Raw genomic sequence first — 64952 nt, forward strand, 5'->3', positions numbered from 1 at the left:
ACAGGTACAGGTACAGATAACATGATACAGATACAGAATGATACAGATACAGAATGATAGATACAGATACAGATACTGTCAAAACAGTTTTCATAACAAGCCTTTTTGAGGTTGTGTAGCTACACAACTATGTCTATTTATTTTTTAAAGAGTACACAGGATCTAAACTGACTGTTATCAGTTATATATGACACATTCCATTAATGCAGTTGTTTGTAAGTTAATAAATATTTTGTTTTTGGAAGACTGCCATCAAGTCATAAATTGGCAAAATTTTCAAACATCACTTAGTCAGGCAAAACTGTTCACACAGCATACAAACAGTCCTGTTGTGTACAGCATTTGGTTGGTTGAGTAAATTGTATTTTAATGTGTTGACAGTTTGTTTGTTAGTTAGTTTGTTTTCATTATTTATGTATCCTTGTTTCTTTTGTTTTATTTTTTGGGTTAGTTTTCCTGTAACTGCCTTTTATCGTTCCTCGTGACTGCATTTTAATTTTAATCATTGTACTTTATATTTTATGACCCATTTTATTTGTCAACTATTTTAGTTTTTGTTTCCAAACATCTTTATTTTACTGATATGTGAACTCAAGCATTTTATTTTGGTTACAATTCTATTTTAATAAACCATGTATTATCATTATTATACCATGCATGAGCACTTTAGAACAAAACATATGTAATATATACTCTGGTTGTTCTGCGTCACAACATGTGTCTATGTCACGACAACATGTGTCTACATGTACGTCATTGATTCTGCTGTTTGAAATACGAGTCAAAATGTTCAAAATTACCATTACTTCCCCGATATTTCTTTGATATTACTGGAGCTGGAATAATTATGTTATTCTCCAATATTTTCTTTCATTCAGCCGGAAAATATTTGTGACCTACGTAGGGGTTGTCACCACTCATCTAGCGACTCGTAGTGACAAAGGCTCCTTAGGTCACTCATATTTTCCTTGCCTGAACGAAGAAAAATATTGGGGAATAATATCTAATTGTTATTTATTATGCCAAAGATAGTGAGTTATGTTTGTATAAAGTAGGAAAGAGGTCAGGTTATACCAACAAAAACATGAATTTGTGTCTGTGACTACCGGTAGTGTAAGAGTCGGAACATGAGAAATATTTCATCAGTTCAAGCTATGAACAGATGGTCTTTTAGACGTTTTGATACGATGTGTGTTACACATATTCATGTCTGTTGCAATGTGTTTAGGTTTGAAAAAATAATTGTGTGGTTCCAATTATGCTCAATTTCGAATAGTTGGGGTGGGTAGATTTGATTTTTTATAGATATTTTTTTTTCTTCATATGTGAGTGTTTTGTTTTTGGTTGTTTTCCATATGGTCTCTGTGTTATTGGTTTCTTCCCATCAGATGTACAGCAATTACAGATTGGAAGAACATTTTTATTTTGTCTTTTTTAAGTTGAGGTCAGTTTCCACATCCGTATATCTTGTGAGACTTTACAGTTTTCGTGATTTTATTATTTTTTATATGTAAAAAAATTTGAGAGTGAACAGTGAAAAACTAGGTAGGGTTGGGTAACCGGAACCAAACAATTACATGTATTTTTAGGCCTTACTTCAGTGATTACCTTATCTCTGTCAATTGTTTATTTTATCTTTTCAGTTCCACACACATTTTTGTATTATCAAAACATTTTGTACTAGTACTTATACTAACAACAGGGTATATGTAGGTACAATCTTGTACATTGGAATGCAAGGGCAATGATACTAGGTCCAAATCCTCCTTGGTATTACGGCAAATCTGATTGGAGTCAAACATTACATGTTATAAGACAGCAAGCGTCAGTGTGCCCTCCAAGCCAATTTGACATGCCACTGATGCACACAATTTCTAGTGACGCACCAAAATTTGGTAATCCCCTATCTCTTACTATGTGGTGACGCACAAGAAATGCCAGTTTTTCTCTTTTTGACTCACACCAACAAAATTTCGCTATCACTAGAGGGCACACTGTTTTCTATGTACCGATATCTACCGTATAATTGTACTCGAATATCCTTGTACTGTGGACCCTCATCGACTACATACAAATATTGGACTAAAGTAATCATTTGTTGACATGTTTTTTTCAATGCTCCTTGGGGCAATGCAATAACACTGAGCAACGCAGTGACACGTCAACAAATGATTAGCCCTATGTAGTCAATGAGCGCTCACAGTACAAGGATATTCAAGTAGAATTATGTGGTAGATATCGGTACATACAAAACAGCCCTTTCAACGATGTTCCCAAGGACTTGCGAGAGAGTCTACATTCAGACTGGAAGGTGGAGTTAGGTCTTAAACATAATGTAGCTAGCCAATCGTCGAGTTAGGTCTTAAACATATTGTACATGTAGCTAGCCAATCAGGAAGAGCCTATAAATCATATGTCATTCTCGCAACCCAGAGCAAACATTTCTGTTGAAGCAACGAAGCAAGTATGTTATGGACGATGCTATAAAGAGGACTGTGGTTTATGATGTTTGATAAATTGTGTGATAGCAAACTACAGACATGCACTATTGTTCACATGATTTATCCATTTACTGAGGTCTACCCAGCTTGACGTATACAGTGTACATTTTGTAGCCGGATTTGTGTGTTGAAAACTGATAATCCTATGCATTGAAGAGGATCACGAGATTAGCAAACCAAGATTCTACGCTCATTATTTATTGATAATTTCCGCCAAAAAGCAGTGGCTGTTAATATGTGAAACACAATAATGTAGCATTCTTTTCCGAAAATTTTAGCAGTTTTATCAAACTACTATCGATCAACCCTTCATTTTTATGACCCTCAATTATTTATTGCTCATTTTTCACCAAAAGTCAGTATAATTTTCTGAAATTTTTTACATTTCTAAATCTCTTAATGTTACTGACCTTTCCTTTTTCATGAACATCAAACATGTATTGGAAATTTACTAGCTTCACAGGGCAGAGTTCACTGTAGTATAGTTTACATATTTGTATTATTTGACATCAAAACTTTCAATTAAGTTAACATTGTTCCTTGCAATGATGGTTTTACATTGTAATGAGTTCACATAAGGAGTTGTGACAGTAAGAGAAGACTGATTATCTCAATTTATCTGTCAATTGACGTCATCGGACGTGAACGCAAACCTTCCACTAAACTATCAGCACTAACAAGGCTATATATGAATTATCAATTTATGATATTAGCTTTGTATCATATATCAACAAATTACATTAACTGTAATGGAATTTATGATGTTGATATTTTATCATCACTGTTATTGATTTCTTGTGAGAACACAGCTAGTCAAACTTGAGAAAACAACTGATACTCACCAAACACACATACAAATGTACACATGTACATATTATACATATTATACATTATAATACACATCAGTGTTCTCCGCAGAGGGTTTTAGCGTATCGGGCCCGATATCCTTTAATTTTCGCCGATACGCTATCAGTTGTCCCGATACGCTATAAGATTGTATAGGGTTCGGTAAATATTGTTCATCTGTCAATCGGTCAGCTGACGCCTTTGTTGTTTCACAACGTTTGTATTGATCCTTCACAAGTTCACACATAAGCAGCAAGTAAAACTATAGAGTGTCTAATTAATTCAAATGACTATTCAACCCTCTACCATTGCCAGACAGATTTCATTGAAGTTTGCCGTCAGTATTGTTTTCGATAGGAATAAAATGCGTAAACCCGCTAATGGTAGTGTGATCGATTCACACTACGGTACAACAGTTTTCGGTAAATCAGAGGCATAACCGGCCCATCCGTAACGTCGGTTCGACCGTAGAAGCATGTCGGAACTGCCAGATTTTGACAACTATCAAACGATGTCGTGCCATTTTGCTATAAAGTATAAAAGTTCGACAAACGCATGAAGTTGACATTCAATGAGTTCGAGTGACAGAGTAACACCGAGTATGTCTCAACCCAAGAGCATGTGCATTCTTCAATGTCGTGAAAAGAGTTGAACAGATTAATGTACCTTTCGATAAAGTGGCGATGTTATCTCCGATTATCAGTTTCATGTTCAATTTTACCCTGAAAACACGTTTAGTTTGTAGTTTGACATTGTATACTGATACATCGTACGACAACGATGAAAGCATGGATTTTCCAAAATGGCGGCCATGACGTCACAAACTATCGCGAGTTTTTGAAGTCCTCCATAGGGAAGTATAGTAAGTCTCGTGTATCACGATATTTCGGACTAAGACGATGTCTGCCGGTAGCTGTACACAAACTTTTCGTGTTTCGAAGGTCTAATTTATCTGTGGACATTAAGATTTAAATAATTTCAGCTTTCCTAACAATAATAATCAATAACACTGCTTTATGAGTTTCTTATTGGTGCTAATATTTTGAAGTAAGAAATTGGCCTTCAACTTTCCTTTGGCCACATGTACATACTTGTTTGATATTATGATGTACTTTGATTTTTCGGGAATATAATTATATGTAAATTGATGCTAATTTATGCTAATGAGCCGATATCCTATCAACGAATCCTGGGGAGAACACTGCACATACATGCCTATATACATATAAATCACATTACATAGGTATATCCATACATACATAAACACATACATACATACATACACACACACATACACACACACACACACACACACACACACACACACACACATACATACATACATACATACATACATGTACATACATACATACATACATACATACATACATACATACATACATGATACAGCAGTGTTCTCCCCAGGATTTGTTGATAGGACATTGACTCATTTGCATAAATTAGCATACATTTACATAACAAAATAATTATATTCCTGGGTAACTTAATGATAAAATCAAAGTACATCATAATATCAAAGAAGTAGTACATGTACATGTGACCAAAGGAAAGTTGAAGGCCAATTTATTACTTCAAAATATTACCACCAATAAGAAACTCATAACAGTTTTTTAAAGAGTATTATTGATTATTATTCTTAGGAAAGCTGAAATTATTTGAATCTAAATGTCCACAGATAAATTAGAGTTTGTGTACAGCTACCGGCAAACATCGTGTTAGTCCGAAATTTTGTAATACACTTACTTACTACACTTCCCTATTGAGGACTTCAAAAACTCACGATAGTTTGTGACGTCATGGCCGCCATATTGGAAAATCCATGCTTTCATTGTAGTCGTACGATGTATCAGTCTACAATGTCAGACTACAAACTAAACGTGCTTTCAGAGTAAAATTGAACATGAAACTGATAATCGGAGATAACATCGCCACTTTTTCGAAAGGTACATTAGTCTGTTCAACTCTTTTCACGACATTGATGCTCTTGGGTTGAGACATACTTGGTGTAACTCAGTCACTCATAGAAAATTAACGAGACACTGAATGCCAACTTCATGAGTTTGTCGAACTTTTATACTTTATAGCAAAATGACACGGCATCCTTTGATTTTATAGTTGTCAAAATCTGGCAGTTCCGACTTGCTTCTATGGCTGAACCGACGTTGCGGATGGTCGGTTTTGCCTTTGATTTTACCGAAAGCTGTTGTACCGTAGTGTGAATCACACATTTTATTCCTATCGAAAACAATACTGACGGCAAACTTCAATGAAATCTGTCTGGTAGTGGTAGAGGGTTGAATAGTCATTTGACTAATTAGACACACTTTAGTTTTAGTTGCTGCTTATATGTAAAGGATCAATACAAACATTGTGAAACAACACAGGCGTCAGCTGACAGAGTGACAGATGAACAATGTCAACGTGCAATATTACCGAAACCTATGCAATCTGATAGCGTATCGGGGCAACTGATCACGTATCGGCGAAAATTAAAGGATATCGGGCCTGATACGCTAAAACCCTCTGGGGAGAACACTGTATAGACTATACATACATGTACATACATACATACATACATACATACATACATGTACATGTAATATGTACATATCTATAAACTCTTAAAACGATTATAGGAATGTGTATTATTAAACACAATGGATCTGTCTGTATTATTTGGCGTAGGGTGGCATATTTTATATCCCCATTTAATGAAGTAGTAACAGATGTGCGTATAACATATCAAGGGCTTTAAGTCACAAAACTATGCTTATAAATACCAAAGCTATAATGTAAACTCTTAGCACTGAAATGTTATGTTATCTTGTGCCTGTCTGTACAGACAAAATATATTATCTTTCCTGTAGCTACTGTTGTCAACTTTGACATATATACAAGCTATTTGTCTTGGGTATCTGGTTATTAAAGTTATCTGTACAAATGTAATGGTTGCTTCAATCACTGTGTGATAGTAACATGTACTATAATGCCATCAATAATGAGATATGATGAAAATTTGAAAATCTCGGAATCATGCTGTTTTTACAGTTTTGAGGTTTTTTAATCATTTGATCCCAAATTAATCAATCAGTGTTCTCCCCACTTTAGAGAATTCATGGTGTTTGCACCATCTGTGCCATCTAGGCTGCCATGCTTGCGAGTTTTCTACCTTGCTTCAAAAGTGTTCTACCATCCTTGAGCTTTGAATGTCAAATTCATAATACCCCCAGTAATACTTTTACATGAAGAGAAATGGCTGATCCTCGATGTACATATGTGTGTGTGTGTGTGTTAAAATAAACATGTCAGTGTTTGTTCCAGTGTTGAAGACATGATGCATATTATATGCTGAACATTATGCAAATATTTATGCAAACTTCAATGTTATTTATATGTAAATTATATGCAAATTAGTCATAATCCTTGCCATCTTTCCTGGGGAGAACATTGATCAATGTCAAAACTAGTACACGAAACTCACTGACCACATCGCTGGCATCATAGGTATGGGTTCTTCATCAACGTTTCTCTTTTGATAAATTGGATTTCAGTTGATGATTTGTGGTTGTGATTAGACACAAAGATCATGAAGGTATACATGAAGTCTCTTTGGGAGCCTGGGGCTTTGAGGGTAGGTACAGTGCAAAGGAAGGCCAAGGCCAACTATTTCAAAATTTGTGTTCTTGAACTGAATATGTACTCATGAGTCATAGACAATGTCTCTCTTGGGGAACATGGGGGTTGGAGGGGATAAGAGAGATATGTACAGTACAGAGGAAGGCCAAGGCCAAACTTTTCAAATTTTGCTCTTGACCTTAAATTGGTTTGGAGGAGGAAGGCCATGGCCATGTTTCAAATTTTACATTTGAACTTCATATGTCCTGTATATGTAATATATTTGTCAACATGGGGCTGAAGAAATGGAGGTGAAGTACAGAGGAAGGCCAAGGGCAAATATTTCAAATTCTGAACTTATTTTATCCTGTATTACAGCTCTGGTCATTCAGTCTGATGACCTACTTACATGTCAATGTATATCATCCAAATAATAATTGCAACCAGCAAGAGACGTGTTGTGTGTCATGTTGAATCTGTGTTCAATCAATCAATCACTGGACAAGTAACACTGAGTATATCACACACACATAAATATGTCAAAATATACAAGATTTGTACCAGACTGTGCCTCAGTCAACCCAGCTGTATAATTTGGGACCTGGTAGGATGTAGGTTACAATGTGAAGGCTTTAATCCTATGCACTTAAGGAAATGGCTGCAATGGATTGTATGCTCCCTGGGGAGTTGAGGAAGAGTAAATGGCTGTTGTGCCATTCTGATCCGAGCCAGGAGTAATAATTGTAAAGCACTTTGAGCACTGTGTGGGAAAGCGCTATATAAGAACCCAACATTATTATTATTTTTATTATTAACACAGCAAGTGTATACCATGTCATGATCACTAACGTTGATTTCAAATTTGATTCATTTTTCATTTTTTTAATAATACGTACAAACATAGATCAATCTATTTGTTCCTTGCCAAATGTACATATTGCATAAAATGTGGTCATACACTATGATGAACGGGGAATGGGTATTTTGGAATAATCAATAAATAAAACATCTTCAGTACATTGTATATTTTTACACAAAATTCACCCAGCTATAAAAACTGTACTCCTGACAAGGGGGTTTCAGCAATAGTCTAGTTTCACCTCGCAATGACAAGGCCCCTCATGTCACTCATAATTGCTCTCGCTGAGCAAAGAAAAATATTGATGAATAATATCAAATGACATAATCAGGGATTTTGTACCAGGATATTTCATATTGAATGTGACACGGCCATGTCTGATCTTTACATATAGCAAATACATCTGTCTTTATTTTCTAACAATACACATATGGTGATAAATCGTATAAATATAATTCACTTACACTGAAGATGCCAAGCTCTCCATATGCCATTGTTCAAACGGATCTTTTCTTTCCATGTTAACCGCGTTCCTCGGAATGGTTTCGGTTTGGGTGATACCAGTTTGCTTCTGTAAATTAAGATGCAAAACAGAGCCATGATTGATAAAGTGTTGGAAAATTTTAAAGAAAACTTTTGTTTGGGGGAAAGCCAAGCATTATACTTTCATTGTGTAATATGTACATCTTCTATTTGAAAATGTAAAGGACCTTTGAAGCGTTCCTAATGGCCGTGTCTTCCGGGATGCATATACAGCTATTCACTTTTCTACCTTTTGTCTACGCGAGACACAAACAAAGCACTCACTGAAGCTGAGTCAATACTTCCTAGTGGTGACTGTCATCTACATGTAGTTTACCAAGGGAGTGTGTAACAAGTGATGGCTTGATTAGTCTACATGTACATAGGACAAACAGATACACAGTCACTGTGTACTGTCACACACTAAGATATTTGCACTGAGACACATACAATGATACATACACTGACAACACTTGTACACAGGCACAGGCACACACACACACACACACACACACACACACACACACACATACACATCAAACACAGATAGTGAAACTACGATTCAGAAAAAATACAAACATTTTACGGTTTTTAATTTTACTTGGTACATGAGAACACTACATACAGATACACACACTACCAACACACATACATACATACATTCATGCATACATACATACATACATACATACATTCATGCATACATACATACATACATACATACATACATACATACAGATACACACACTACTAACACACACACACACATACATACATACATTCATGCATACATACATACATACATACATACAGATACACACACTACTAACACACACACATACATACATACATACATACATACATACATACATACAATGACACAAAGACTGAAATATGATCAAAAAAAGATCAAATTATATACTAATTTTTAAAACTGTTATGACTAACACAGTTACACTACTTGTTCTTTGACATCCATTCTGTCTCAACACACTGAGACATATGACCATGTTGGGTACGAATTTCAAGAATACCTTGGACATGAATATTAAGAGTCAACTGCTGTATATAAAGTGACACTGAACAGTGCCATGAAATGAGAAGCATTCAAAAATTGCAAGTCATCATCAATGCCACTGACGTCTGACATTCCCCTGAATACCTCCTATTTCAGTAGGACGATAGAAACAAGGTCAATACAGAACTAGCAATAGTAGCATATTCATAGCATAATATTTAAAGGCTTGTTACAAATTGTTATCATCTAATAAAATTGTGCTCAAATATGTGCTTATTTTGCCCCTTTCTTTCACAGAGGTTCAGATATCTTTACTGAAACAAAGCCCATGAGCCTTGAAGATGTGTATGCAAATTTGGAAGATGAGCAACAGTTATATGCAAATTAGGTGATTATATAATCATTCAACAGTGGTTGCTGTGTATTCTATAACAATGGAGCACACATAAAATTACCTCATGCTATTGTGTGCATACAATGGGTGTTGCAGACTGGACATAGACATAGACATGGAGGGGGGGGGGGGGGCATTCTACTGACATTTCCATCACCTGCATATTTGAGTGATGGAATACAATGAATTTCTGTTACTAATACTATATTCATTTTGGAGCTCAATGATCAATATTGTATAGAAAGATACGAAATGAAAATTGACATGAAATGAAAGATAATCCTCATTTTGGCTACACTTTAATTCTGCCAATAAAAAAGTTGACTACTATGTAATTACAGCCCTTGCTAGTCTAGTTTAGTTTTTTATAATTTTTATAAACTTGGTATTCTAGATATAATGTTAATTTTGAGTTCTACATATTGAGTCACATCACTATTGTAGTTGTATTGATTCACACATCAAATAATTTTTACCTTATAGTTTCTCAGGTTTGACCATTAAAAAAGAAAGAAGTTATTTCTAGTTTCATGATTTATTTTTGGTGAAAATATCATTTCAGCTAAATAAACGAAAATAAGTTTACATGTACAGACAAATAAAAATACACAGGTTCACAGAAGATTTCACACATTCAATGCCGAGTAATTTATTACTTGCGTGATCACAGTCTGTGATGGACTGAAATGTCAAAACTGTTTTCAATTGATCATTCCAAAGTAACTACTAGTATATTTTTACTGTCTTATTGATTCTTGGAACCATGAATAATTTATTCTCCATTTTATTTCAGGCTTCCTTCATTTTCTTTGCTGGCATCTCTTTTCTGATAACTACATTTTTTTCTTTTTCAAAAATACATCAAACTTTAATCAAAACAGATGTTGATAAATTACTACTGATTCTTATTCGTTGATTACCAAGATCATCTTCACATTTACTGATGCTGATAGCTTTATATTTTTGTCATCATAAAAATTCAATGCGCACACCTTGATCCAAAATGGCCTTTGCCGGTGATAAAATCTTCCATACGATTTAATTTGCATTGATATCTACCATGGTACCGAAGTCTGACTTGAACAAAATTAATATTGAATATGGCAAAAATTAAATCATACATATCAAGTTAAAATTGCCTTTTGGTGATAAAAATCTTCCAGACGATTTTAAATTTGCATTGATATCTACCACGGTACCGAAATCCGATTTGAAAAAAAATTAATTATTACATATGGCAAAAATAAAGTAACACGTCTTGCGTTAAAACGACCTTTTGGCTATAAAATCTTCTACTAGATTTTAATTTGCATTAATATTCATAATTTAACAATGGTACTGAAGTCCGTCTTGAACATAATAAATATTAAATATAGTATAAATTAAATCACACATATCAAATATAAGGGTTGTTCTATGATAAAATTTTTACCTCGACTTGACATTTACACAAGTAGATATACGACACTGAAGTCTGTCTTGAACAAAATTAATACAAGAACAAAATCCTGTCCTACTAACTTTTTGGAAAATTTTGTACATGAATTTCTTTTAAATTAGTGATAATAGAAATTTGTAAATTTGCAATTACAGCAAAAACTTGAAATATTTTTGTGATAAAAAAATCTACTATGTTAATTTTAAGGTGATAAATACATTTACATGTACGTGTTGAGTAAATCAACCAGAAATATTACATTTTGTATTTATTTTCTGGACACTTGCCAACATGCTGTCGTAAATGGAAGAAAACAGTTAGATACATGATTGAGTTGCCTTCCTTTCAAAATTGAATAGATACATGTATGGTTTTACCATTTGGTGCTTCATGAAGGAATTCTATGTTCACACTGAAAAAAATCGGTGAATTGGCTATCCCCCCCCCCAAAAAAAACCAAACAAACAAACCCCAAAAAAACAAACAAAAAAAACAAACAAACAAACAAAAAACTGTGTGGTTCCAATTACATTCAAATTTTAGAATAGGTGGGGTAGGTGGGTAGATTATTTTTTTTTTTTTTTTTTTGATTTTTTTATGTGCGTTTCTAGTTCACCTAGTTATTCAGCTGTTCAGCTAGTGTGAATCGACTAACGCAAGTCTAGAAAAACACTGAAATCCATAGGAATTGTTTACCTGAAAATATTTGTGTAGAAGATTGGCGATGAATAACTGAACAATATACCACCACAGTCTTTTTAAATGCAAAATAACCGGACAAATTATGAATTTATCATGTATCGTTTACATATAAGTAGGGTTACATGTCTGCCTTAAATGATTTGGTATGCCGATATAGTACACACAGGCAATTTGCAGCAATTTATTACTTATCTCTGTTTTCAGTAACGCCTTGGAATACGGCCTCTTAAAGGATGTCACACTTTCAAGATGCGCCATGAAGTAGGCCAGCAGCTGTACCTAAAGCTTTGATTAACACAGCAGACTTTTAATGGCGTACTCAATATGCTATTCATCCATGTATGTAAGCAGATAAAGTCAACTTTTATCTGGCCAAGAAAAAAAAGAAGTGAAATTCACTGCTCCTTGCACCGAGGCCATTTCTTTTCTTGTTGTGGCTTGATTTCGAAAAATAAAAAATGTCATATTTTGAAAAATGTATAACATTGAATTGTGACAATTTTCAAAAAAAAAATTCTTGGTACATATACTGTATCTCTGTTCACCTAACTTTATTCACGCTTATGTCATTTAACCGACGTATGTAATAATATCATTGATTTTTTTTAGATTTCACCTGAAATTATTGATACGATACGATAGTGCAATTCTCAGAATTGTGCTGTTGCCAAGAGTAGAGATTTTATATATAGCAAGTGTGCATTTCGGAAGAAACAAACTGAAAATAAAATCAATTTTCTATCATTCAGCAAATGTGAGTTGTTACATCCATCACAGATTCATTACATTAGTAGTTTACACACTAAATTTTGCCAAACTCAAATACTGAAATCTCAGTAAAATACGTTTACACAGTGTCATTTTGGCTTCGTTTGGGCCAAAGACTTAGCAATCTGACTCAACATACTGGTTTGGCCAGTGTAATTATGTTCTGGTGATCGACTTGAATAGCCGAGTCTCTGGGCCATGTTTGGTACATTTGTAAATTTTGGCATACTCACATTGCGTCCAGACAAATCTACATGTACATTTGTATGGCTAATAAACAATGCATAGAAACGCAGATATAATGCAGTAGTATGGGTTTGGTCCTAATAAATATCTCTACTTTATGTCTTGTTCACCTCTTAGGCAATACAACTTTACTGGCAGGGATCAGCCCCTTCATTGAGTATTAGCTAAACTCGTTACAGCTTGTAAAGTATACAACAAGAAAATGTTTGTGTTGTTTCATCTCTATGTGAACAGTTATACAACTCCAGCATCAACCTGCAAGCATTGCTCCAAGCATAGATTCACCTCTATCAATCTTCTCTGTGTCAGTGTCGCTGTTCACTTACATGAATACACTTGATTTTTTTTCTGACTCTGTCTCAACCTTTGAGCCCAAACGATGTAAACATCATATTTGGTTATCTCTACCTTTACATACAAAGATCTAAATGTCATATGCCTTATATAAGTCTACCTTTGTGTCAAAGAATATCGGATTTGGGTATAAATTCTACCTTTATACACTAAATGTAGGACTGGTGCAGATCACCACTACCTTTGTACACAAAGAGCTAGATGTGGGAGTGGATATACATGTATCTACGTGTACTCTGTGCACAAAGGACTAAATGTCAAATTTCAGTATCTAATGCGGTGCGACACAAAAGTGTACTTTCATTTTATTTCAACAGTAGTCTTCATTTCAATCAGGTTATTATACTGTATGTCTGGAACAAAAAGCAAGAACTATACATGTACCACTAGAATGTCTCGTAAATTATGGGTGTATTTTCATCCAGATCCATACAATGTACAACTCATTTGTGTCCCTGTCTGTATGACAAAAGGGCACGACTGATCAGAAACACCAGGTCATGTCTGGTTTACATGGATGGTATGGAATGATAAATCCCTTTGTTCTGGTCATGGTCATGTCTGCTAGGGTGAAATAAAGGACACAAGTGACCTGATTGTCATCACTGTCAGGTCAGGGTCAAGGTCATGTCTGGGTCACATGGGAAACAACTCATCGTTCAAATCTGGATCGCATAGGAAATAACTCGCTGTGTACAAGTACACATACATGTACATGTAATAACCCCTGTCACCATTTGGGAATAAATTTTCATGTCCCCCACATGCACTTAAGTAAAGTAAAACTTACATATACTTAGGTTGAATACATTGTAGGTTCGAAACCAAATCAGGATTAGTTTTGAACCTATTCAAAGTACATTGTATATCAGTTCAAAACCAACACAAAAGCAATTTTAAGCGAATAAATTAAAATCCACTCCTCAGTTTTTTTCTTGGAAAACACAGCCACTGACTTTGAATTGATTAAACTGAATCAATTCAGGTCTGGACAGGACTAGTAAATGCAAGCATTACTTTCTGTTAGACTCATTGGACTGGCAACATTTATCGATGTCTGATCAACTTTTGGGTACAGTCAGTCTTGTATATGACCACAGGAACAATGAAATATTTCTTCCAAAATTTATCTCAACAAAGTAATTCCTTAGTTATGGTAGAAGGAATTGACAATGATAAACTGATCCTTGAAAAGTCCACATGTGTGCAAACTGAAAAGTTTCTTTTTTCACCAACACTGAATACCAAGGCAGAAAAAGGCAAATGCAGAAAAGATGACAGCTACATACAAACACTGTAATCTCAGTGTTTTGGTTCTACAATGAATGTTATGAGAAAAAAAACTGTTGTCACAGTTTACAAGGTGTCTTGATGAATATTACATTGACAGGGCTGGAAATTAGCAGTAGTCATGGAAACAAATTACTATTATACATGTACATGTACTTCAACTGCACTGTCTACATTATTACATGATTCTGTGTCAGACCACAAACCCCCCACCCCCACCCACCACACACACATTATGTACAATGTATAAACTACTAAACATTGAGACTACCAGATTTATGAGATGTTGTCTTTTAAACCAATGGAAGTCGGTAGCCAAAACATTGAACTTGGCTAAATAAGCACTGAATTTAAATTCAAGTCCTGATTGATAACAGTAGACTAGAATGCGGCGGAAATATTGAATATAATTTCTTTATATGGGGTGTCCTAAACAACCAGCTAGGATTTTAAACTAGATAACAACATTAAGTACTTCACAAACTGCATGCACAGAAAGAAAAAAATGACACAGAACCAAGAAATGCAACAAAAATATAGGACACAATTTATCTATACTTCAAATTCACTGACAACAGTATTAAATGATTGTGTCTGACAAAAAGGGTATCAACATAGTTAGAGACCAATCTTGTGCAATCATGCGATGCTGTCAATAGTTTCTACATGTATAACTCTAACTTTTGAGGCAACTCTGGTCAACTGTTTTCAGAACTTACTTTTAATTGCATCTGCTTATTGTCCATGTATAAATTCATCAAAGAGTTTCTATCCCCTATCCTTCTGGAACATGGCTAGATTACATGTAAATTGAGTTGTTTATATGTGAAAGCAGGGTATACATGTAAATTTGGTCCAAGAAATCTGCGTATGTGAAGTCTGACAGGTACCCCAAAAAAGCCTCAACTCAAGTCATACTACATGATCTAATATCCATGTTGTGCTGTTTTGTCCCGTATTGTGTTGTATGAACTTGTACCCAATTGGAAGTTTGTGGAAGGAAATAAGTGAGGTGCATCAAATCTATAGTAACAATACAGTATTGTCTTAGCAACTTACAGGAATTCATCATTGGGGCACGCTATGGTAGTATGGCGGACTAAACAAAGCACAGTCATGTCACTCATGACACTATGCAAGTCCACCGAATACAGGCGATCAACTGTGTTCTTCGTGTCATTTTCACCTGAATGATCAACTTAACAGCGACTCTCTTAGTGCTAATATATTTCTTATGGTAGGTGTGTTATTCATAATCGTATAAAATCAAATTACATTTATGTCGTCACATATATATACAGATGCCGGGCATACCTACCCTAATTATAGCGCCCTCAATTACGAAAGTGTCACGTCGTCTCACATGTCCACACAACACGGTCAGAGAACGGTACTGTAAACATTCCCGATGACTACACTCGACAAAACAACAAAAAAATAATGACAAAACGTGCTTACCTAAACCCAACAGTCATACGACTGAAGAGCTTGATGATTGATTTATCCACCGATCCGTCTTGATCCGTCATGTGTCCTTTCCTTTCCACCTGAGCAGCATGTTCAGTGTCGACTGATTGGCCCACGATGGTGCTAAGGGCAGCCGGTACACTCCGGTTTCGACGATTTTCTAACGTTTTTCCCGACTCGTTCTCAGCGTTGCTATCCAGCCGCTCGGTGGTAATTTCAGTCTTGGGATCCCTTTTCTTGATTCCAGTCATTTCTGCATTCGTCAAAGACCCATTTTTTAAGGATAATAACGGGTGGTGAACACCTGTAGGGCGAGTAAAAAATTCCAAAGAGACCGGAGAGAGAGGTTAGCTCACCGGCACTCCGCCATGAATTGACGGATAAAGAAGGAAGTGGAATAGTCCATTCTTTGGGTGGCGTTGCAATTAGAGAATTTCGATAAAGAACGAAAATTAGGCGATATTGTTGGAAATATTACATATTCACATATCAAAATAAAGTATGTCTAAAGTCAACAGACACAAAATACAAATATGAAGTTTCCTATGTGTGCACACAAGTGACGAACAAATGCTCTCTCCCTATGGAGTGAATGGTATGGTCTGCGTAAGTAATATGGTAGCCAATCACATGCTCTGATCAGTGGCGATGATAATGTATACTTTTGTGTACGTCACTGAACGCATTTCGTAATCTCTGGGAATAGTACCTAGCGCAATACGTTCAGTACATAAACTAATGCCCAAAGTTGATGATACGAAATTTACGGCTAATGTTTGTATCAGAAAAGTCAGGCCGCTTCAAACATCGTGACTTCAGACATCCGCGGGAAATGTTGGGCCGACTGACCACAGACACGGCGAAAGGGCTCTGACCTTCTTACACTGTTTCCGCCCCCATTTCGAACAGATGCACTATTAATGCTTTACGGTTTCGTAATAGACCAGACGTACTCTATACCCCCTATCCAGGTTTAGAACATATTGCTTAGTATGGGTTTTCAAAAGGTATTGAACATGTGATCAACATGCATGGTATTGGTAGGTACATACTGCAGTCACGAGCTCACAAAATTTGGAACTCCGGACTACTGTACGAAGTTAGGACTTGTGTCTGGCCATGTGATCCCAAAAGGACATATGTGAGGACGTCATTCCACGAAATAGTGCCTATACCCCGTGTTTGAGAACTATAAGAAATACACTATAAAAAGTGCGAATGTGAAAATGAGTAGAACAACATTTGTTGCCCACTGATTATCCATGGTAGTGTGACAATTTCTTGCTCTCAGTGAAATCGTGGCGGTATTTACGTGAAATCAGAACTTGCAGGTTATTTTTTTTATTTATTTTTTTTAGCTCAGTGGGGTTGCTAAAATTTTGCCTGTCTGTCTGTCTGTCTGTCTGTCTATATGTATGTATGTATGTATGTATGTATGTATGTATGTATGTATGTATGTATGTATGTATGTATGTATGTATGTATGTATGTATGTATGTATGTATGTCTTTATTAGCTAGTGTCAGCCTGTCTGTCTGTTTTCCGCCTGCATGTTAGTCTGTTATTAGTCTAGATCTGTTAGCAAGAAGAACCGTCCTACCGCCATGGTTTTAAAGAAAATGAAGCGAAATTTGTTAGGTATGATAGTATATCTTGAGGTTTATCGGTGAAACTTATGCAAATTCTATAGCCTTATCTCCATACGAAATAATCGAATTTATACCCCCCCCCCTCCCCCATATAAATTACATAAAAAACGGGGATGGTGGGATGTCCGCATGTAGGTTTCACCATAGACCCCAGGCTTTCGTGTAGGTCTGTTGTTTCACCACCCAGACTAAACAATAGCATAGACACCAAACACACACACACACACACACACACACACACACACACACACACACACACACATACATACATACATACATACATACATACATACATACATACATACATACATACATACATACATACATACATGCATGCATGCATACATTCATACATACACGCATACACATACACACACAGGCACACACACGTCAGGAACCTTTACGTATAAATCACAAGACGTAAGTTCTAAAAATTCTGTCATTTTGAACGGAACGCTTCCCTCAAATATAATAGAAAGATTCAGCATATGTCAGAGGGTAGGACCTGAACTGTAACATACATCGTGTCGTTGCTTACAGACTAGTCAGGTGTTTTACCTGAAAAAAAGAAGCACATGATTTGGAGGGGTAGGCTACTTGAAAATATAACTAAATTCTTCCGTTTAAAAAACTATATTGTGCAGAATGTACCTGAAAATTCAGTGACCGAACACAGTACTAGCACCACCAATCATCGTTCATATAGTTTACTTTGTTTAATTCTAACAATTGAAGAGCTGCTTTTAGGTTTCAAACGAATTACACTTTGCTTTCCTGACGTTTAACTAAGAAATACAAAAACTACAGTTCAGGTTCGCATACAATTCGACAATTAGCCAACTTTCTGGCTAAATATCATCAATAAATAATCTCGTCTAGCCAGGCTCTCACCACTGGGGCTATTAACTACGAGACAGAGCGCTAGCTGTGGGGTTTCATCATAGTAGTGATCGTGAAGGCAAATCAATGAGAGACTAGGTAACAGACATTAATCAACAACACACGACCATGATAAGTCTGAATGTGGAGAAAACAACACACCAGTAAGTTTATTTTCAACAACAAACGTTTTCTTAAAATACAAAAGTGTGTTCAACATGATCCTCGGCCTAGCCTTTGATGAAAATACGTAGGTACTTGCAGGAAAGGAAACACTAAGCTTATATACATGTATATTATCACCAAATTATACAGAATTCAGAAGTTAGATGTAAACTTTGGAAATTATCATGTTTTCTTCAAGAAGCTTAAGGTAGGTCTACATTTCAGAATAATTGATATAACTCCATCGATGATGTAATTACGTACATGATGCAGAACGAACTTTTCAATAAAACCATCGATTGAAGTCACGATTTTGGCACTTTTCACGGTCGCCGACATTTTAAAGTGGCCATATGGATGAGGATTGGGTATTTATTTTGGATTTTTAATTCATATATATAAAACAATTTTATCATGGCATCCTACTTGAAAAAAAAACAATGCGAAACGACATAGACCAAGTCTGTGTTTGTAAGTCAATGATACATTGTAAAAGATTGATAAATGTGTAAAAAGGCTTGTTATTGTACGTACAAGAGCTTTTTGGAATGTTTTGAGTTACAATCATAGTCTTGGTCTTTGTCGTTTCACTTTGGTTTTTCCAAATTGTGTCGTAGTCGGCTCGTAGTGTAGTGTGTATTTGTATCCGCTCTCGTTGAGTGCTTTTTGGTATGGAGGTGCGGCTTGATCGAAGGATGCTTTGTCCGAAGAGTGTAATGATAGGCGTTTGTTAATACCGGTGGGTATGTTCTTTGTCGTGATTTGTGGGTGGTTGCTCTCTCGATGTACATATTGCAGGATGGTGTCAGGCTTTGTGTAGGGCCGGTACGTGCCGTTGCTCAAGTTGAGGGTGACATCTAAAAAGTTGATTATCTGTTTGTTGGCTTTTATTGTAATGCGTAATCCGTTGAGGTGGAAAATGCGGCATATGATTTTCTTGATGTTTTCTGTGTCTCTTGGTGATGCGTTCGAAACGGCTAATCCACGGCGTCGTCTCTGTATAGCCCTATGTTGATACCGGGGCCTTGTAGTTGGGAGAGGAGGAAGTTTCCTACCAGCTCATATATATATATGTGTGTGTGTGTGTGTGTGTGTGTGTGTGTGTGCGCGCGCGCGCGCGCGCGCGCGCGTGTGTGTGTGTGTGTGTGTTAAAATCAAAATTCCAAAATGAATACCTATTCCTCATCCATATGGCCACTTTAACAACATCTAACTAAATTACAGGTTGCCTCAGCTGTGTAAGAACCTCATCGGGGCAGTAAAATGTAAGACTGTAAGATATAGTGGATGAAATTGTTAAAAAACAAAGCTATATTTATATACAAATGAGCTTCCATTTTTACTCAAAAATACATTGATCGTTTCATATTGATCACTTACATATATATAAACTTTGTACATATCTTCAAAAACATACTTATGAGAAATGGGTCAATGACACACATACGTCGTGTGGGGGCGCTCTTACCAAGCATCGGCCTATTCTCGAAGAAAATGGTCGATAAGGGAGTACGACACGATTATCTTAGCGGTTTAATGGTGCATGCGATGATAAGTTTTTAGAATGAATCAAAACAAAAACAGTAGTACATAACATTTGGCATACGCAGTGAAAACATGACCAAGTGACAGTACAGACTGAATTTTTTGTCGTTGCGGGCGCTGGAAAATAGCTCACTTCATATTGCACTTGTCACTTGTAAGCGACATGAATGAAAAGCGCCAACAACGACACGTCTTTCAGTCTAGTGATGATAGTACGGACACTTTTCTGTGGCAGTTACACCCACAGGGACATGTAAGGATGCTTGGATAAGAGGATTTATATGAGCGAACATTTTTTATTGATACGAATAATGGTGCTACGAATGAGCGCACTACTCTCCCCTTCCGTACACTCGCATTCTTGATGCTATTTCGTAGCAGTACAATTCGTAATCACGTTTTAAGCAAGACGGAGTAAAAAAAACATGGCAACATTTGTATCCATATTTGTAGCGTAATACAAACAGGATTACGTCTCCCTGTGATTACTTCCTACTAGTACTAGCCCAGAAATATGTCGTTACCTTTCTAATCTAGCGATTCTACATCATGAGGTAGGATCGCTAGATTTAAAGTGAACAAAAATCACGGATGTAGAATAAGAATTTAGGCTAAAATAGTTCCATTTCCAACAAAGTTGTTCACTTTCACTCACTATTACAAACACTTTTGACTTTTTAAACTTTCCACTGATGACTGGGTGTAATGCGTATATGGCTTCAAATAAGCTATAAAAAATATGATCGATCGTGTTCTGGGCCATGTGTGAGAGGAATTTGCTTTGTACTCGGGTATACAAGTTGCTGAGAAATGGCTGCGCAATATTGGCATATAGGTCACCCAGTTTTAGAAATTCAAGTTTGGCAAAGCTTTAAGAACAAAGTTGCTTGTGAAGATCATTTTGAGAAGGACTGTTTTCAACGTGATCTTCAACTCCAAGCCGGACTACTAGAGTGCAAACCTAAATAAAACGACCAGTCTCTGCGCTTCGCTGATGTAGGGTCGGTGACTAGTCTCTGGGCTAACACTACCAATATGAGTAGAAATATTAATCGACATATGAGTTAATATTTTAACATTTATACATGGAAAAAAAGTTATCACGATGCTTTAAATTTACATCAACATCGTCCATACCATAAATAAATTTCACATATCGTTTAAATAGATTATCAGAAATGATATAGACATCTCATAGTACTGCAGTAAAATATATAGACATATCATAGTACTATTGCAGTGAAATAGAAATCTCATAGTAATGCAGTGAAATATACATCTCATAGTACTGCAGTGAAATAGACATCTCATAGTACTGCGGTGAACTAAACATCTCATAAAACTGCAGTGAAATAGACATCACATTGTACTGCAGCAGGGAAATAGACATATCATAAAATTGCAGTGAAATGGGCATCTCACAGTACTGCAGTGAAATGGACATCTCATAGTATTGCAATGAAATGGACACCTCATAAAACTGCAGTGAAATAGACATCTCAGTACTGCCATGCTGTAGTGAAATAGACATCTTATGGTACTGCTGCAGTGAAATAGACATCTCATGGTACTGCTGCAGTGAAATAGACATCTCATGGTACTGCTGCAGTGAAATAGACATCTCAGTACTGCCATGCTGCAGTGAAATAGACATCTTATGGTACTGCTGCAGGGAAAAAGACACCTCACAGTATTGCAGTGAAATAGACATCTCATAAAACTGTAGTGAAATAGACATCTCACAGTACTGCAGTACTTAAACTTTGAACGAATGTTGCATCACATTTACAAATCAAGACACCATTTATTGCCAAATAAAAATCAACAATGTTTTCATTCGGTAGCGTGAAAGTAAATAAGCATATAAAATAGATAATAAATATGATGATTTACCATTCATTTCTGATAGTACCAACGAATATTTCACAAATAAAATGTCTTTAAACACAATGTTCGCGCAGTCAGGTTGTTCGTGGTACTTTCCTCACCAGTATAAAAAAGTCTGAACCCCAAACTCACAATGTGAGTGTGCCACATACACGTACACGTCGATCGACATCCTTGCTAATTTTCCGTAGTTACCTCAACCGTTCAGAAAAGGTTGATGACCTCCGCTTCCATCATCGTGTTGTTGTCGTAGTAACGGCATCTGGTTGAATGCTAGACTCACAATCCCCAGACGTCTTCTCCCGTAGTAGATGCTAGAAATATAAGATCAAGTGTACAGGTGATTGTGAACATGATGTAACGTCTATGTAGAATTTAACACACGGATACTACACTAGTACAAATGTATTTGTAATTCACACTGGTATGATCTGTTAATTATCACACAACACTTGCACTAACAACCGTCTGTCTGTCTGTCTGTCTGTCTGTCTGTCTGTCTGTCTGTCTGTCTGTCTGTCTGTCTGTCTGTCTTCGAGCCTTTGTGATCTCACTGGAACGAAACAGCAAGAAGAGCGCAAACGTTAATTCGAAAATGTCAAATATACCAAGCAAACAACGTCTATGAATAAACACATCTATTATAAAGTGTAGTATTGTGTTCATATGTAAGGGGTACGGGAGGTGGGGGTGGGGGTGGGGCGGTGGTGGTGGTAGAAGAGAGCATCTCAGTCTACTATATAATTCATGGGATATGCAAATGATCAGTAACGGAAAACACTTTTGAAAGTTGTGATGCCATCCATACCTGTAGGTGGTCCACGTGTACCTTCAAACGAACAATCTCAGCTTTAAACTTTTGAATGTCGACTTCATTGTTGACAGTTGCTTCAGTAGTTGGTTGTAGCTGTGTACTAATATTCATGTCTTCTACTGAGTTTCTGTGAATGGCCCAAACCTGACAGAAAAATTAATGATATTATCAACATGTTCGTAAACAAACAAATGGTATCTGCACAACTTCGTAATACAACCCCAAAAAACGTTGCTAACAAAGTAAGTGACCTGTGGATCTGAAGTAACAATTGTAAAGAACGAAACACTTATCTAAGATAATAGGAAATAAAATTTGGCCCAAATCACAACTGGTGTGTGACCACAGTATACTAAAATGCATACATATATACCAACAGGTTAGTTTGATCACAGGGGAAAGAACGAATAATCAATTCTGAGGAGATAATATTTAAAACTTGAACTGTCGCACAAAAAATTGCCCACGTTGGGATAATAGAGTTATATACTGCATTGTATTGTATTGTATTGTATTGTATTGTATTGTATTGTATTGTATTGTATTGTATTGTATTGTATTGTATTGTATTGTATTGTATTGTATTGTATTGTATTGTATTGTATTGTATTGTATTGTATTGTATTGCATTGCATTGTATTGTATTGTATTGTATTGCATTGCATTGTAAAACTGTATTTGAAATATAGAGAAAATAATGTTAGAGATTAGGAAAATTGCGAGAACAAAGTTGTTTATTCGTCCTTTACCCTGTGGTTTGATCAAGGATTCATGTGGACATTTTCATTTGGGGTACAAAACAAAAATCAGCTTTTGTCATTTGAACAAATCAGAAGTAGATGTATACAATGTTTGATAGCCTACCTTTGGTACAAAGACTAATCCGAGAGTCGCTGTGTTACACAAGATGATACATGATGCAACCATACAGTACCTAATGTCAGCCTGTCTATCATCTAATACATTACTAATTGTAATGGTTAGAACTGACATCACCATCACGTTGTATACACAGAATCCTATCTGTTTGGAGTCGTTCAATCCGGGTATTTGTACTTTACGTGTTTCCCAAGCCAGGAATATCCCGAACAAAACTAAGATACCTACAAGACAGTGCAATTTATCCAAGTCAGCATCAATAGGGAACTTGCAATCCAGACTGAGCATGCTCAGACGCAACGGACTATGGGATTATCTGTGGTTATCATAATACCTAATCTGGAGCTACTGATAAAATGAACCTCCCACAATTGTCAGGGTTACTATGAATTGATCATTTGTGGTTACAAACAATGTATCAACATTGTTTACAATACTAATTGATTAGTATTTATTATCACTTTTCCCATGATGCAACATTCAACATGGCGGGTTTGCAAGTTCCCTATTCACTTAATGTTATTTCCAAGAAGGAATATATAATGCATAATTTCTTATCTTTTGTAAACACAGTTTTGGGAGTTTGACTCTTTATACATGCCAATACTAAAGTGACATCCACAACCAATGATACAACGCGTGTTATTTGCCAAATTATGCAAATAACGATGCAGGTCAAATCATGTCATAGTTCGAACCATAATAGTCAAATTCTATCATATTTCATGTCGCAAGGTCAAATCATGTCACTTCAGGTAATGTTACAGGGTCAATTATGTCATAGTTCAAACCAAAATGCAGGACAAACCACAATGCAGGTCAAATCATGTCAAAGTTTAAATGACAATGCAGGTTAAATCATGTCAAAGTTCAAATGACAATGCAGGTTAAATCATGTCAAAGTTTAAATGACAATGCAGGTCAAATCATGTCAAAGTTTAAATGACAATGCAGGTTAAATCATGTCAAAGTTCAAATGACAATGCATATCAAATTGTGTCATAGTTCAAATCCCAATGCACGTCAAATTGTGTCATAGTTCAAGTTATGTTACAAGGTCAAACAGTCTGAAAACTATTACAAGCTAGGTCAAATCATGTCAAGTATTGAACATCTGTTTACATTTCATTACCTTTAAAAGCGTATATCGTCACTAGCCACTTCATGTTATGAACAGACTCACAGGCTAGAAATCTTGGAATCAGTATTATATCATCCTCTGTTGGGTGTTCCTGTCAGTTCAGGGGAAACCTTGCATATTTAGTAAACAAACTTTGCAGAATGATAGATAGACAGACGGACAGACAATTAGACAGACAGACAGACAGACAGACAGACAGACAGACAGACAGGCAGGCAGGCAGGCAGGCAGGCAGGCAGGCAGGCAGGCAGGCAGGCAGGCAGGCAGACAGACAGACAGACAGACAGACAGACAGACAGACAGACAGACAGACATACAGACAGACAGACAGACAGACAGGTAGGTAGGTAGGTGGGTAGGTAGGTAGGTAGGTGGGTAGGTAGACAGATAGATGAACGGACTGACTGAATGACTGACTGACGGACTGACTGACTGACTGACTGACTGACTGACTGACTGACTGACTGACTGAGCTATTGATTGATGAGATAAGTATGAAAGACGAAGACATGTCAATGGATACATGTGTAAAATTGAAAAGAGATGACGAGAGGACACCGTTTATTTTTCTTGACAAGATCTTTCTCTTATCACAATCACCGTTATAGTTTTGATGAATGAAAATTAAACATCGACAGTAAATTTTATGAGATTACTAGATGAACAGAGCCAGTAATAAATGTAAGTTGGTGAGATAGTGTATAGGTTCCACAATCGTACGACACCTTGTTGGGGCGCCCTCACCCATCTCACAAAGAAGGCCGATGAGGGCGAAAAGACACAACGTATCGCATATAGTCTAGCATTTGTTGTGCAGTTTACGATTTTGAGTTCTGAAAACACTGATGTGTTTTTTTACGACAACCTTTAACATACCTCGGGTGGGAAAAACCGCAGCACAACCTTCTGTGAATCAAGAACCATCCAAATTGTAAGAATAGCGCCATCTATGGCCAAGAAACCGCCAACCATTGCAAACAAATGTCCGTCTTTTACGACCTGATAATGTTAAAGAACAATAAAATGTATTTATATAGAGCGCAAAGCAATAAACATATAGCGATATCCTGGGTTATATATTTAGGCCTAGTAGACTGAAAGATCAGCCGTTGTGGGCGCTCTTCATCAAGTCTAATATTCTTACTTTTTGCGAATGATTGACAATTTACGCATTAGCCAATCGTAGGCGTCGTGACATACTTGTCTGGATATGCTCCAACCAATTGTAAGCCTCGACCCATTTACGTACTAGCTAGCAAACTGTAGACTTCAATAATAGTGACACGCCCGACCGCTCGACACGCAATGTTTCTTAGATTGCTATTTTCCTAAGGATAACATCACACGAATGCTGCTATTATAAGCGTACGTTCACTATATACTGTGCTATGTATGCGTGTTTTAGATACAGGTAGAGGAAATATATTCACGTCACCTTTAGACAATTAATGAAACAACAATCTAAGAAATAGTGCGTATCCCTATGTAATGTACCAGCCAATATTATAGGTTTCGATACTGACTATTTTATACGTACCAGCAAACTACAGGCTTCGACACTGCAGACATTTACGCACTAGCCAATATTATAGGCTTCGACACTGACATTTACGCACTAGCCAATATTATAGGCTTCGACACTGACTATTTGCATAATAGCCACCTACAGGCTTCGACACTGATCACGACATTGATGCACAAGCCAATAGTAGGTTTCGACACTATTTACATACTAGCCAATATTGTAGGCTTCGATACTTACCTTTCTTTCATATTTCTTGTTTGTGAACAATACATGAACTCTCCATGTTTTACTAAACATACTGCCAAATGCAAGAGTAAAGCCAACCACCATAATCCAAATCCGTAACTGGGCAATATGAAAAAAAAACAGTCCCGTGAACAAGTTTGAATGGATATCAAATGTATCATCAACACCATGGCAACTATGAAGCAAATGTATCAACACCATGGCGACGATGGCGGTGTCATTAGAACACTCAAAAACATTGCTGTATGTTTGAGACTACAACGGTTACCATAGTAACACTACATGGCCATATTTGTATTGGTTCTTGAAAGTGATATTTTACAATTAGTTACTAGTTTATTGGGATCGATCGAGCCAAATGTATACCACTGTACTGGGTTCTACAGTATTTCTCATTAGTTACAGCATGTTGCACGATCGTATCACCAACTTAGAACTGCTGAAATAATGCACGTGATTATCCAACATTTACGCCTGGCAGTGTGAATGATTGCGATAATGACCATTTATCTAAAATGTAACGACTACAAGAAACGCGTGACAACGCGGTTACGCGGAATCTTAATATCTAACGTACCGCACACAACGAGTATCGTGAATAAACACAATATTTCTATACTGCAAACAGTAGAAGAGTTCCCTACAGACACCGTCCTCTTTGTGAAAGTGGAAAAATTAGTCCTGGTCATAAGAATGAATCAAAGGAAATATTGAAGAAAGCGAAATTAGAAAGACAAATAGGAATATTGTCATTATCAGTTTATGATTGTGATGATCGTCGATGGGCACTAGTCCGTAAATATTAAGGCCATTGTCATTCCGTTTACGAGTCCGTAGTGAACACAATACTATTGTTTAGGTGCCTTTCTCGGAAATTAAAAGCTATGTTGAAAAGCAATAAAACGACAAAACATGCGACGGAAGTCTTTCAAGCGATGCAACATGATGTGCGTAAAATTAATGATAAATGCCGTTTATTCTACTTTATTGAAATGGGAAAGGAATATTAATTTATTAACAGCGCAAAACAAACGCTAACACCGGTTGTTTGTTTTCGGGTTTTGATCCTCTATTTAGTGAAAGTTTCAACGCGAACACTAACGTTAATTACACACAAACGGAGCCGTTGATAGTTTATTAATGAGACCTAAAAGTAATCAATAATTGATTGTCGGTTGGTGGTATTTGTGGTATACAGACATCCTGTCTGCGTGTGTTGTAAACCTTGAGGCGGTTTAATGTCTTCTAAAAAGAGGCGATGATGTCTTTCTGATAATTTCACTAGCCAAAGAGAGATATTAGTTGGTGAAATTATCGATTTTCTAGTCCAATTTGTTGCAATGTTTTTAAAGACATACATACATACATACATACATACATACATACATACATACATACATACATACATACATACATACATACATACATACATACATTTGAATACGTCGTGATAATTACTGGAGTGAAATCATAGAAATGCACAAATTAAATTTGTTTGTCCAAAATATTTATAATTGGTTGGCGAAAATTATCTTGTGTTCATGTGGAACTTTCAACCAAGACCAAGGTGATTTTTGTAGGTCCTGTTAACATCAATGTTTCATGGAGAAAACAATACAGTATAAGTCACCTAACCTGAATCGGAATTTTCGTTTGAACCAACAAAACTAACAGCGCTACATTTTATCGTCTGGATCGACAAAAAATGAAGTACACATTAAATATATTGTGGGTTCGGTTCACCTATAGTACCCCAGACAAACAAAATGTATCAAATTATGTTCAATGGCAACACTGTTGTCGCACCTGACGATGGAATATAGCAGTGTTAGCAAGATTTTCGTTGAGTCTAGTCAGATACTGAAATGTTATGTAGCAGTATTAGAAAGACTTGGTCGCGCCATAGCGCCAGGCGATAAAATGTAGCAATGTTTGTAAGATGTTTATCAAGCCAGATGACGCTATTTTAGGCTAAACTGTTTTCTATTATAGCAATATTGACCAGATAAACGATAAAAGCGTCCACTACGTATACGTTATGAATATTTTGCCCATGCATAACAAACCAATAGAGTGAGCTAATAGTATTTGCGTGATGTTGCCTTTCTACGCGAACAATTATTTTTGAATCAGCGAGCCAATGATATTCACTTTGAATATGAATTTCGTTCTTTCACCTAAAGCTGAACGTGTAGAATGCGATTTTTTAACAAAAGTACTAGAGTAACATGAGAATTGCATGGGAAAGGAGACCACCCAAGCAGATGTCTTTATTGGGTATTTACTGCATCACAAAACTACAAGAAACGTGGAGAGACACGAAACGAGCGATTTATTGTTGCATGAACATCGCTTGAATAAACTCCCCTGACTTCTTATTCGTGTTGGATTCAAGAAAACGGTGGTATGTCTCACCAAGCACGCTATCGCCTTTTTAACCATTTACAAAGAACACATCTCGGCGAGAGAAACAACAAATAGCGTCAATGGCGTTGTAGCACAACTGTACTGAATGTTTATTCATTTTTCTTTTATTCCCTGTTGTTATCTTTGCAATATACGTGATCACTGGCTGTTGCTTTGAGTTTAAGTCGTACACACACACACACACACACACACACACACACACACACACACACACACACACACACACACACACACATACACACACACACCACACCACACCACACCACACCACACCATGCCTATAGCACTACTGAACCTTATAAAAATGCATCGACGGAGATAAGATTTTAAGTATGTCATTTGAGACATATATGAGATTTTCTGTTTCACATTGGCCATGAACTTCAGATTTTTTTGCTGTTATACGCCAGAGATCGACATTTGCTCTCTTTCGAGATGGTTTGCAGCTAATTGCAATTACAAGATATTTTGTTGTAAAAGGTGTTAGTTTATCGATGGAAACACATATGTCATATAGCTAGGTATTTTATCCTTTTTTGTATAATGTATATCTGGTTGTTTTCCAAAATACGAACAGAGGAGATTAGAGAACATAAGTCGGCCTCTGGCTCTTCCTCTTGAACTGAAAACAACGATGAAAGAAACCAATGACATTGTGACATTAAAAAAAAATATAATGAGCACTCGATGCTCGGGGCGAAATGCTCGACGACCTTCAACCTTAACAGCTATTTCCTTTTGATGATCGTGACTAAGGCGTCTTGAAATATTATTGAAAATGGTCTGTCCTATCACGAATCAGGACTTGATAGTCTACTTTTTCAGATTTTGAAAGAAAAACAAGCAAGCATATGTATGTATGTATGTATGTATGTATGTATGTATGTATGTATGTATGTATGTGTATGTATGTGTATGTATGTATACATGTATGTATATATGTCTGTCTGTCTGTCTGTCTGTCTGTGTCTGTCTGTCTGTCTGTCTGTCTGTCTGTCTGTCTGTCTGTCTGTCTGTCTGTCTGTCTGTCTGTCTGTCTGTCTGTCTGTCTGTCTGTCTGTCTGTCTGTCTGTCTGTCTGTCTGTCTGTCTGTCCGACCGACCTGCCTGTCTAACTATCGATGGGACCACAGTGGAAATAAGTTTTTAACTTTTCTGTGTTATCCCAGCACAATCAATAACGTTTATTTTGTCTGTTGTAATTGTTTTCTGGATACTGAATGTTTATTTTCTTGTGCTGAAATAAATCAAATCAAATCAAATCAAAATCGATCGACGTTACATTACTTAGTCACTAGTGCAATGAACAAAATTATATACTCTTTATTGTCAATTCTAGCGTTTGTTTTGTGTAATCTTTCAGGTATGCGAGTCCGATATACCACATGCTTCTACCTTATTTCTCCTTCATTGGGGACATTAAATGTTTCTTTGATTCATTCGAGTTGTGAAATGATTTTTACTTTACAACCACTCAAACTCATCATTAAAAAATTCCCGTCGTGGATAACAAACTGTCAATATCCCAATCAGACTGATTTCAAATTGACGTGATACCTTTATCCATGCAGCTTTGTCTAAGAAACTGTAAATCTAACCGTACCGCTGACGGTAAGGTAAGGAGAGGAGTCGACATCATAGGCAGCGTTTAGTAGAGCCGGGAACGGTCACAAAAGCCCCACGCATTCCTCATAAGCCCCCCCCCCCCCCCAACGCCAAAATTCTGAGATGTAAGAAGTAATCCGATAAAGTCTTAAGTTAACATTTGCACATCATTAGAATTTGATTACCATTTCAAAAACCCAAATAATTGGTCTTTTTTACTCTGATAATTGATGAAAAAAATAAGGTACATTGTAGTGGAATGCAGTCTTTTTCATGTTCCTCAGATCTAGAGTCCATGGTTGCTTTTTCGAAAAGAGACGCTCGTCCTATGCACAATGTAATACTCACGTTACACACAGTAGCCAGCTGATCTTCGTCCAGCGTATTAGAGTCCATACCAACTAAGATTACAGACAGGTACGTCAACAAGCATCCCAATATCATCAAATTATTCAAACGAGGTGATGACATTTTAATAAATCTAATTATAAAAAAATGGAAAAAGATTATTTAGACAGGTTTTTCGTTAAATTGGCGCAGTAGACTTTATTTTCGGTTGACGTGAATCTACACATTAACCATGCATACCGCCCATTTCATGCTAATGTTGACTTACTCTGTTTGGTACAACTAAACAAAAAACAATAAGAAACTCCACATGCAGCACTTTAAGATGGCGTGCAATTTCTTTCTACAGTTTGTCTAAATGAAATATATTACACTGCAACTAGACGCAGACACGCGGGCGCCATTTGATGTCTGCATTTGTTGGCTGAATGGCGGCATGTCAATTCATTTTTAGACAAATTATCGCAAAAATAAACTGCATTCATGTAGCAAGTGTGGTTTCTGTTCGTTTTCTGCACGATTGTTTCAAACAGAGCCAGTGAACACTAACATGGCACGGGCTGTAATGCAACTAAATCTTATTTGGTTACATTGCTGAGTCGATGGAGGTGGAGAAAATATGGACGTACACATCTTAGTAACTAAACTGTTTTGACACGATGCCATGATTTTCACTTTCTGTGATGAATAGTTTGCATAATTAATGATACTTATCAGTATCTGGTGATGCTTCAACCATGTTGTTGATAAGAATGTAAATTTCTGTAAATAAACCAATTTATAGCTGGAAAATGCGTGTTTATCCCATATTTGCGTGCACGAGACCGTCGTGCTATGAACAAAAGTGACATAATATACCTTTATTCGAAATTCTCTTTTTATTGGGAGAGATGGTTTCAGGCTCTATCATGAGAAGTGGGTGTCTGCTTTCTGTGACGAATATTTTGCATAATTAATGATATTTATCAGTATCTGGTGATGTTTCAACCATGTTTCTGTAAGAATCTAAATAAACCAATTTATATCTGGGAAATGCGTGTTTATCCCATATTTACGTGCACGAGACCGTCGTGCTATGAATAGAAGTGACATATACTTCTATTCGAAATTCTCTTTTTATAGGGAGAGATGGTTTCAAGCTCTATCATGAGAAGTCGGTGTCGACTTTCCTTCAAACTTCATTTCACTTGCAATATTCATGTACAAGCAATGCGTGAATGCACAACAATTTCTTATTCAGTTTATATCTGCATTAATCATACCTGAATTTCTGATGTATATTCTAACAGTTGAAAATTATGATTCAATATGCTTTAATTCTTAATTTGAGATAACACAAGGATATTTCAATACGAAACAGAAGTAACCATGGAAACCCATTTACAGACTGTATCCCTTTATGTGACACATCAAAACATTGCAACATATAGGAATTCAGCCATTGATACTAAAGTTTATATGGCGTATTTCTAATAAAATTATTGCCTCGTAATTATGTCTTGTCAGTAAGCATACATTGTCAGCAGCTATAAAGAAATCCTCCGAAAAAGTTAAACAAAAATAGCGATTAGCGCTAAAAGACGTGGTTCGGAACAAATGAAGCGAATAAACGGAGATTAAACGGAGTTCTGATAAAATTCTTAAATCTAAGGTTACTTTTATCAGAAATACCACTTTTCATTATCTTCAACCACTACCACAGTGTATAACTTCTAAAATGAAAAAGTGAACATTTGCCATACCTAAATCATTTTATAGAAATTGCGCTTAAAACCCTCCAGGCTTGCGATGTTACATAAAAAATATGTCATTTTTGATATGCGGCAATTTCACTCTTGCTTATGACTCGGGATTTTTTAAAATGATGAATACCAGAAATAGAAAGGAGCTTTTATATGCTCGGTGGCGTTTTATTTCGAAAAAAATACTTTTTCAAATTTCTAATCGAAAAACCTACGCAAAATATAATCACCATGTAATACAATGGTTTGCCTTTTTCGTTTAAAATGTTGAACATATTGATCTAATAAATTGGAGGACTCGCGTCAATAACATTGATATTCTTATGAACTCTATTCTTTGCCTAAAGATATGTCGCATGTTACTCATATTGTAAAGTTCATTTGATTTGCAACCGCGACATTTTCCTAAGTCGAAAAATGCTCAAGGCGTGATGAGCTTGGTATCTCTTTTGTGTTCAATACATTTCATCTAACCCGTTGAATAATTAAATAGATAGTTAACATACGTTTCTGTACGATTAGTTCAAATTTTAACGATCGTACTGAAACGGATGTTAACTTGATAATACAGGAAGAGCATCGTACTTAAGTTTAATGATCGTGCATAGTCATTCCTCTTGAGTAATAATCATGCTCTTTCCGCCTTTTTTTTTCAATTTGAAGTACAGTGTCATATTACGTGCATTTAGTGTTGTGTAGAGTAAAAACACTTCGGTTTCTTTGGGCTCTTAATGAATGTTTCCCTACTGATTTCACAAGTCATGTTCAAGTAGGCGCTTATTAAAGTAAACAGTATTGTTTTGGACAGAGAAAGGCTGACAGGCAGACGTTCACCAATCTACACATTAAATAACTTAAAGGAAGATAATTTTCCTTCAAACGATAAATTGATGACGCAATGAATGCCATTATAAGGTTACCCTGGGATCCGCTAATATGCTCGCTAATATGATAAAAGCATGTACAATGTGGAAGTAATGGAACCCTACATTTAATTCACAATTTTCATCCAGTAAACCCGAAGTTGTAAGCGTGAAAGGCATTTAGAAGGTACTGGAATCAGCGCACTGGGAGATCTTAGAATCCCATCGACGACATATTGACAATTAGAAACATTATTTGGGAGTATTAATCATTTTCCCGTGACCCGTGACCTTTTCTGTTCTTATATTAGAAAAAAATAGCATGCCATGATTTGATTCAGGACGAATTTCAGGAGTGATGCAAAGGACGACGTTCAGGGAGTGATGTAGGGCTGAATTGGTTATTTCCATCGACGCATCCCAAATATACCTATATTCACACGACTTGCCCGATCGGTCAGTTGCCTTTAGTTTTTTTTTTGGGTAGCTAAAGCCTTTAAAAATGTTCACTTAACGGCTTACGGTGCAAGAAGGAAGGCGGTAGCATTCATCCAGATGTCTGAGAGAATTCTGCTCAAAGATATTGAAGTCGTGAAAAGGAGCTTAGACGCCATATACTTGACGAGAGAAAACAAGAAACGCGACTCAGCTTGTTTAAAAGTGTTCCAAGTCAGATGTTGCGTCTTAAAGACACATTACATGTATCTATATAAGATCTATGTTTGAAAAAACAACATAAATGGTTTTTGTCGAAATATTGATGAATCAGTGCATATAGGTCACCAAAAACACTGTAAAAGGAAATTGCAATGTTTGGAATACTGAAGATTTGTAAAAAGTGCATAAAAATAAGGCGCAAGCTTTCCGGTTCTTAGTAATCATATCTACAGCAGACCTTCGCCTTGTGTCACGTTCGTAGCAGATAATGGCTAGGTAGTTAAATTAAGTCGACACCACAATTGATTACTACCATCTGACATCAGACAGACCGCAAAGATGGTGTATCTCACTCGTAAAGAAGAACTGACCTCACCTGTGCGAACGGTATTGTACATTAAACCATAGGAAGAATATACAGCCACACATTCCCAATGACGACGTTGTTGCCATGGCAATAAATCCCTCAGGAGAGAGTCCTATCGTGATGGACTGTTCACTGACGGAGTCGACAGGTGGATGTCCTCCTATCAGAAGAAATTGCTTTTTTGATCACTATGCCAACTTGAAGTTACCCTCAAAAATTAACATTTTGTGGTTGGTTATATTTGATTTGATACATATGGTAACTCTTAGCTAAGGGTACATTGCTTACAAGACATGCCCTATAAAACATACACTGGCACAATTCATGCACGTGCATAACTTGTTAGTTTGTGTTTTCATATGTGTCTACCTAAGACCCATGCTAAAGTATCGGTCATTTGAACTGGCTGAGGGGTTGGTGTTTTCACGCAAACGCAAAATCCGTATAATACCAATTTATGCATTCGTAGGATATGCAAGTTTGTTCAAAATGGCATCGGTTTCTGAAGTAACGCAACCAATCAATTGCAACAGTTTTCCCATTTAGAAGATCAACCATTTGTTCCACGAGAAATGTCAAGTAGCTCATTCAGTGTAAGAGATATATATGGAAGGCAATATGTAGGCCAGACTATCCAGCAAGATTTTAATTGTCACAAATCTTCAATTCGATCGAAGAAGACTCATTGACATCCAGTAGCGCAACATTTTAATTCTGCCTACCTTAAATGGAATTGATCGACATTGATACCTTTCTCACTAATTGCAATGATCAAGAGCGAAACAAGAAACAAGTAAGCTACTGGATTTTTCTGAACTTTTAACGTTTCAACCGCTCGCGCTCTAGCTAGTTAAAAATGATCGCCCACTAAACGAAAGCATAACAGTTTATAAATTAATCGTTACCATGCCATCTCATGGGGTGTTCTTCGTTCCATTCAATCTCGTCTTTATAGTCATCGAATATTCCAACTTCTACAAACTTTCCATCTATACGAAGAAGAAAATACATTCATTTTTTAGTCGTTGAAGTAACATAATTTATATGGAAGAAATGGTGGCAGAGGTGTCCGATATCCATTTACAGCCTCAGTGATGATTGGAAGCTGCCAGTTTAGGATATACCTTTGCTTTAGCACAGAGAGGAGAAATATGTTCGTGCAACTTAATATGTATACCCTGGCTTCCTTTATAAACATAGCTTCAATATCTTAAGATTATTCACAAATTAACGCATTTTCGGAATCTGTTACAATGGATGAAGTGTTTGTTACCTTACAACCAAAACGTTTATTGAATGGAGGAAGGATTTTCTAAAAAACGTGAATGGCAACCCCGTTCCCTTTATTTTTTTTCTACTGGATGCACGTAGACATCTGCAGCCACAGTACTTGCACACGTATATACTTTTATGTTTTTCCATACATAAACCAAGTTGTACACATACGACCAAATAATATGGAATTTATACCCTGGTCGTTTTACATCACAACAACGTGCATCTATGTCAATCGTTTTGTGAGTTAAAACGTTCCAAAAGAGCCATGCATTAAGGTTTTTTTTGTAAATGATTTTTCATACATTATGCTTGGACCGGTATATCTATAAGCTTATTATTCCCCAGTGCTGTTGTTCATTCAACTAGAATATACTCGTGGCCTAAGGATTTTCTTTTGACGATACCTCTTATGTTTGGTTACCATTATTTTCCTTGGTTGAACGAAGAAAACAAATTGGGGAATCATCATTTCCTTTCGTACACTTTAAAATCACTGGAAATAAGTTGCTTGGCTGATTCAAAATGTATTTTCAGGGATGTTAGTCATGTACCTTGAATCTGGTAAATGATCACTCTTCCGAGACGGTCGCCCTTTTCGGTGAAATGAATAGGACCCTGTAAACATAAAATCGACACTGAAAGTCAGCGGAAAAAAGACAAGTCTCTTAGTAAAGCTGTTTTATCAATTAAAATCCAAAATCGATACTCAATTGCCATCCATATGGCCACTGTTAATTAAGGCAAAGCATCGCTGATTATACTCGATGGCCGTATGGATGAGAATTGGGTATTTATTTGGGAATTTTAATTCATAAAACAACTTTTTTAGTATGTTTTTTCTACTTGAAAGAAACAACGCGAAATAATATCAATTCTCTGTTTGTAACTCAATAAATTGCAAAAAGTGTCAAATATTTGCTATTGTCACAATAACAAACATTTTAAATATTTTTGAACGTTTTGCAATTTATTGAATTATAATCAATGACTTGGCATATCACATTTTTTTTTCAAGTAGAAAAACATAGCAAGGTTGCTTAATAAATTAAAATTCCAAAATAAATACCCAATTCTCATCCATGTGGCCACTTTTAATTAAGGCACAACACCACTGATAATACTTGATGGCCATATGGATGAGAATTGGGTGTATATTTTGGAATTTTAATTTATAAAACAACTTTAGTATGTTTTTCTACTTGCAAAAACAATGCGAAATAATATCAATTCTCTGTTTGTAACTCAATAGATTGCAAAAAGATGCAAAAAAGTGTGAAATATTTGCTATTGTCACGGTAACAAACATTTTAAACATGTCACATTTTTTTCCAAGTAGAAAAATATAGTAAGATATTGTTTTATAAATTAAAATTCCAAAATGAATATCCAATTCTCATCCATATGGCCACTTTTAATTAAAGCAAAACATTCTCGATGCGTATTTCCTGAGTAATATTAAGAATGATAGATTATAATATCATTATTGATGATTACGTAGTTTGATATATTGTCCTTGGCCATATTACTAGATGAATATGGCAATATTAAATTTTAAAATGAAACAAACAGAAAATCAAATACCCTGAGCAAATTAATTATTGCGTGGGAGACTTTCAAAGTTAATCGGCATACTTCCTTGCTATTAGTAAATGAACACCTGCGATTTCAAACTTACCGAGACACCTGTGAAGTGGGTTTTAGTCAACTGGTCTTTGAAAATTTCCGCCATTTCTGTATCTTGATAGGTGAAGTTTTCTAGGGTTTTGTTCTGTGGCAACGCTTGGATAGAGCTATTTAATGCCAACGCTATCGCCCATACGGCATCAAATGAACCCGATGAATATGTCGAGAAATAATCCAAACCGTAAATTCTGTCTAATCGTTCATACATCTCTGCCTTGAATTCGCCAGGTGTCTACGGGTAAGATGATGAAAAGCAATATTAATCATTTCACCATGCCTGCTTTGATGTGACTTTCAATTCCGTCAACGGAAAAAAGTATTATGCGTTTGCTGTTACTTTGTTAAAACAACAAACAAACAAACAAACAAACAAACAAACAAACAAGTCTTTAATAGTTAAATCAAGGACAATCAAAAATTGATTTCAAAATAAGCCATTTTAAAATCCATTAAAAACCTTAAAGGTCTGGCAAAAAAAGATTGTCAATTTTCTTGGAAACCAGATACTGAACCCTAATATCTTTTATAATTTCAAAAGGATAAGGGACAAGATTTTATAATATGGTTATTCAAGCTAATTCGGCTTACATGACAAGCAAATCGGCTCCCAAGGTGCAATCTATCAATCATTAATATGCAACATATAAACTCAAACAAGTACACAATGTCATGTACGTACATTCATTTGCATACGCCACAAGGATACATGCTTACGTTAATGTGTATGCTCACAGGCATAGGTAAGCACTACAAGTGTGTGTATATATATATATATATATATATATATATATATATATATATATATATATATATATATATATATATATATATATATATATATATATATATATATATATATATATATATATATATTCCATAGGTTATCGCCAACGCATCAGAGTATATCTTAACTAAAAGTTCAATGCATAAGAATATAAACACAATAATGCATAAGAATATAAACACCCGATGGTTGATTCTTCTATACTTCAACTTTTAACCGTTGGCAGTGTCGATATGTATGGAGATAGGACATTTGTATTAACAGTGTTAACACTTATAGGTCAGGCGTTACTGATTTTACATTACGATGATGAATTGGAACAGCATTTATATATGTCAAGATACATAGAAGTAGGTCAACACAAGCTTTTATACTTTGTTACTTTGTTCCATTTTGTTTATTTCAGCGCATTGCATTTACTGATTTAGGTACACCCAGCGGCAACACATGGAAGTGAGGAATACGACTTTACGCATAATTTCATTAGTTTCTAAGGCGTGTAATATGTGGAATATAGTACGCTGGAATTATTCAGACGTCGAACAAAGAGGATACTCATAATATTAGAGAGGTTTAGATGCATGTTAGAACGCGTACTCGCACGGGAGTATGATCATGGTGATCGTGCAGGCGTACACGTAATAAAATGACGTACAGAATAATGTGTTTAGCTACGCGTTCAGGACACAAACTTGAAAGTCAGAGTTAAATGTGTACGCCCGCGTTGCGTTGGCATCTTCTGTTCTCCAAACTTGTCTGTACTTTACATATTTTTCATTCAAGTACCCAAAGGCTTCGCGTATAGAACACACGTAAATACGTGAATCTACAACTCTCGAATTATGTAGCTTATTTCGAATAATCCAAAGGCTGCTTGTCGTGATGGGTGATCGTTGTGTTGTGTCGTGCATGTTTGCTGTATCTGATGACTGTATGGAACATATCTGGCATACAATCAGAATAAAATGAAAGTAATTTCTCCAGGTCTTCACTCCATCAACCTCACCAATTTAAATTTTGATTGCCATTTTATTTCACGTTTTCAATGCTGTCTACTTGTAATTGTTTATGAAAGCATGTCACGATCTAGAATTACTTGCTCTGGTCGACGGTTTTGCATCAGTCTCGGCGTGACTTTAATCAGTTTAATGTGTCGTCTTGTATTTCTCCCGAAGGCAAGCAATTCCTCCTGGATCAATATATCAGGTACAATTATAAACAAGGTACGATTTCAGACATAGCAATCGTGATGGATCAGGCTGATGCGTATGGTAGCAACTTAACGTATGTTTACGTTGCAAATTTCAATTAAAATGTAATTAATATAACCGGATTGAAATTACCAGGTCGAGTAAAATACCTCATGGCCATTATCGTTCATGATTCATGATGGAGATCCCTGAGCCCAAGAAATTATATTCTAGTTAGACGAAACTAATCATACCTTATACGAGATTGATGAAAGTGAGCAAAACCTCAATGAGGAACACTTTTATCCTATAGATTAAGGTAAGAATTAGACATCCTTAATGAGTTATATTACCCCTCGGCTGTCAATCTTTGGGAATAGTTGCTGTATAACAACCCTCAAGGTAATAAACATCTACTAGTGCCCTCATAGCCAGGCAATAAGGCTACAATAATCACCCCAGTTTACAATCATATTAGTGTATTTGTTACTCATATAGTCTGAAATGATATCATATCATTGGTCCATTATATGAACATCCGGGATACTTGCTGGGCAGCTGAAGTTGATATTGCCCATGGGCAATATGCGTGAAAAAGAAGCACTGCCAAACATTACAAACTTTCTACATGAGGCTTTCAGTAGCAGGAAACACCATCTACAATGAGACATGCTATTTATCGAATGAATTTTGTATACACAGTCACTGTACCCTATACGCCAGAGGGTTGTATGTGACTCTTTCTTTGTATACTGTACTAAAAACTGTATTTATGATTTGATATATATATAAGAGTGTGCGACCTCGGATTGGGATGTTATTTGACCTCCTCAAATCGGGCAGCTTACCGTCTTATCTTCATGTGCAAACGACCATGTTAACGTTGGAGCAGTAATATAATTTGTCTTATCATATAAACCTACATAGATATAATCTCTCGTCTCTTTGTACTGCTACGGAGAAATCATAAACCCTTCATACTAATTTTCCCGAATCACGCTCTGGCACACATTGCCCAAATAAGGTCTGTTGCACAAATTGTGGAACTACTTTCTTTGTTTTGGTTGCTATAGCAGCCTACACGTTCTTTTTATAAGCGTGCTCATCATGAATAAGTCGCTGATCACGAAACTCATCCTCAAAAATAAAATAAAATGGTGACTCTTTGGCAATAATGGTGATAGTGACAGTAGAATATTTAAAGTACTGACAAGTGTACAAGGGGTTGGATTCAGTGAATGATTTGATAAAATCTACCCCTTGAAATATCAGTCGCATAATGTGTAACCATTGTGTTGCGAAAAAAATGTTATTGAAAATGGTTGTGGTGACCATTGAGAAAGGCCGTTTATTCCATCTTATAATTATCGACATTATTATGATATACTTATGTATGCTTAACTTTAAATGTGACCTGTAATTTCGAAATATCAATAGTTTTGATAACATAACAGTTCATATACAACGCCTTCTCATCTATTTGGGTTTTCATTTTCTTAGCAAATGTGATACATTTTACATAATAATTTTCAAGTTTTGGTTACAAACCTACACTTTTCAAATGAAAATACTGCGAAACAATAATTGTTAACCAAGGTTTTTCAAATGTAGCATTTTTATCAGCAATATATATAAAAAAAAGTGTAAGAAAGTAAAATCCTAAAATACATCAGAAGGTGTTATACTATCTTATTTAAACACATTAGAAAAACATGGACTTTAAAGACGAATTTCTTCCTCAAAGTCCTTTTTTATAGGATTTAGTACACTTACGTGGCCTGATATAGCTCTTTCGTCGTCTTCTCCATAATAAGAGTGGTCGGTGACTATGGCACCTTCAACAATTTCATACATGTCAGCTTCACTGCAACCGAAATTTTCACTTTCATACAAGAAAAACTCGTCCCCCTGTCCACCAGTCAGGAACCACTGGTACTTGTGACCGTACATACCAGCAAGGTAGGCCTGAAATCATAGTTATTTTTCAATTAAAAATAACAACCAAATATCAATCTACAGTTTTAAAACTAATTAGTAGAAAGCAAACACGATATCGGAATATGATTTAAAGGCCAGTGGTTATCAAGTACGCATGTCCAGATGATAGAAGGGCACATTGTTTATTGACAAACCTAAATGCAAGCTTCGTGTTGCGTCACCATAAAGTCTAGCCCAGCCAACATTCTGACCAACACATTGAATTTGACTTATTTGCATGACGCCAAGATCGATCACCTTGAGCAAAAGTCAGTCGTAAATAATGGGCATTTCTGCTTATAAACAAGCGGACCTGGGAAAAAAGCCTGTCGTAAATCATATAAAGTTTTGCCCAGGAACAAAGTCTTGTTACTTTCTGGGTGTCTGGCGATGGACCGTAGGATCCCGAGAGACACGTGTGTGACTTGAATGACTGCGATTTAAGTTATTTTGTATTTTGAATTCTCTTTTCCAGAATAACCTTAAATTGTTCAAATCTCCAAATCTATCAAATCAAAGTCTGGTTATAGTACAAGGAACTATAATTTATAAATGCCAATTTTATAGATAATAAGATAGATCCATGTATGCATCTCTCTTATATAATAAAAATGATAACTTTTCATTGAACGTAATGTAATGGTTTGTTACAGGAAATCTTTATTAGACATTCAAAGGCTTCCAAAAGAAATTGGAGTGTGTACATGTTAAAAAAACCAGGTGAAATTCCATTTCATAATATTAGATGCAAATTACTATTTACCCCAATCCCTTAATATCGTCGCCTGATATGACTCGGAACTAAAGTAAAATGAAGATTTATTTTGTTTCCATATCTTTTTGAATGCATCGCCTTAGGTGTACTTTCACAAATTAGCAGCAAATTTAAAGGTTTTATTAGTTTTCTAGCCACGACCAACTAAACTATCCTGAAGGATGAATACCAAGAATATTCTTTAATAAAATGAAGGTGCGAAATTTACATTTTCCTGGTTTTTTTTTTTAAATATTGAGGGTTATGTAAACGCAAGAGCACCATATTAGATTATTAAATGCAAATACTTTACATGGCATTTGGAATTACTCATTTTTAAATTTCGAATCACTATGCCGCTATCCAAATTGGGGAACATTTTTGAAAAGAAGTAAACAATGTAAACTGCTTACCTCAGCGGAAGATAAAATGTTAATATTACATTTCCTTACTTACTTATTATCATTACATAATTCACTGATTTAACGAGTTGAGCAAAACTTAAAATATATGAGCCCGTATTTACTTATCTATCTATCTATCTATCTATCTATCTATCTATCTATCTATCTATCTATCTATCTATCTATCTATCTATCTATCTATCTATCTATCTATCTATCTATCTGTCTATCTATCTTATATGTCAAATAACGCTTTTGTACTTTGTGTTCATAGTGTCTTACAATTATTACCATTGGCACTGGCTTAAGCAATACAACGGCCCTTTTACAATCCACTGCAGCCTTTGCAAAGCGCATGCTAATAAACATTCACATTGTAACCTCTACCCTATCAGGTTCCCAATTATACACAGCCGGGCTGACTGGCACACAATTGTGGTTCAAATATTTCCAAATATTTCAAAGCAGCGGCTCCGGCCACTGTAAACATTAGACCAACATGACTATGCCTAATGATAACTTACATATTATCTACACGTATGATATAATATATTGGCGTGATAATGGCCACCATATTTATAGGGACAGATATCATAAAAATACAAAGGTCTTAGAGTCAAGAATTTGATTTACTATGAAATTATTAAGACATAAAATCATTCTACTGGCAAATCTGGTACTATGAATGTAATAAAAAAGTAATATATCATATCACTCACATAATCTTTTTGAAGATATCTCATTTTAGTCACGTTTCTGTTTAGCTTACAAATATGACATACTATGAGTAGAACTTGGTGCAGGATATAGCGTCATTAAATAATAGAAACAGATGCAAACTAAATTCCTGTGTTTTGTGTGGTTTTCAATATTGTTTAATAAATCGAAACTGTTCACATATGTATTGTTAGATTACTAGTATTGGTTTCCAACATTGTCTGTACATTTGCTACAAGAGTGACTTCAACATTGCTGAAGATACACTAAAATTTAGAGAATATCAGCAGTAAACACCGGGGTGCACACGAATTTAGTAGTTGCCTTGTCTGGAAATACTAGTACTAGTCCCATGTAATTTTGAATGACAAGACTGCGACGATAGTGTAATTCTACTTTAAACATGGGCATTCGTTCATAGATACAATGTGCAGGTATTTGCAAGAACTCATTCAAACACAGAATTGATGAGCATATATCTCTGAAAAGAAAGCAAGACTTAGTCAAGGCAAAGCAGAAAACTCTTTGTATAAAGTTGTCTATTCATTCAATCACATGTTTAGACTACTTATCTGTATCCAACTGTGATAAGATTGTAAATTCTTCAAGTACTTTACTGTACACTTCCACAAGTGAACTAAAACTGGGAGACTAACTTTGGAACCAATACCAGTAATCTATCAACATCTATTTAAAGATTTTCGGTCAAGGCTAGATTAACTCAGCCGAAAGTGAAAATTTAAATTTGTATACCAATATTGACTGCAAATGCAAGACAGAATTTGGTTGTTTAACCTTCAAGTTGTAGGTCAAGGACAGGTTCTATTGAAGCTCGCACATTGCTTGGGAAAGATAGCGTGCCTAATATGCAAATGGTAGGTTTGTCAAGCAAAATATTTGGACAAAACAGTATTACAGTCAAATTTTCAAGAAATATGCTAATAACGCTAATTAATATTCACGGATACTACCACAAATCTAATAAATTCTTGCAGTCTGCGGTAATCATACAATTTTGCTCATGCAAGTACTACCTGCCAATTGTTTTTTTTTTTAATTATCGTAGATTGATAGAGACAAACGGACATAAGTGTTGCAATTCACTCGGTTCCATGTAACCTTCAATGTCAATTAGCAAACGTGACGTGTTAGACATGTTGAAGTTCATAAAGCGATAACTCACCGCACAAAGTACTGCAGGACCGTAATTCATTGCTACAATAATACGAGCATCTGCTGTCTTAAGTTGATTGACCTGGCTTGTTGGATCGGTTCTGTACGTTGTAGCAGCCAGAGCTGTCATGTTGAACGAATCCAAAAGTGTACTGAATTCTTGCATGACGCTGGTAAACAGGTCATCGTCTTTGGAAATAGTACCTAATACGTTCCATCCAAAGTGTTGCAATAACGCTATGCGTGCTGGGTTATTTGTGTTGTCGGATTGAACAGTACGGAATAACATTGGATATTTGTCCGTGTTCGATAAGTCAGCTGACGTCACACTCGGAGACACCTGTAAAGAAAAACGGCCATATTTGAATTTCACGGCCATGTTGGATTTTTTGTCACATGACTTACTCGTGCCGAGTTATAAATATTGTAATCGCTGATAAGAATGATATACTGTCTACACCATTTAGTGGAAATACATCTTCGTAAAGAGAAATCTTATCGCGTTTATCATAATTCCCACTTCTTCATTGCTTTCAAATCACCATCTATATCAAATTATCCTGATAGAGCTAGATAATCTTGTTCATGCCAAAGCATTGGTACGCAAGTCATGTATTCTTCCATCCCCTTGAAATACCAACCATTCTCACACCATTATTTTTGACCCGTCTTTATACCCGTCAAACATATCCTAGAGGTTAATGACTTAAAGCCATAGAAACTAGTGTGTTACTCCCAAGTGAAACGAATGGATAATTTGATATGTTTGAAAATTGGAAAGGTTGTTATCTTCAGAAGTATTTCAACATACATCTAATTTAAAGAAATGGTAATTAGATATAGCGCCCCTTTATATTGATCTTCGTCAAATTATCTCATCATGCACTTTGTGAATAGATGTCCAAGACCAATAATTGTATGTTACATGTCACAATATCATTATAGGAGCGATTTCAAAGAATCTAAATTTGGCAAAGTAGATAGGGTTTCTGGTTACATGTCAGTTCTTTATAACTATGTATTTTCAGTACAAATATGATCAATGCCCATTTATATAAGCACAGTAAATTTGCGAAATATGATTAGATAAGAATAATAAGAATAGTTTGAAAGTAAGGTTTGGGAAAGAATAATATCATTCGAAAATGAATATGACATTAAAGTGCTTCCCTAGATAACTACTTTACTTTATGAAAAGAGAAAGTTGAAAATTAAAATTGATTCTTGTTACTCCTTGTATGGGTTTCTCATTACAGTCTCAATCGCCCATGTCTATTTTTGCGAATTGTATCATGTTCACCACCATTGACGTATGAGATACAGGTTTAACTTCACACACACACACACACACACACACACACACACACACACACACACACACACACACACACACACGCACACACACACACGCACACACGCACGCACGCACGCACGCACACACACAGACAGACAGACAGACAGACAGACATGTACATACATACATACATACATACATACATACATACATACATACATACATACATGCATGCATACATACATACATACATACATACAGACATACAGACAGACAGACAGACAGACAGACTTTTCCGACAAGCAGATAGTAATGTAAACAATTAGTTAACACTGTAAAGACATTATCAAAATATCATAATAATTGATGATGATTCATGTCGAACCTTCAAGGCTTTGAAACATTCAAAATGTTATATCAAGTGTTACAATAAAACTGACCTGTATCAGGTTATACAGCGGCGCAGTCTGGGATACAACTTCTGCTATGGATGAGACTAAGGGTCCAAACACCATGTACAGCTGTGGACCTTCAAAGATTTGCTCCATCAGTACTTTGTTTGCCAAGCCAGCACTCTAGAAAAGAAAGTTACAATCTATGAAATATCGAATAATAAGAGTGTACAACACACGTCTTCCTTCGTGCTGTCTTCCAAAAATCGAAGGAATATATAGCAATCTAGACGTAGGCACATATACCTAGGATTTAATCACAAATAATACCTGATGAACTGTAATCCTAAAAAGGCACTTTTAGAGTTCAGAATGAGCGGAAATCGCCCCTGGTAGGTTGTGTAATTTGGGTATGACCTTTGACCACTTGTCCACCAGGACATGAGAAACTTCACAACTAGATTATAGAGCTAGTCAAATCGATTCATATGTGTATGTATGTATGTATGTATGTATGTATGTATGTATGTATGTATGTATGTATGTATGTATGTATGTATGTATGTATGTATATGTATATATATATATATATATGTATATATATATATATATATATATATATATATATATATATATATATATATATATATATGTATGCAAAAGTAATAAATTCAATCCTGACGTTTCGTTAAATATTCTATAACTGTACAAACGATATCAAGGCAAGATATAAGTAGGTTATTACCAGCTGACATTTTATCTATGCGTTATGACATAGAACTATATACCTATATATATATATATATATATATATATATATATATATACAATTCTCATAATGTTTTTCACGAAGTTTTTTGTGCTTCTTAGAGTATGCTTGATTTAATAAATAGATTGTTGCTTAGCCGAAGATAATGATATCGTCACTTCATTGTCTTTCCTTTTAGCAAACAACTAAAGAAAGCGCGTGCCACGTAATCCTCTAGTAAAAATCATAACATTCCTGTCATCTAAGCTTAATGAACAGTCCATTTTAATAACAGTTCATATGTAATTTCTGGAGAAAGCTTTTTTGGCTAAATTTTAGAAGCCTATTCCTGTCCAAATACGTATCAGTCATACTATCACCACACGAGCAGTATAGAACTCGGATGAAAATCACCATATATGTTTTTCAATTTGTTAGTACGTTATCTGATGAAACTGTTTTTCCCGGAAACTTGAACATAGCATTGCTGATTGAAAAAACTGTTTTCGTTTCATTCTTGTAGTATATATATATATAGAATGCAGTTGATTCCTAATTGTTATTTATGGGTCAATGTACATTTAACGACACTGCCGTAAAACATGAAACAAACAATATCATGTTTGGATTGAAAACGACTAAGCAGGCGTCAATTGCGTTATCTCTCTCTCTCTCTCTCTCTCTCTCTCTCTCTCTCTCTCTCTCTCTCTCTCTCTCTCTCTCTCTCTCTCCCTCCCTCCCTCCCTCCCTCCCTCCCTCCCTCCCTCCCTCCCTCCCTCTCTCTCTCTCTCTCTCTCTCTCTCTCTCTCTCTCTCTCTCTCTCTCTCTCTCTCTCTCTCTCTCTCTCTCAATTCACCGTCGTCTGTAAATTCGTTTAAGGGATAACCTTCAACGTTCAATTGAACAGAGACTGGAGTTTAACACCTACTAGTGGATATCTTGTCATTCTTTCTAAGAAGAGCGTATATTACGAAAGTTAAGACGTTATCGTGACTATGAAAGCTGTTCTTGCGCAGCAATATAAATGATTCCTCAGACAGCATAACTTTTTATTTTATCTTCATGTCTACTCCACGACAGAGGGAATTGAAAATCCTCGCAAGCCTTCTAGCATATAAATTTAATTTATACCTCACAATTGCAGTAGCTTGGACATTTTATTATCAGATCGTGTTCTCCTTCGGCTTTACTATTGTCTGGTGAAAAGAAACTTGCACTGTCGATACACAGCACAGTTATCGTGGTTCCCTCTGATTGTGGTTTTGTTGTTAATTCCGAGAACAGCAGAGAGGGAATTCATAATGATTTTGGGAGTATACACCTTTTGACACACATGTTGATATGAAACATTGTACGAATTCCCGAAGATATTCCTTGAGTACATAAAATAAACATCTGATAACAGATTAAAATTCTCTGCAATGACAGAAGCACACTTCATCATCAAGTAATAAATGTAAGATGGGGCCAACACGATGAAATCATATACGGGTATTGCATCTACTTGCTGGGATAATTTCATTTCCATTGGCATACCCAATTATAGTCGAAATACACGGGCGTTAATGAGGTGCCGTATGACATGCTCCCTGTGGGCATAATATAGGAAGGGGCATACAGATTTCGATTTCCACAATGAGGCTGTTAAGTTACTGTTTATTTCGTCTTCTGTGGTGTTTTGAAATGCATTAACGTTTTCTTTTCTGACATAATACCATAGTGCTTGGCAATATAGCTTTCATAGTCGCCTGTGGGCTGCTTTAGTCAGTAACGACGATACGTCATTTGAATATTGAACTAAATGTTAAAAGCAGGACAATTTGAAAAATATCCTGCCTGTAGGAAAGTAGATCTAAAGACAATATCTGCTAAAAGGGAAAGGAAATAAAAAACCAGCATGAGAAATCGCACCAAAATACAGGTCACTACCACAAAACAACGTGAGAGCTTAATAGTTACAGTCAGCATAGGTGAAATGTGTTGAATTGAAAATACTGCTTATAGAGCGAAAGAGAGACTAATGTTTAGGAACAATCTATTTCGTAATAATGAATTGTATATTGTTATAATGAAAAATATAAACTTGCGTGTTATCAGCGTCAGTATTAGAATTCTTGATTAATTATTAAACCATGTGGAATATTTGACTTGGCAAATGTCATAGGTATCATTAAAAGAGTATGGTAGTCTACCTTAATTCCTTATTAAAATGATAAACTACAAAGGCATCATGATATATGCCAACTTGGTATTGAGTTAGCATAACAGTGTTTACTCATTAACATAAAACCCGCCAAAAGCGAGTCATGTATGTCATACAAATAGTTTTTGGGGAAAATTGAACACATACAACGTTTGTATGTGCATTTACTATACATCTCGACCTCATGTTTAAAATATTTCGTCCTCGTCACGTGAAGGAGAACCACGGCTATGGTATAAAATTCATCTGTATGCTGAAGGTTGGAATATCGTCTTTTAGGGATACCTTGGTAAAATTGAATGAAACCAATTGATTCGTGCAGAATCTCCATTAAGTAAATATTATCCCAATACGACGAGGCGCATGCGTCCAGATGAAGGTAGCCCACCGATTTGAAAATGCAAGTCTTGAGTAATAAAACCCCACAGAAATATACAAGCGTTTGAATCAATTTTTAGAGCTCACACTCTTCCCTGCCAGATTACCCATACAATCACCGGCATTTCCTTGTCTGGAAATTCTAAAACGGTGGATTTGTTTTCAGTGGAACATTTTTTTCAAAACTAAGTAATAATAATAATAATAATTTATTGTTTAAAGACCACTACACAAACATATCTCAGCGGTCTGAACTAGCAAAGACTAGCAAAAGAGCAACAACAATAAAAAAGAATCATCAAAGTATCTTTAACACCTTAAAAGACGGGTATTATCGCCACATTGTTATTAAGAAGGATAGATCCATGGATTTATTTCTTTTGGAATGCTTATATCACTACATTTCAAAGTCAATTATTTTGCGAATTATGCCTTCAAAGATTGAATACGAACACATATGACGAAGGTGATAAGACTTCATATTCCCATAAGACATTAAACCCTGAAGTAAAAACCGGATGCACTTAAACTTTGGCCTTTAAAATAAGTCTTTTACCATTTGTCAATATCTGAATGATGGTTTTAACGTGACATTGAGTAATTGCTTCTCACACCTTTACTAACAGGCGTTCAGAGTAAATACAATTTCTCAAGCTGCCTATTTGGTTAATACTGGTAAAAACTGACAGGCTACATTGAAATATTTTATCTTTTATTGAACCACTCTACTAACTAATAACCTTCCCCATCTGTTATTGTCAACTCTTCTATGACTTAGCAATAGACAGCTGCCCTAGCATTGGTTGTGCGAATACAAATCAAAATCTGGAGAATCAGCCAGTATTTTGCATTTGATATAAAATAAAAAGGAATCGTGATGATGGCAATCTTAGGAAAGACTACAGGAGTGTACAGACCTCTACTTTTACCTTGTTACAGTGGTCATTATTTTTATACCTTGCGGCGTTGCATCTTTAACCATCACAACTTGCGAGTCCTCGGATAGAAAATCTCTACCGCACTAGCAATTGTGTTGAAAGTGCAAAAGTAGAACTCGTTTGCAGATGGCAAGTTTAATAATCTGGGGAGAGAAACAAAAGTGCTATTTTGCAAAGACGATTTGAAGATTTAAATCGTCCTCCGTATTAGTGAAATAGGTATTTGAAGGTTTCCATGGAAAGATGCCCTATGGCAGTCAAAGTTAACGTTAATCGAGGTCTAAACATATACATGACGACGGCCTTTCTAAGTCTCATAGATCCATGAATATCCCCTATTAGCCCATACGACAATAAATATAGACTGCAACCTTAAATTCAATATTCGATGGTGCTGATGAAATCTATAAGGCTTAAGAGATAATCCAGTATTAAACATTAATTTACAAGGATTAACAGTAGTGAAGGTTGTAACTATCACTATTAATTTTAGAAGGGGTGTTCATTTCACCATCCTTTCAAGCGAAGTTGTCGCCCTATGTCCTAGCATTCTGTAAAGTAAACGTTCATGTTAGTCATTTAAATTTCGTAGAAAGCTGTAGATATGTACAGAATGGACGTCAGTGGAACCCGAAGCTTTCTTTCATTAAATTAGCGAGGATTTAGTGTTGCCAGTAGATGTTACGATAAGTAGAAGATGTGCTATGTAAGTAGATTGCACAAAGTAAGGATTATGTAAGAGTCAGTAAGATGATAAGCAGGGCTTTTACTGTCAACGAAGAATAAAGATGACCCTGAAGAGTTAAAGTTTAGAAGGTAATAAGTGAAAAGGACAGAGACATGCATAAGGTGATGATGTATGGCAAGGTCCCGGTCGACAACTCTGCAAACATTACCTAATGAATCATTTTTCTGTTGGTCCGTATTGATTGAATATCAGAAGCAAATGTACTAGCGAGTTAAAGAATATTTCATCATCGAATCATATGTATAGTATATACAAACAACTTTAAGACTTATGTTTGAGATGTTAAAACAAAATCCAAGGTTTTTGACGTCATGGTTGAAGCCGTGTTGAGGCACTGCCTTAAGAAAAGGTTAAAAGGTTGCTAATTGCTGGAAAGCATTAACCAAAAGACAAGCATTTGGCATTATATCTGTACTAGTAAGTCTCCACAGGCTGTCACGAACTTACACGAGAACGTCATTTCCTGCCTTCACTCCACTAGGTTGCAATTTTTCATGGCAACGGATAAGCTCAAACATTCCGTGATAAAACATTCTTATGGGAGATTTGAACATAAATATTACGCACGAAATAAAAGCCGGGTAGTGAATCATTTGTAAGGCAATGATTCTCTTCTGAATTGAGATGGTTCAAGTGTCAAATAGCAAAGCCACGAAGATCGATCATTTGAATACTACAACGTAATTTGAAGGAATGGGCGACCGTCAGCACCATGGTAAGCGGTGAAGTCAACTAGCCATTCTCTAAGAAGATTGGCATTAATCATTTTAGCTAGTAGATGTTGAGTTCATAAATTTTGGACTAGCAACTTAAGGAATATAGTTTCATCATCGTCTTCAGAAATCACAAACTCAAAATGGGCCAATGTTAACGTTATTTGATGTTTACAATCCTTTCTATCATAGATGTTATATAAATGGGTGTAGCTAGTACGTTGTTTGCTTTCTTCAACGATTCGTTTGGTTATTACCACGGTGCGAAAAAGTTGCTATCTAAAAACATTGCGTTTGAATAATATCAAAAGTGTTCTCGTGAGGTCTAGAGAGCAAAGTATGATGGCAAGCTCATTATCTATGCAAGCAATATCGTTAACCCCCGTCGGTGTTTTAGTGCGGAAGCACATTTTTATAAGAGGGGGACGTTCCATTACTTCTTCGTTTCTGCAACATAACATTCCCGTTGAGAATAGATGCATTATATCCTTTTCAAATTACTATTTATAGATTTTCTATACGATTGCCAATAAAGCTTTCCTACCATTTCCTTGTTATATTTTTATCATTGTCACATTGAAGTAGTAATGTCACACTGCCTTTACAGGAACCTTTAATATAAGAGAAAATGAATTATTGTTGAGACATAAGTAGCGAGTAAATGATCCATCATAATAAGTTTATGTTTCTCCATATGCCCAACTTATTGAAACTATACGAAATTGTATCCGTAATTTCATAAATAAAGGCAGTTTAACTGCCTCGTTAAAAGTGGACACTATGCAAGGCCTATGTCTGAAAGTTTGATGTTACTGACCTAAATAGTCAAACTGGCACCATATTTTGCATGATGGTATCTCCAGTGACATGCATAATGAGATTTGAAGGGCTGTGATGCATCGTAAATAGTGGCAGTGAACTTCTGGTTAGGGTCTATGTAGGGCAATGTTAATTGCACTTTCTTGGAAGTTCTAAATCACATCAATATGCTCAATAAAAGTTTACATCGTCATAAAAAATGTTACGAGAACGGCAATAGTAATGTAGAAAGCACTTTCAAAGTTATCACAGCATTTCAGAATATTGACACATTTGACACAACGTATCCAAGCCGTTTACTTTCACACAGTTTGAGGTATAAATATTCCTTTACATTTGTCATAAAACCTTGTATTTATTTGATACCTTAAGGTGTGAAGAATTCGATGTATGTCATTGTTGTTATTTTACACATCATACCAGTAATGGAATAACTATGTACATGACAAAGTATGTTATTGATGTACATATGGTGTATATATACTATTATTTCACCATCTGATATTCCTTTGTACTTCACCAACTGAGTTCCCATGGTATTGTTATGGCAACAAGCAGACAACATGCATAAATATTGCCTTTCTTGAAATTGAAAATATTTATCATGAGAATCTAATTTGACGAAAACCCTTCATATTTGAACGGAAAAGCCTGGCCTCAGAAGACCTTATCTAATAATTTGCATCTACAATGTTCCTAAACATGTAACAAACATCTGACCTATATCTAACGACTGCATGAGTGTGTTTTGACCATTTTCGTCTACATGGAGACCATAATTATGTATTGCGTTCTTGTATGTTGGAAATTATGAATACCATTCGATATTGGATTACAAACTTGATAAAATGATTCTATAGGATTGGCATTTGTATTTGTCCGCTAAAATCACGTTACCGGAAATCGAGTGTCATCCGCCAGGACAAAAATCTTACAAACATTGCTACATTTGGATCCACACAAATCCTGCAAACATTGCTACATTTTATCCTCTGTGTGACAAAAATCTTACTAACATTGCTACATTTTATCCTGTGGTGTGACAACAATCTTACTAACATTGCTACGTTTCATTCTCTGGCTCAACAAAAATCTTACTAACATTCGGGCTCAAAAAACAAATAACATTGTGTATTTCGTCCAGTGGATGGCAGACTATTTTTGCTACACTTTCCTTGTGTCAAGTACAAATCTAAGCTGATCATCATTGAATCATTCACAGAGTAAAAGTCTGCTAAGACAACATGACGGTATCACACACATAGCAAAAAGACAATGAATATTATGTTCGCAAGATGTCTGTTGAGCCAGACTATAAAATGTAGGGCTCAAATTGTAACCAGACGAAGCTCCGCTTCATATGGGCATGGTGTTAAATGTAATAATTTGATCACGGTCGGCAAAGTGTACTGTTTTCTATTTATGCCACGGTAATAAAAGCCGTGCTACCTTTAAAGTGACCTATTGTTTAGCATGGTTTTATGAGCATTTTTCATGAGAAAATTGATGCCTCGAAACATATATTTTGTTGAAATTCAGAACAGAATATATGCTTTCCTTTGAAATACAAATCCAACTATGAACAATACTGCAGTTTGTAAAGAAACCTAAATAACATTATCCCAATCCTACAATGTTATAGTTGTATGTAAAGAAGAACGTTTAGTGAAACTTTAAAAATGGATGCGAGTATTCAGGCAAATTGTAAGTTTGCATACGCCGTCGACTTTGATTATACCTCTGTCTGAACCTATGTCCGTGTAACAAAAGCTGTCTCAGCTCGCCACATTTCCGTATATATGTTTTCAAACTCTAGCTTTAGTCAAAGAAGAAGTGTTTGTCTGGTCGTTGCCCATTCTTACCCGTCTGTCTGTTGTCGATGTTCTGTCTCCATGGCAACCTGCCTTTGACCATTTATATCTACATTATCTTCTTACATCAAACTTTGCATAAATCCTCTTACTTTCCGATAAATGTTGTCCTTTGTAACCATCAAAGACTTACATGAAAGAGTGTCATTATTCTGGTTTTGTTAATAACCTGCTGTCTAAATAAGTAGTTGGTGTCATTGTGTATATCTTGGACTAAGTAAGGAATGGTTCCATGTCCATATGTAAACAAAGCAGTTGTGAAAGAGGAAGAAATTGTAGCATTATGGGATTGATGGTGATAGGATTTGATTACTTGGCTATCATAAGTGTTTCAGAAAGTACAACATCTGGATAAATCTTAAATATTCATGAACAGAATTTAAAAAAAAATCACACCAGCTTATACAAGTAATTGGGCTTTGAAACTCTGTTACGATATCTGTTCCTCTGTGAGTGTGTATGTATGTATGTATGTATGTATGTATGTATGTATGTATGTATGTATGTATGCATGCATGCATGCATGCATGCATGCATGGATGGATGGATGGATGGATGGATGTATGGATGTGTGTGTGTGTGTGTATGTATGTATGTATGTATGTATGTATGTATGTATGTATGTAACATGTATGTATGTATGTATGTATGTATGTATGTATGTATGTATGTATGTATGTATGTATGCATGTGTGTGTGTGTGTGTGTGCGTACGTAGGTACGTACGCATGTATGTATGTATGTATGTATGTATGTATGCATGTCCACTAGGCTATTGACTGTCTCTTGTCGGCTACTTGTACCTTTTCCAGACAAATACATGTATGTTCAATTTGAGAAATTGATTCACAGACATTACTAAAATATGAGTATTTGTACATATAAAAAACATACATTTTCATCTGTGTAAAGAGGTATATATGATATTAAATGTACATCTTTAATCTGTTCTAGAATTTTTTCCATTTTCATACCAAAGATGAAAGGTATTAGATTCATGTACATAAGATAGCATTAAAGTAGACATCATCAATCGTAGCATTTCTCTAGATCTCTTTTGATAATTCCGTCACCCGACATCATTTTTTTTCTACTGCCGCTATCAACATAAATCTCATGTGTAGTTATTATCTTTAAGTCCATCTGTGTCCCAATCTTACATCTAAGCTGATTTTTAACAAATATCATAAATATTCATCAGGTTCTATTCTCGTCAAACGTGAACAGTAATAATCCCTGAACAGATGTTGTTTGGTTTCACGTTACTGTTCTTCAAAGAGAGAGAGAGAGAGAGAGAGAGAGAGAGAGAGAGAGAGAGAGAGAGAGAGAGAGAGAGAGAGAGAGAGAGAGAGAGAGAGAGAGAGAGAGAGAGAGAGAGAGAGAGAGAGAGAGAGATTACTTCTATGTTCTTTATGGGCTGGCTAGTTAGATAAAACACACAAACACACACACATATATACATATACAAAAGAACCCCGCATACATAGCATTACAAAAATACTAGTTATTCGGATAGATAGATAGATAGTTAGATAGATAGATAGATAGATAGATAGATAGATAGATAGCTTAATTAATCTAATTACAATATTGAATCACTTGCCATAGTTAAGTCAAACTTCTACTTACTGTTACAGACACGTCGTCCATGACAATAGTGTAGTCAGCAAGTATATCGGTTCTATTGTTAACATACTCCAATGCCATCTCAGCAGCAGGATAAAATCCCCACATCCCCTTGTTATTATCCACATAGTAAAACAGTCCTGATATATGAAGATCCATTTTTTCTCCATCCACTAAGTGAACAATTCCCACTACGAAGTAAAATGATAACATTAGTAAAGCCACTCGTGTGTGGTACACTGCCATGTCTACTGTACTAGTTTCACACACCTATCTATGGCAAGCTTGTGATGGGCAACTATTTTATTTCAGCCTTGAAAAGAACTCATCAAACATCTCGCATTTCCTCGCGAGAAGTCGTCGGGATATCACCTAAGTCACAATCCTACCTACCTGGTGTTGACATTATGACGCTGTTTTGACAACTTCAATTATTTGATTGTAATAATAACGTTAGGAACCTAAAGGCGTACTTGAAAGCTAACTAACTAGTGTAGGCCACGCTCGTTCTATCAATCAACATAATTATACATACAATAAAACGAATTGACAAAATATCTATATATCTTTCTACGATCCGTCCGCGGTTTGCATACACCACACAGTGTCATGAAGTATTTGTTTCATGGAGGGAAAAGACTGCTTTCAGGTGAGATTTCGTATGTTGCCAGTGTCCTATACATGTTTGTATAGTTAAGCTTTGTCGTATGTCGACAAGAGTGAATTCTAGTGTTAAAGCAATTCCTTGTGACAAATATCATTATAGTGAATGTCCACTATTTGCTACATGATAGAATAGTAGCCATGGGGTTAATTCATTGTATACGCAGTGTTCAGCAGCCAGGCTCTAAGACACTAATGACTCCTATATCACTAATCTATGACGCACAGAATTAAGACCAATTTAAGCTTATTAAAGTACTGGTATACTATATATCAAATGATCAAAAGATCGCCGACGCATCATACACGTGAAACGCACAGTTTAATTTTTCGCTGCATCTCTTCAAAAATATCATGCATCTAGGTACTCATTCACATAATTAGGCCGAATGTCTTTGATGTTCATCTCGCATCTACATTAAGACAATCAATCATACTGATCATCGTGGTCGTAATATAACAATTTTCGCTTTGCTTGTCTCGGAGAATGTTGGAGTATTAATTGACATAATAACTGTATTGCACTTCTCACTCATGTACTTGTACAAAAAACTTACTTCTGAAGTGCGCGTATGTGCATGTCTGTCCACACGCATGCACGCACGCATGTACGCACTGTATGTATGTATGTATGTATGTATGTATGTATGTATGTATGTTGTGTGTGTGTGTGAATGTGTGTGTATATGTATGTATGTATGTATGTATGTATGTATGTATGTATGTATGTATGTATGTATGTATGTATGTATGTATGTATGTGTGTGTGTGCATGTGTGTACATCTAGATATTATGTATATTCACTACCTTTGATAGGTATAAAGGTAAAAACAACAAAAATAAGAATAACACCAACAAACAATTACTCTTAAAACAGTAACAATACAACATATCCGCTGAAGCTGAATAAATACATTATAAAAATTAAACAACTTTCCGAAAATCTATCTAGAACGAGATGATATAGAGTTCACATATATACCTCTTGTCTGTCTTGCTATTAATTCATTTTCATTTCCATGTTTTGTAAGTCATCTACTGGCCATTTATAATCGACAGTGAAGCGTAACTTGTGTGCGTCAGCAGGGTGACCGAAGTTTGTGATCTGTCCATGTTGGTCGTGTAATGATGCAAAGGTTGTACATTTTTGCTATCATTCGTCATAGACAGGAAAAAAGGTACTGTCCTTGAGTACAGTCATCATATACTCTCCTAAGTGCAATTTGTAATCTTCAGGAAGTAAACTTATTTCAGTCAACAGGAAACATATAAATATAGGATGATTTCGCTGTCACGCGAGGGAAGTATGGCGTGACCTTGTATAACGTTTTCGTTCGCTATTATTATGCACGTGCCCCAAGCAGCCACATCGAGATATACTGCGTATTTATTTACAAACAACCATATGACAATGTTCCCGCTACAGAAACAAGCAACAAGTGCAAAATTTACTCACTTTATGTGCAAACAAACAAACAAACAAACAAACAAACAAACAAACAAACACAAACACACACATGTACAGACAGACAGACAGACAGACAGACATGCACGAACGCACGCACGCGCATGCATGCATACATACATACATACATACATACATACATACATACATACGTACGTACATATGTATGTATGTATGTATGTATGTATGTATGTATGTATGCATGCATGCATGCGCGTGCGTGCGTTCGTGCATGTCTGTCTGTCTGTTTGTCTGTCGTCTGTCTGTCTGTCTGTCTGTCTGGATACATGATTTATTATGCCTGTATCTCTACTGAATGTATGTATGTATGTATGTATGTATGTATGTATGTATGTATGTGTGTGTGTGTGTGTGTGTGTGTGTGTATGTATGTATGTACGTACGTACGTACGTACGTACGTACGTACGTTTGTATGTATGTATGTATGTATGTATGTATGTATGTATGTATGTATGTACGTACGTACGTACGTATGTATGTATGTATGTATGTATGTATGTATGTATGTATGTATGCATGCATGCGCGTGCGTGCGTTCGTGCATGTCTGTCTGTCTGTCTGTCTGTCTGGATGTCTGGATACATGATTTATTATGCCTGTATCACTACTGAACACGTGCTGATTGCTATAATACAGATGGTTTCCTTGTGAACATTCATCATTTGATGATGTTCGATGCAATTGTTTGCCTTAGTTCGTTGTGTAGATGCCACATAACGTACATGATATTATCAAAAATGTCTAAAAACAAAAATGAAAAGCATAAAAGAGAAAGTGAAATTGAATGTTTCTCGATAATCGCGTGTGGGATATATGACGATTGGTGATGACATTATTCATCACGACCAATTTAATACAACATGACAGTGTCTTTATTTTCCACACGAGTGTTCCTGTCACTCTAAACCTTCCATCAATTGCACCAAATGAATCTGTCTTTGGCAAAATAATTGTCTCTGTCGCGATATTGAAAGAGACTGTACTTTATTTACTTGTGATAATCGAACGGCCATGTAATATGCTTGTCTATCAATCGTGAACCTGGCCCTTCAGTGGAGAGTCATTGAGTCGACAAAAAGTGGGTCACATCATGAACAATACAGTGGCATCCTAATCGCCATTGATAGTATGGTTAACACAGTCAACTGCTAGCGAAGCGATATTTCTTCAAATGTGAAAGTTTACTGTTTGCTTATGTTAATTACAAACAACGTTTAGCTAAATTTTAGTTCTTGGTGTACACATATTTCATCGATGCCATTGCGGTCATATAGCATTTAAAAGCCTTGCAAATTGGCATGGTCTTTTAATGCATTGCCAGACTCGCAATCAACAGTAGTAACATTCACTAAAACTTTTCAAATCTATAACATGAAACACGGAATTACAAGAGCACCATAAAATGAACAACACGCTGCTTTACTTATCTTAAAAGCTTTAACAAATCCAACGCAAGACATTACTTTTATCTCGATAATGAGTTACGTAAAAGTCGTCTACTATATCATATCGTCTTCGAGGATGTCAGTTTATAAAAGCATCTGATAGCATCCAAAAGTGTACATGTGTGCAGTTTCTCTGAAATCCATATGCCCATTAGGAGATTAGTACATAAAGGTAAATAAAAATCCAGTGAATATTACTAGATGAGATAAGTGAAGAACAATTGCAGTAAACTTATATTAGGTCTATGATACCTTCCAGAAAACGTATCTCTACCATCTACTGTCCGAGGCAACTGGTAATTACTTTCCTTCTTTTTACTTAAAAGTTCAAATGTCATGCGTGTTCATACCTCAATGGTATTACATTGTTCATTTTGATTTCCTATTAAGAATGTGTTTAACTTTTAACAAGTAATTTGCATAATTAATGAATTTCGGTAATTAAGCAATATATATGGTAAGTAGTCAAGCTTTAAATAGTGATTCACGTGTGTCAGGGGGTTATTATTTTGTAGTCTGTAGGATCAACAGTATAATATATATATATATATATATATATATAGGAAGTCAGTGGTAAGATTTGTCCGTACAGTGCTCGATACGTCTGCACGCAGAGCGGAGTATATGTTGAGGGTAGAAGAAAATCAAGTCGGGTTTTTCGTCTCTACAAGCCTGTTTCGTGAGTAAATCACTCGTCAGGAGATGTTGATGTACATCACCTAACGTAATTACTAGAATGTTAAAACAGCAGATGTTACCGTGCTTCGAACGTGCCAAATGTAGCTCACTCAAGCTCACGCTTCTCAAATTGATAATTTCCTTTGCCGTCGAACACTAATTCCTCTGTGTGTCCAGTTGTATGGCAGGCCTCCTCAAAAATGTCGTGACACATTGACATTTGCATAAAGCACCTTCAATTTGAAGTCGTAAAAGGAGATAATGATATAATACGGTCATTAGACTCACAAGCACTCTCGTGACCTCTTTGGTATTGATAGAATTACGTTTCAATTCAATAACATTGTGTGGAATGTCACAACTATTTTTCCTCATTCAATTGATTCATTTTAAAAAAAAGTAGCTTAAGTTCAATCCCACCATACAAAATTCACCAACTGATAGTTAATAGTCAAGGGACCCCTTTTAATGACAATAATAATTTACAGGTACCCTGACATATACTTCAAGACAGTACATGTGAATACAGCCCCAATGTAAAGCTTTCCTGTGTAACGCGTCATCAAATACCCTAGGCTGTAATTTGCGAAATTTGCTTGGATACGTCACAAAGTTGTTTGAAAAACGCCGTCGATGCCAAACTTCAAAGAATGATTTGCTATGTCTACTGCAAGGGTCTGGTATTTAATACTGGATATTTGACAAGGTTTATGTTCTAATCAGCATTAGAGCTTAGCTAGAGGGTATGAACACACATGACATTTGGACTTTTAAGGAGAAATGAAGGATATAAATTACCAGTTGCCTGGGACACTAGATGGTGGAGACAATTTTTCTTAGAAGTTACTGTAGAACTAAAATTTAAGTTTCCTGGTAATTATTCTTCACTTATCTGATCGGGTATTATTTACTGAATTTTCATTTGCCTTTACCTATGACACTTCAGAATACCAAAATATGTATGAAAATCAAGGTAATATAATGTACAGTCGTGCAAAGAGTATTGGACTGCTGGTTTTTATCACCTTCAAACTGTGTGTGCAATGAGATACACAATAGGTATATTTAGATACAATGTAGGTAAAATTAGATACACTGTGTTAACAAATAGACACATAGTTTTACAGTGAGATGCAATGTATGCACACTTTAGATACAATATCGATACAACGTGTGTACGGTGAGACACAATGTGTGTAATCTTGATACAATGTATACATAAATTAGATACATTGTATGCACAGTAAGGTTTGAACTAAAAGAACTGCATAACATTAGATGCAATGGGCATAATCACTGCGAGTATATATCAGTCAATACATATGCCATGTACCTGAAGGAGGAAAAAAAGAAGAAGAACAATTCTTATCGGCCGAAAACCAATATCATAATGGAAATCGTTGTAGTAATAGAGCTAAAACCACTCAAAGCTCGACTTTTATTATCGTTCCTCGGCAAGACATAACATAGTGGCGCTGACAGATAACGTTCTTCGTGATATGATTTCAGACTCTAGGGACATACTATACAATCCATCGGATGAACCAACTACGTATAGATTGTGTGAATTAGCGTTGTTCCTTGAAGAGATGTCAAACTGGTTGAAGATTCATGCTGTTTTTGTAGTTAGTTACTGCTGTACAATTGCTGTTAACGTTGTAGCACAAATAACAGGATTGAAAGTGATACCTTACGTGATGTTACTAGTAATGAAGCTATTCAAATGGTTTGTAGTTTTGTTATTTCAGTGGTTTCTATGGTTATGTCACAGGAATGGGTTTGGAAAGTTTACTTTCAAGGACATATATTAGGACACAACACTATGATTACAAGTTGCAGTAATGGTATTCGGAAAGGGGCTTGAATCACCGGTTTAAAATACACATTTCTTAGTCAACGCACATTTATCTTAATCAAAACACCCTCAGTTGAGTAGTTGCTATGGTCATGGTCATGGTTGCTAGAGACATCCATGCTTGTTTTGGAATACTTGATGATATCGTTGGGCCAAACATACGGTACTGACCTTATCATGGTATATGGTTGCCAAGGACGGGCTTGAATCACCACTTGAAAATAAAATTAAATATCTTAGCCAACGCATAGTCACATTTGTCTTAACCTAAACATCTCAACTAGTTTGTAGCAGTTGCAATGGTTTGGTCATGGTTGCTAGAGACATTTGGGATTGTTTTGGGAAAGCTCTTTTCATGGTATACTACTAATCACATTCAATTAGTCAAAACTACCTCAATTTAATTTGATATTGATCCAGTCATGGTTGCTTATGATGTCAGTGATATGTTTATGGAATTTACTGTTTAGCTTATTCATCATTAGGCAGTATGTATGTATGTATGTATGTATGTATGTATGTATGTATGTGTATGTGTGTGTGTGTGTGTGTGTGTGTGTGTGTATGTATGTATGTATGTATGTATGTATGTATGTATGTACGTACGTACGTGCGTATGCCTGCCTACCTACCTGCCTACCTAAAATTTCATTTGTGCTAAATATCTAATAAATTTCTCGTGGTACGTATCTCTGCGTTACAGATTTACGATGCTGCCATGGAAGCAAGTAAAGACTGTCACGATGTCTCCAGACTAGAAGATTAATGTTTGACTTCAAAAGCGTCCTAATGTTATCATATCAAATATTAAAACAAGGAGGAAGATAAGAAAACCAGCGCATTATTTATGACACTTGAGATAACGTTTATGATTCAAGTTATATTGAAGTCGAATATTTTCCATAGTTGATAAAGACTATTTATAACATTCATCAATATTAACATGAACATAGCGCTAAATCACAGTCCTCCCTATCCTTTAAGTCAGTACGGATCATGTACAGCCATCCCCATCCAGGTACTGCCATCATTCCCCATCCGGGCACTGCCAATACCATCTCCGAGTTCTCGTTATTAAACACTATATTAGGCTTCACATCAGTTGGAAAAAAATCCCTCCTCTGCAATCTTTTACTTTTCTCTTATCACAATAACCTTTAATCCTCCACTTCAAAAGAAAAACTGTTAAAGGTTGCCTGAGCCACTGAACCATAAAATCTCAACCACTGTTACTGCAAGAGTAAAAATTGTGATATAGAGCAAATAAAAACAATCTATCTTAAATAAAGCAAACATATGGCCATTGGCATCAACACTTTAAAATGTTCAGTGACAGCTGCTAGGGCTTTGTACATGAATTCAGAAACTCAATTCCCCTTAAAAAGTGATAAAAACTTTCCAAGCGCGCAGGAATCAATTGAAAAATATGTTTTCTGCCATCATGATAGATAATAAGACATTATCCTAACACTTTGATGGAATACTATAGTTATATGGCAGATTTGATTCACAAAAGAATGTAATAATTCTCAAATCCGTCATTTCAATGTAGAGCAAACTGTTGAAGACAGTGGAATGCATATGTCCAGAAATTTAAAATGTATAAATGCTGTGAATATAGAACATAAATGGGATATAATTGTGTCTTTATGTCGTTTGACCTTGATACCACTAATGTCTATGATATAACAAGGAAAGACAAATATCTCTTAAATCAATGGTTAACAATCACTTGGTTTATTTATGATATGCATATATGATCAATAAATAAGATGCATATCTCTATATGATGTGTATAGTTCTCTATATAATGTACACAATTCTTTATATGATGTGCTAGTTCAGTATATGATGTGTATAGTTTTTATATGATACTTTATATGATATACTTTGTTATATAACATATATGCATCTTTACTTGGTATGCTCACTTTTCATATGCTGTCCATACATCTGTATATGATATGCAATGATCTTCATATGATATGCATTTATAGTTATACAATATGCATATATTATTAGTTGGTGAGCATACAGATAAAATATGCACATAAGTGTCATATGATAAACTATGCACATAGTATGCTAAAGCTTTGCAACATAAGCGCATGATATAATAAACTGTACACATAGTAGGATTAAATTTATGCATCACATGACATGTGTGTATGTATGTATGTATGTATGTATGTATGTATGTATGTATGTGTGTGTGTGTGTGTGTGTGTGTGTGTGTGTGTGTGTGTGGTATAATGAATTAAGTGGTTAATGCAAGCTATATGGTGTTACATACAATATTAAAATGTTTGATATTATGGCTGATATATCTTGTGTGGCAGTGACATTTACTTTGG

General features: G+C 35.7%; 2 protein-coding genes across 3 annotated transcripts in view; both read right to left on the reverse strand.

Moving 5' to 3' along the window:
* LOC144446962 (uncharacterized) overlaps positions 1-16367 on the reverse strand; it is a 48698-nt gene extending 32331 nt beyond the window's left edge. For both annotated transcript variants that reach the window (XM_078136826.1, XM_078136825.1), the window contains exons 1-2: positions 16033-16367; positions 8307-8413 (exon numbers count right to left, since the gene is read on the reverse strand). In XM_078136826.1, the coding sequence (XP_077992952.1) occupies positions 8307-8413; positions 16033-16292 (367 nt within the window). In that variant the 5' untranslated portion in view covers positions 16293-16367. The remainder of the gene's footprint in view (positions 1-8306; positions 8414-16032) is intronic.
* A 6032-nt stretch (positions 16368-22399) lies between these two features.
* Positions 22400-56628, reverse strand: LOC144446181 (gamma-aminobutyric acid type B receptor subunit 2-like). Its single transcript, XM_078135935.1, has 15 exons — positions 56473-56628; positions 46474-46608; positions 44750-45079; positions 41488-41679; positions 37733-37972; positions 36609-36672; positions 35685-35768; positions 34789-34939; positions 31151-31283; positions 26763-26870; positions 25877-25999; positions 24992-25091; positions 23845-24083; positions 22975-23124; positions 22400-22480 (listed from the first exon to the last, which is right to left on the reverse strand). The coding sequence occupies exons 1-15, from the start codon at positions 56626-56628 to the stop codon at positions 22400-22402; spliced, it is 2286 nt and encodes a 761-aa protein (XP_077992061.1).
* Positions 56629-64952: the final 8324 nt, after the last annotated feature.

This window comes from Glandiceps talaboti, chromosome 15 (assembly GCF_964340395.1).
Source record: "Glandiceps talaboti chromosome 15, keGlaTala1.1, whole genome shotgun sequence".
Lineage (NCBI taxonomy): Eukaryota > Metazoa > Hemichordata > Enteropneusta > Spengelidae > Glandiceps > Glandiceps talaboti.

Coding starts and splice junctions, on each gene's coding strand:
- LOC144446181 (XM_078135935.1), bottom strand. CDS start 56,628: ATGGATCTTCATATATCAGGACTGTTTTACTATGTGGATAATAACAAG. Junction 34,940..35,684: donor ACACCCCATGAGATGGCATG/GTAACGATTAAT, acceptor TTCTTCTGATAG/GAGGACATCCACCTGTCGAC. Junction 24,084..24,991: donor GACGATATACGCTTTTAAAG/GTAATGAAATGT, acceptor ACTGTCTTGTAG/GTATCTTAGTTTTGTTCGGG.